Source organism: Nicotiana tomentosiformis, chromosome 6 (assembly GCF_000390325.3).
Source record: "Nicotiana tomentosiformis chromosome 6, ASM39032v3, whole genome shotgun sequence".
NCBI classification, from domain to species: Eukaryota; Viridiplantae; Streptophyta; class Magnoliopsida; order Solanales; family Solanaceae; genus Nicotiana; species Nicotiana tomentosiformis.
The window spans coordinates 142,169,669-142,241,500 of NC_090817.1; the positions used below are offsets into that span (position 1 = coordinate 142,169,669).

A 71,832-nucleotide genomic window follows, 5' to 3' on the forward strand; every position below is an offset into this window, starting at 1 on the left:
GTGCTCAGCTCTACCCTAGTACCCAACTCCTGTTGTACTGCTTTCCAAAACCGTGATGTGAACTGTGTACCTCTGTCTGAAATGATGGATACTGGATACCATGAAGGCGGACAATCTCTCTGATATAAATCTAAGCCAAACTCTCAGAAGAATAAGTGGTCGACACTGGAATAAAATGTGTTGACTTGGTCAGCCGATCCACGATCACCCAAATAGCATCAAACTTTCTCAAAGTCCATGGAAGTCCAACTACAAAGTCCATGGTGATCCGCTCCCACTTCCACTCTGGGATCTCTAACCTCTAAAGTAATCCACCCGGTCTCTGGTGCTCACATTTGACCTGCTGACAGTTGAGACACTTGGCCACAAACCCAACTATATCCTTCTTCATCTTCCTCCACTAGTAGTGTTGTCTCAAATCCTGGTACATCTTCGTGGCACCGGGATGAATGGAGTACCGCGAGCTGTGGGTCTCCTCGAGAATCAACTCCCGAAGCCCATCTATATTGGGCACACAGATCCGACCCCGCATCCTCACCACACAGTCATCACCAATAGTCACATCTCTGGCATCACCTCGCCGAACCCTGTCCTGAAGAACTAGAAGATGAGGATCATCATATTGGTGCTCCCTGATACGGTCATAAAGAGAAGACTGAGCAACCACACAAGCTAATACCCGGCTAGGCTCTGAAATATCCAATCTCACAAACTGACTGGCTAAGGCCTGAACATCTAAGGCTAAGGGCCTCTCAGTTGCCGGAAGATATGCCAAACTCCCCAAACTTTCTGTCCGGCGACTCAAAGCGTCGGCCACTACATTGGTCTTCCCCGGGTGGTACAATATAGTGATATTATAGTACTTAAGTAGCTCCAACCACCTCCGCTGACGCAAATTAAGGTCCTTCTGCATGAGTAAGTGATGCAAACTCCGGTGATCAGTGTAGATCTCACAAGGAACACCGTACAAATAATGACGCCAGATCTTCAGAGCGTGAACAATAACTGCTAACTCGAGATCATGGACCGGATAATTCTTCTCATGCACCTTTAACTGTCTAGACGCGTAGGCAATCACCCTACCATCCTGCATCAATACCGCTCTAAGGCCAATCCTCGAGGCATCACAATAGATAGTGTAGGACCCCGAACTTGTAGGCAATACTAATACTGGGTTGTAGTCAAAGCTGTCTTGAGCTTCTGAAAGCTCTCCTCACACTCCTCGGTCTACCTGAACGGAGCACCCTTCTGGGTTAGCCTGGTCATAGGTGCTGCAATGGATGAAAATCCCCCCACAAAGCGACGGTAATACCCTGCCAAACTAAGAAAACTGTGGATCTCCGTAGCTGATGACGGTCTAGGCCAACTCTGCACTGCCTCCACCTTCTTCGGATCTACCTTGATCCCATCACAAGACACTACGTGGCCCAAGAATGCCACTGAATCAAGCTAGAATTCACACTTAGAAAATTTTGCATACAATTTCTTCTCCCTCAAAGTCTGAAGCACAGTCCTCAGGTGCTGCTTATGATCTTCCCGAGACCGGGAATATACCAGGATGTCGTCAATAAACACAATGACGAAAGAATCAAGATAAGGCCGGAACACACCGTGCATCAAATGCATAAAGGCTGCTGGGGCATTGGTCAGCCCAAATGACATGACAAGAAACTCATAGTGACCATATCTGGTCCTGAAAGTAGTCTTCGGGATATCCGACTCCCGAATCTTCAACTGATGATAACCTGAACGTAAGTCAATCTTGGAAAACACTCTGGCACCCTGTAACTGAACAAACAAGTCATCAATACGAGGCAATGGATACATGTTCTTCACTATAACCTTGTTCAACTGCCGGTAATCAATACACATACGCATAGAACCATCCTTCTTCTTCACAAATAAGACCGGAGCACCCCAAGTTGATACACTGGGCCTGATGAAACCCTTATCAAGAAACACTTGCAACTTCTCCTTCAACTCCTTCAACTCAGGATGAGCCATACGGTAAGGAGGAATAGATATGGGCTGAGTGCCCGGCAACAAATCAATGCCGAAATCAATATCTCTACCGGGCGGCATGCCCGGAAGATCAGCTGGAAACACATCTGGAAAGTCCATCACTACTGGAACTGACTCAACTGTAGGGGTATCAATACTGACATCTCTCACATAGGCCAAATACGCATCACACCCCTTCTCAACCATTCGCTGAGCCTTAAGAAATGAAATGACCCTGCGGGGAGTATACTCTAAGGTACCTCTCCACTCTAATCTCGGCAAGCCTGGCATAGCTAGCGTCACGGTCTTAGCGTGACAATCAAGACTAGCATAATGGGGCGACAACCAGTCGATGCCCAAGATAACATCAAAATCTACCATACTGAGTAACAACAAATCGGCTCTGGTCTCAAAACCACTAAAAGCAATCAAACACGACCGATATACGCGGTCCACAATGAGAGAATCTCCCACGGGAGTAGATACATAAATAGGGAAACTCAAAGAATCCCGAGATATCCCCAAATGTGGAGCAAAATAAGAAGACACATATGAATACGTAGAGCCTGGGTCAAATAATATTGATGCATCCCTATGACAGACAGGGACGATACCTGTGATGACTGAATCTAAAGCAACGGCCTCTAAACGGGCTAGCAGGGCATAGTACCTGGCCTGGCCTTCCCCTTTAGGGCTACCTCGACCTTCCCGACCTCCACCTCGAGCTGGCTGAGGAGGTGGGGTGGCAGCTGGGGCTGGAAGAATGGCCGGAGGACCCGGTGGAGCACGTAGAGGCTGATAAATCTGTGAAGGTGTCCCCCTCCTGGCTCTGGGGCAATCTCTAACCATGTGACGAGTGTCACCACACTCAAAACAACCTCTCGGAGGACGCAACGACTGAGACTGACTCGAACCTGGCCTGCTGGACTGGCCGGTAATAACACCTTGAGTAGGAGGCATACTAGATACTGGCGGTGCATAATAGGGCTCTTGAGGTTTAGGAGGAGCTGGAACACCGCTGGCTGGTGGAAGAGCTGAATGAACAGGGCGACTCACAAAACCCCTACTATAGCGTGCTGCTGGTGCACGAGCTCCTGAATAATGACCAGTCTCTCGAGACCTCTTGGCCTCTCTCTCCTCTCTGTCCTGGGCAAACATGCCCTCCACTCTCCTGGCAATGCTTACTGCCTGCTGATAAGTGATGTCCATCTCCAACTTCCTGGCCATACTGGTCTGAATACTGGGATGGAGTCCCTCAATGAAGGGTCGAACCATCTCTCTGACTGTAGCAACCAGAGCCGGTCCATGGCGAGCTAACTCACTGAAACGGACTGCATACTCCGACACAGTCATAGCACCCTGACGCAACTGCTCAAACTCTACACGCCAAGCATCTCTGAGGCTCTGAGGAACATACTCACGCAAGAACATCTCTGAAAACTGAGTCCAAGTGAGTGAGGCTGCCTCGTCCGGACTACTCAGCTCATAGGCACGCCACCACTGATATGCTGCTCCCCTCAGCTGGAAAGCGGTGAAAGAAACCCCACTCGTCTCCACAATGCCCATAGTGCAGAGAATACGATGACACTCCTTAAGAAAACCCAGAGCATCATCTGAAGCTAGTCTGCTGGAAGTAGGTTGGTGATACTTCTTATACCTCTCAAGTCTGAGCTGCTCTGCCTCAGAAGCAACTACCTTGGTCTCATGCTGAACCGAAGCCACTGGGGGCATAGGAATATACTCTGGGGCCTGATCAACCTGAACCCTCTACTCAGGAGTGCAGGCTGCGGGAGTCTATGCCCCTCTCCTGGCCTGAGATGTAGCGGGAGCTATCGAAAATAGTCCAGCCTGAGCCATAGTGCTGAACATGCTCATGAACTGAGCTAGAGTCTCCTAGAGGGCTGGAGTAGCAATAGGGATCTCAGGTGTTGGCCCTCCAGCTGGAGCTGCTGGGGGCTCCTCTGACGCAGCTCTCGCAGGTGCTCGGGATGCACCGCATGGTCGTCTTCTACCCCGACCCCAGCCTCTGGCGGCTCTGACAGGGGGCTCAGTTGCCTGATCGTCGGTCCTCCCGGTACGAGTCCTCACCATCTGTGAGAAAGAATAGAATAGAGATTTAAAATTTTGATGTCAATAACTCGCACGACAAGGAAATCAAAGGAACATGATTATTCTTAACAGTTACATAACCTCCTGAAGATAAGTACGGACATCTCCGCACCGATTCGCGAGACTCTAATAAACTGGCTTGTGACTCGCGACTCCTATGAACCTAATGCTCTGATACCAACTTGTCACGACCCAAATTAGCCCTCCGTAAGGTGTCGTGATGGCACCTAGTCTTTATGACTAGGTAAGCCTAATATTACGAAAAATATAAAGAAAACACAACATTTTAAAAATAAACAGCATATTGCGAGTAGCCAAGAGTAGTACCACTCGGCATATACAAAATAATTTTCCAAGACCCGGAATATCACTAAGTCACAAGTTGCTATAATCTATGTAGTTATATACAAAAGTCTGAAGAAAATAAAGAAAAGTCTCTAGGCGAGGGAGTAGAAGGAGACTCCGAAGATCTGCAGACGCAAGCAGTAGTACCTTGAATTCTCCTAAAATCAGCAGCACGCACTAACCCCGAGGCTGATAGCTCGTACCTGGATCTGCACACGAAAATATGTGCAGGGAAGGGCATGAGTACACCACAATGGTACCCAGTAAGTGTCAAGCCTAACCTCGGTCGAGTAGTAACGAGGTCAGGTCAAGGCCCTACCGGAGTAAATATAATAAATTAAATAGTAAAAGATATAAGTAAAATTTACGGTAACACAGTTAAAGAAATTCTCGAAAATTTAACAGTTAAGGGAGCCCTTGGCTTAGAACAAGGTAAGCACAGTGGGGAATCTCCCGGGATACCGTCCCGTAGTTCCAAATGAATATGCAGTACAGGGGGATCTCCTGAAATACGTCCGTAATCCCAAAGTAAATATGCAGTGTTGGGGGAACTCCTGGAATACGTCCGTAGTCCCAAAGTAAATATATAGTGCTGAGGGATCTCCCGAAATACGTCCGTAGTCCCAAAATAAATATGCACGGATCTCCCGAAATATGTCCGTAGTCCCAATTTAAATATGCAGTATATGAGGATCTCCCGGAATACGTTCGTAGTCCCAATTTAAATATGCAACGCAAGATGAAATGGCAGGTATGGCATCGAGTTATACAGTTTATACTGGACACAGGTAAGGAAAATATGGACTTAACTAAGCATGGCGCACATAATGTCAATTAGACAGTTAAAGCACGTAAGCATGCTTTTCTAATCTAAGTTTAACAATTAAACGTATTAGTACAATTTAATAAGGAAAAACAGTTTATGATTTAGAAAGGAAAAAATGGGATTTTTGTAATAATATCCTGTGTACGTAGTCGTCACCTCACGTACACGGCGCTCACACATCAATTAATATCAAACATCCTAAGGGAAAGTCCCCACCACAAGATTAGGCAAGTCATTTATCTCGAACCGCTCAAATCAACTCGATATCACGTTCTTGCCAAGAGTATCCGACTCCAAATGGCTCGAATCTATTCAAATTAATTGCATAATGTAAATATAACTACAAGTAACTAATTTAGCTAATTAATTCGAAGCTAAAGCGTGAAATTAGGAAAAACGCCCAAAACGTTTCCCCGGTCCCATGTCTCAGAATCAGATAAAAATTATAAATTATGAACACCCATTCACTCACGAGTTCACTCGAACAAAAATCATCTAAATCCGACGTCAAATTCCCATTCAAATCTCAGATTTTCAATTGGGGAACCTTTTCCCCCATTTCCAAACTTCTACCCTCAATTTTCCTTAATTAGACGAGGAAAACAACAATAGATTAATGTATTATGATCAAAATAGAGTTAGAATTAGTTACCCAATAGTTCTCCTTCAAAATCCCGCGATAAATCGTCTCCCACCGAGCTCTAAATCGAATTTTGTGTTATGAAATTTCAAACCCTCGAAATCCTCTTTTCTGCCCAGCGATTTCCGCACCTGCGCGTATGGGGCCGCATCTACGGTCACACACCTGCGGAAAAATCAACGCAGGTGTGAAGGTCACTTATCCAGGCTGGGTACGCACCTGTGTGCTTGAGTCCGCACCTGCGGATGCGCTTCTGCGCTCAATCGTCCGCTTCTGCGGAACCTTGAGTCCTTCTCACCTCCGCATCTGCGACTGCCCTTCCGCAGATGCAGCTCACTTGTTACATCTGCGACCACTGACTCCCTGGCCTAAAAGTGCACTTGCGATCCCAGCCTCCCTTCTGCGAGGCCGCACCTGCGGACTCCCCACCGCAGGTGCGAAAACACCAGAACCAGCAACTCAAAAATTCCTCTAAGTCCAAACTTTCACCCGTTGAGCATCCGAAACACATCCGAGGCCCCCGGGACCTCGATCAAACATACCAACCAATCTTAAAACACCATACAAACTTAGTCGAGCTCTCAAATCACATCAAACAATGCTAAAATCACGAATCACCCTCTAATTCAAAGTTAAAGAACTTGAAACTTCAAAATTCTACAACCGATGCCGAAACCTAACAAATCACGTCCGATTGACCTCAAATTTTGCGCACAAGTCATAATCAACACTACGGACCTACTCCAACTTTCGGAATCAGAAAACGACCCCGATATCAAAAATTCCACTACCGGCCCAAAACTCCAAAAATTCGACTTTCGCCATTTCAAGCCTAAATGAGCTACGAACCTCCAAAACACAATCCAGACACGCCCCTAAACCCAAAATAGCCTAACTGAGCTAATGGAACCGACGGAATTCCATTCCGGAGTCGTCTTTATATAGTTCTAACTACAGTCTAAATCCTAAGGCTTAAGCTCTCATTTAGGGATTAAGTGTCCCAAAACACTCCGAAACTCAAAACCAATCATCCTGGCAAGTCACAATAGCAGAAATAGATATGGAAAAAGCAGTTAAATGGGGGTTCGGGACTCTAACTCTCAAAACGACCGGTCGGGTTGTTACATCTTCGAAGTAGAGACAAATGTATGGGTGGTTGGTTTAGGAAGCGAAGGCCCAGTAGAGGTGGGAATGGTGAGTGCAGGAGGAACATGGAATGATGATGTAGGTACAATTGAGGATATTGATAGAGAAGGAGCAGGTGTGGGTACATGTTCACTTGATGGTTTGACATTTTTCTTTAATTTGGGCTTCATGTTTTTGGATTTGGCTTCAGTCTTTGATGATGATTTTGCTTTAGAAGAAGTTTGGCTGGATTTAAGCATGGTGATAAGAGAAGAAAATCAATGAAGGGAAAAGGGAGAATTATTTCTTAATTTTTTCTTAGGGTTTGAGATGAATAGTAAAGTTTGAGAAACTAATCATAAGGGGTTTTTAAAGACATAACTCCTGATGACTGGAAGAGAGAGAGAGAGAGTAACCAAATTTGAGATCTAGCGGGACTCTAATAACGGTTACTTTGACTGTTAGGATTTCAGGAGTGATTAAACTTTTATTACTCTAGGTTTTCCCCTTACTCTTTGACTTTATGACAACTAGAAGTGATGCTAACAGGATTAGAAAGTCTGAGCATAGCAGTAATTTAAGTTATTAAGTCCCAGTGAATTAAGACGAGATGGCACGTACTTGAGTCAAAGAACCAACTCCTTAGTAACTCATACTCATTTATGCAATAAAGTTTCAGTACTATAAGTTAATATCATACAACATAATTATCAGCTAGATTTTTCTAGGCAAGTGTGTGTGCTTAATACAAGCACGAGACTTAATCAAACACATTGTACTTGACTATCTACATCTAGTTATACTTTTTTTAGCCAATCATTGGGGTTCAATCTAGTTGAAAGTATTAGTTAGACCTAGTTCCAGTCTATTCTTTTCAAAGTGATCCCTAATTAAAGCTTTAGTAAAAATATCCACAATTTGGTCTTTAGTTTTACATAAGTTAATTGAGATATTTCCTTTTTCAACATTGTATTTGAGAAAGTAATGTCTAATGTCAATGTGCTTGGTTCTCTTACGTTGACATGGATTTTTAGTAATGTTTATGGTACTTGTGTTGTCACAGAAAATAGGAACACAATCAACGAAAATACAATAGCTCCTTAGCTGATGTCTTATCCACAACAACTGAGCACAACAAGATGTTGTTGCCGCATATTTAGTCTCAGTTGTGGATAAAGCCACCGAGTTATGCTTTCCCCAAGACACTAGACAAGAACCTAGAAAATGTGTTGTTCCTGAAGTGCTTTTTCTATCAATATGAAAACCTTCATAGTCAGCATCAACATAACTAACTAGATCAAAGTTATACCCTATATGATACCATAGACATAGATAATGAGTCCCTTTAAGATATCTAAGTATCCTCTTGACAACCTTCATATGAGACTCTTTTGGATTTGCCTGAAATCTTGCGCAGAGTCCCACACTTTATACAATATCATGCATGCTTGCTTTGAGATACAACAGTGATCCAATCATTCTTCTATATAGCTTATGTTCAACACTTTTCCCTTCTTCATCAAGGTCCAGCTTTATTGCAATGGCAATGAGAGTGTTTATGAACTTAAAAAAATCCATGTTGAATTTCTTCGGCAGCTCCTTGATATATTTTTGATGATGTATCATGGTTCCAGTAGGTGTTTGCTTGATTTGCAACCCCAGCAAGAAGTTCAATTCACCCGTCATGTTCATTTCAAACTCATTCCCCATCATATCAACAAATTTCTTGCACATTGCTTCATTAGTAGATCTAAAAATAATGTCATCCACATATACTTGTACAATCAGAATATTTTTGCCTTTGCTCCTCAGAAACTGTGTATTGTCCACTTTTCCTCTTACAAAGTTATTGATTAAGAGGAATTTTGAGAGCCTTTCATACCAAGCTCTTGGAGCCTGTTTCAGTCCATATAGGGCTTTGTCTAACTTGAACACATAGTCAGAAAATTCTTCACTCTCAAACCCAGGAGGTTGTTTAACAAATACTTCCTCATTCAGATAACCGTTAAAGAATGCACTCTTTACATCCATCTGATACAAGGTGAACTCCATGTGTGCAGCAAAAACTATTTGCATTCTTATAGCTTCCATTTCTAGCTACATGTGCAAATGTCTCATCATAGTCAATGCATTTTTCTTAATTGTATCCCTGAACCACCAGTCTGAACTTGTTCCTTGTGATATTTCCTTGTACATCCAACTTATTTTTGAACACCCATCTGATGCTTATGACAGTTATATTCTTGGGTCTTTGTACCAAGTGCCAAACATTGCTTCTTTTAAACTCATTTAGCTCATCTTGCATGGCTATAATCCAATTTGGATCCTCTAGAGCTTCCTTTATGTTCTTAGGTTTAACCTGTAAGAGGAACGATGTGAGTCCACATAGATTTCTTAAAGATGACCCGGTTTGCACTCCTGCATTAGGATCAGAGATTTTGTTCTTAAGAGGGTATGAACTTTGATGTTTCCATGTCCTAATATGAAATCTAAAGATGGTTCACCCAAATAGTGACCCAAAAGAACAAGGTCAGTAGGTATAGCTTCATCAGCATGGTTAGCAGTCAATAGTTCTCTCTTCTTCTTGTTCCTCGTGATCACTCTCAACTTCCTTAGGATCTGTGGATCCATCTTCAGTTGAAGTTCAGGTTCCTTAGGAGCTCCTTCATCATTTTCTGGTTGGGCTCAGACTCCCTCGTGAGAAAGAGCTCATAGTTTCTCGTAAGTAATTCTATCCTTTATCTATTCACTTGGTTTGTTCCTTCACGAGTAGTTTGGAGTGCATCCCAGATCTCCTTTACATTAGAGCAAGCTGATATTTTGTTGTACTAATTAGGACCAAGTCCACGAATAAGGATTTTCTTAGCCTTTGCATTCTTCTCCATTCTTCTGAAATCTGGTGTCCCAAATTTAGAGGGGTCCTTAGGAACTGTTTCATTTTGCGCATTTTGTTTAGTGAGTGTTAATGGACCCTGATTCACTATGGTCCATAATTCATAGTCTTCAACTGCCATGAAATCTTCCATTATTGCTTTCCACTAACTGTATTATTTTTTACTGAACAAGGATGGTCTGGTAGTTGATTGTCCTTCATTAATTCGAGGTGGAGCACTCATTTTGCTTCTAAGATCTCTCTAGGTGTTAGTTGTGTGTGTGAGAGAGCCTACTCTGATGCCAATTGTTAAATTGAGTGCCTTTATGAATTACTCAAGAACTTAGTTTTTTACCTTACTCCTTAAACGTGAAGTAAAATAAGCAGTAAAGTAAACACAATAATTTTTACGTGAAAAATCACCCGGCTCAAAAGGTGCAAAAACCACGACTTACTACGTAGGATTTTCAACTTCAACTTCACTAGAACAATAAGCCAAATGTATCAATTATAAAACTATAACTCAATACTCTCTATTACTCCTACTACAACCATATGATCTACAAGTTACTCTAACTTGTAAAATAAACATTCACTCCAACTCACTAATTGTTTGTGACACTTTGATTACAACTCAATTTCCTAAAACACAATCACTAGAATGACTCAAGAAGAACACAACATTGGTACTTGTCTAGAGTGTGTAAAATGTAGTTATTCAGTTGGTGTACAAAATAATAATCCCAGTAGTCCAGAAGGATAGTATTTAAATTCCCTGGACTCCAAGATCTTCCAGGAGTCCTATGCATAGATAGCTTCTCGTTTGATAGGATTCCCACTGCTCCAAGGATTCTACAAGTCTTGGGACTCTTGTCTCTCACTTATGCATGTGTATCTTCTTGTGTAACAACCCTTATCATGTTTAGCAGTCTTCTTCCACCAAACTCGCACCTGGGTAATTTTGAGATAAAGTTACTGTCTTGCAAAGACGCACAATCATCATCCTTGAGGAGCTTGTCCTTAACCCTGATTAGCTGATTCTTAGAGCGGTTAAGCAGCTACGCTGAGGAACTGGTTCTTAGAATATTTTATCTGAACAAACTTTGTTAATCATCAGAATCTCAATACTCAACATATATGCTAACTTATGCAACGTTTGGTTGGTTATATGAAAAATTAATTCGTACATAATTTTATGCATGTTTGATTGACAATATTAAATAGTATACACATTAAATTATACGAAAATATATGCTTTGTTTTATTTGGGATAGCAAAACAATTTACAACAGAAGCAACATTATACTTTTAGATCTCCAAATAATTTGTTGTTGTTAAATTTTTTAAATTTGACTCTTGAGTCAAAGATTCATTGCTTTGTTAATGCACGAGAGGTAAACGATTCTAACCCCACTAGACATGTATCTTTTTTTGTAGACAAGACACGAAAATTTTAAACATAAATTGAAGCGAGCTTTCGAACACATGACTTCTGCATAAACTTAAGGCGCTTGACCACAAAGTTTTTTTTGGTAAACGATTTATCTCATTTGTTTTTTTGTAATTTATTATAAATACATATTTAGTAAAAAAATTGACAAAAGTAGTGTCACGATTTAGTTAAATCTGCCCCTTTATGTATTACTTTTTTATATGGAATAAAAGGAGGAATAAGTAATACTTATATTAGCAATATGTGAATAAGAGCATATAAGAATACATAATTACAGAAACGATAATCGTTAGGAAAAAGTGAAGGTGTCTACGAATATTTGCTTCTCCTTATATAGTTGTAATACTCGACCTATCACTACTCTGATTCAAAAGGTAATAAATGATTCCCACCCTTATATTAGGCGATCTCTAAATAACAATCCCCATATTTTTTTTATCAACACGAAACAAGTATAAATTGCTTATTTTTTGTATAATAATCTTTATATTATTTATTCTTCACATAATAATCCTCGTTATTATTCACCGTATAAGAATTTATGCATTACAAATTATGCATAACCAAATTATCAACCAAACAACCTCTTTGGCATGTTGTTTTGAAAATAAGGTTGAGAAGTTTTTTGGCCAATTTTTTTTCAAGTTTCATAAAAATCTCGACGGATCATAGTTAAATGACAAACAACAACAACAACCTAGTAGAATCCCACTAGTAGGGTTTGGGGAGGGTAGAGTGTACGCAGACCTTACCCTTACCCCGGAGGGATAGAGAGGCTGTTTCCGGGAGACCCTCGGCTTAGAGACAATATAAAATAGTAAACAAGTCAAAAAAAAAAATCGGTATCCATCAAAAATAATGACAAAAATGGACATTATCTTTGAGTGTAGGTTTAAAATAGCATATTCCTGAATAATTTTGTCCTTTAATATTTTTTAAAAGTGAACGCTTTTGAATTTTGATATCCATCAAATACTTAACAAATGTTGGCTTTCAGATTTAATAGGAGTTGTAAAAAAAATCAATTAACATATCTAGGAAAGTCCTGTCAAATATCGGAAGCTGCAGCACCAAGAAACTTCACCAAACTCCAAAAATAGGCAAGAAATAACAAAAATTGAACCTAAAAGAATTGCACCTACAACATGAATAGATAAATATTTTAGTAATTGTAAAAGTTGTACCTCTAAATGTGATTTCCCCTTAATTTTTTCTCAAAGTTCCCTTAAATCTAAAAACAACATTTGTTACATGTATAATGAGACTTTAAGTGCTTATTTTGCTACAAGTGTAAGGACCAAAACCGCTCAAAAGTATACTTAAGGGACTAGCTTAAACCTGCCAAAAATTAAAGGACCATTTTATCATTTTCTCGTTCACATCGACTAGGGTTTTAGCTGGAGGTATATGAATTAGCTTCGCAGCAGCAATTGCTCTCCTCTCATTAGCAGCTTCTCACCCCCCGTCCCCGCTCCCCCTCGCTCGCGGCCGCCGCCGGAGTTTTTTCAAGGAGCAATAATGGTAAGGCTCACAAATCCGAGCTTTTCCGATAAACTCCATTTTTCCTTTACACCTTTTTTCGATGCTTTGTTATCTAATTTGGTAGCCGATATTTGGAAGAGAAAGAACAGTGTGTGCTACATTTTTGTTTTAGGATAATAACTTGTATTTTTTTCATTATAACTCTATATCGTTACGGTTTATACTATCTCTGATATGCCTACGCTATAACTTTTTCCAGTTTCTAGGAGGAGCATCAGTACATTAACTTATACTATTACTCCTCAGTCTCAAACAAGTTTTGAGTTATATATTCTGCTACATTACTTCTAAGAAATGTTTATTACATTTTATTTGGGCTGCTTTTTTCCAACTTTCAGTAGGTAAAACTAGAAATTTACTAAGCCTCACATTTATTTCTACACACTTATATACAAATCTGCAAGGATCTTGTTTTGATTAGTAAGGATTGGTCTCTATGTACAATTGTATTGACTTGTAGGTTTAGATTAATATGTAAATATCTTTTGTTTCCCCACTTCTTTTGGTTTCTTTGACAACACAGTAATGAATCTTATTGGTTTCATTAAGAACTTCAAATCAGAATCTTTAATGATGTTTTGATGTCTCTGTTAGGTTGGGACGAATCGATGCTAAATGATATTATTTCAACTATATTGCCTAGAAAATGTCGACAGGTTGATAAAAAATTAAAAATGTACCTCAATCCAAAACTTGTTGAGATTGGAATTGAATCTTCAACATTTGTTCTGTTTTTCTGGACTCAAACAATTACTACTTTATTAGCTGTCTTTCAAAACCAATTAAGGTTCTCTAACTGTTTAAATTTTCTACATTTTTACTGATATATAAATCTTTAAACATACTAAAATGACTCTTAAGAAACACCAGACGTAATGTGTGTGTACCAACACAACAAAAGCATCTTTTTGAAATGTGCATCTTCAAATGGATTCTTGGTGAAGTTGGAACTATATTTTTAAATTATGAACTGATGCATTTCTTGTGCATGACACTGTTATTCTATTATGTTGCAGGCCTTCATCAAAGTCCAGAAGACAAGGGCATATTTCAAGCGTTTCCAGGTTAAATTCAAGAGAAGGAGAGGTGCAGCTTATATTGTTTTCATCCCTTTCGTTCTGTTCTCAAATTTGCAATTCCTGACTCACCATTTTTGAATTTTTTTTTACCATGCAGAGGGAAAAACAGACTACAGAGCTAGGAACAGATTGATCAATCAGGACAAAAATAAGTACAACACTCCAAAATATCGTTTGGTTGTCCGATTTGTATCCTACTACTTTTGCTTTACTTTAAAAATTACTTAAATGTGATGGCTTCTTCCTGGAATTTTGTTTATTGTTTTGACATGTATTATCCATTTAATGTTACATGGTTGGATCATGAAATTGTCACAGTGAGTGCGCATCACATGATTGGAGTGTGGCACAGTAGCTGTGCTGGTCCTTTGGTTTGCTTCCTTAACATTTTTTCTAGACTAACAAGGACATAATTGCACAAATTGTGTCGGCTAGTATTGCTGGTGACATGATTCTTGCCTCTGCTTATGCTAATGAGCTGCCTCGTTATGGCCTTGAAGTTGGACTGACAAATTATGCTGCTGGTACTTCCACACAAGCTATTCTATTTTGTTTGGTTAGCTCACATGAAATTGTGTAGTTCTTAATTTCTTCTTGAACTGTTAACTCATTTATATTCATTTTAGCCTACTGTACTGGACTTCTTTTGGCACGACGAGTTCTCAAAAAGCTCGAAATGGACGAGGAGTATCAAGGGAACCTTGAGGTAATTGCAGATGTATTGTAGTGTTATGGGCGTTTTGTCCTTCTGTAGGGGGCTTTTATTTGTTAACTGGTATCAATTTTTTACAGGTCAATGGGGAGGATTACTCTGTTGAACCTGCTGAAAGCAGGAGGCCGTTCCGTGCTCTCTTGGATGTTGGCCTTATAAGGACTACTACTGGAAATCGTGTCTTTGGTGCTCTCAAGGTATAATTCTGCTTTTGGTATGGTGCTGTATCACTTAGTCTCTGTCTAAACTGCATTGCAAAATTTCTACTGCCTCCATTATATATCATGTGGATGTTTGACTGGAGATTTAAGAAATAAAGAAGGGTTTTTTACACTTAAGCCAATGAGTTAAAACATACAAAAAGTATCCTTATCTGGCATGCAACATACCTTGTCACTCCTATAAGATCATGCCATTAAGGGTAATATGGAAACCTTAACATTAAAGCGTTTCCAAATATAGAAATGTATCAATCTTTTTGGAATGAACCAAAGAGGATAGATTGCCATATCAATGAGATAGACGTAGTAATTCTATCTCAAGTTAAAATATACTTGGTGTAACAGATGCTTTGATTATTTTTTGTGAACCCTTTAATGAATAGTAGCCACTTGCTTAAATCTCGAAGAATATGGTGTTATGAAACCCTGATTGCAATTGTCCGAGGAAAGCAAATAGTGGGTTACTTTCTGACTATTATAATGTGGATTTTTGAAGTTAAGTGGAGTCCCTCCCAGCTGTCAAATTGGTCTGTTTCTTTTCTCTTTTGAGATTTGAGATGTATTATTCATGCCATGTGACCGTTTGTTTTTTAAGATGGATTATTCATGCCATATGATTTTTCACATTTTGTGTAAATAAATGCAATTCTTTGCTTGGTGGATTCAGGGTGCGTTGGATGGTGGACTTGATATCCCTCACAGTGAGAAGAGGTTTGCTGGATTCAGCAAGGATTCTAAACAACTTGATGCTGATGTTCACCGAAACTACATTTATGGTGGTCATGTTGCTACGTACATGAAGGTGAAATAGAATGGCTATATGGACTCTGTTTTTACTTTATATAATCATTGAATCCATGCAAATGTTCAATGGAGTGTTATGATGTTGATCTTACTACATCTAGGTGAACACAATGACTATTATGCTAAACCTCTTCCCTCTATTTATAGACTCTGATCGAAGATGAACCTGAGAAGTATCAGTCACACTTTAGTGAGTACATCAAGAAGGGTCTTGAGGCTGATCACCTCGAGGAGATGTACAAGAAAGTTCATGCTGCCATACGTGCTGATCCTACCTTCAAGAAGTCGGACAAACACCCTCCCAAGCAGCACAAGAGGTCGAACATCTTCTTTAGTTTAATTAATTCATTATCAGCTTTTATGTGCTTCCTGTTTCTATTAAAAAATTAATATATTCATGCATTTGTATGGTCAATGTTGACAAGCACTTTACTCTCATGGTTGAAGGATCTCCAATTCCTATTTCTCGTTGAAATATGGAATTCATTTATGTTTGCCTGGATAGTCTTTATTTCTAGAGTGCCATGTAAAAAATGTGGCATATGTGCTGATTATTCCAATTATATGCTATCTTTCTGCATATTCATTTTTGGATACTTTTTGCAGGTACAATCTAAAGAAGCTAACTTATGAGGAAAGGAAGGCTAAGTTGATCGAGAGGCTGAACGCCTTGAATTCAGCTGCTGGAAATGACGACGATGATGATGAGGATGACGAGTGAAGTGCAGTACAAGAATCCTGAAATATTGTTGCTTATGTTTTTATCATACTGTGTTTTTGCTTTTTTATTGATATCTCAGTTTTGCATGCTCAGTAGAATGAGAATTCACCAGTTGAACAATTTACAAGATTGTAGTGCATGTATTCCAAATTCAACAAAGCACTTTTCCCCCTTATCATCCTTGCAACACTTGGGCTACTATGGTTGTCTTAGTTTTTATCCAAGCTGTATTGATTCCCTATCACTAGGACATGCACTGCAGTCAATTTCTATGCACTCTCCACCAGTCCACTGAATCTCCAGACCAACTTTAGCTACTTATTTATACTTAACGAATATATGCAAAGCATGTGATTTTCACTTCTATGCACAATTATTACTTGATTATGGTCAAGTGATGCATTTTCACTTTTGAAAAAAAAATGTGAAATGGCATAATTTAGTTTAACATTGGTGTAGGTAAGTTGTACCCTTTTCTCCCCACAACATTTTCCCCATCCTTGTATATCCCCTTCCATATAACATGGGACCTCAAATTACTATCCAGCTGCGGAGCTACAGCCCCAAAACCTATAGCATAAGCAATTAAAGTTTTTAGTATGTGCTTGCCAACTAACTGGCAATATGGTAATCTATGAGCACCGTTATCATCATTAGCGTCCTATATTCTTGTGACCGTGCCGTAAATACACCAAGCTAGTAATTGAGTTTTAGGTGCATACCTATGTAATTCTTTATTTACTAGTAGGATATAAAAAAGAGCAGTTCGATGTACGAAACATTTGAACGCAGGGTCGGGGAGGGCTGCACCCAAGGGGTGTGAACCCCAATGCAAGTATCAATGACTAATTTCACGGCTTGAATTAGTAATCTATTTACTAACAGGATATTAGCTGAAAAAATCAAACTAGGTGGTCAAGCAAACTATGTATCAACATATTCAATTTTTTGGATATCCCCGCATTTTCTTGGTGAAATAGTTAACTACTTTTTAACTGTGTTAATTAGAATGAAGAAATTTGGAGTTTGAGAATCAAACCTTTTAGTGTTTGATCCCAATTCGGATATCGATATTTAATATTTTCAAAATAAAATTCACATTATTCGAAATTAAATAAAAAAATTAGAAATCAATTTTTTTACAATAAATAAATATACTTAAAATGGAGTATATGATAAATTTTTAGTAAAAGAGGAGTGTTGTTTTTTCAAATGGTTATTAATAAGAGTATCATATAAATTGGACCGGTGGGAGAAATAAACGATCTGTCACCCGCCAAAGCATGATTTCAAAAGTTCATTGCCCTGCACTTAAAACACTTGCAGTAGCAAATCAAATGCACCCAAACTACAGGAAAACCTTCTCTCATATATTCCAAGAATGTGCAAAACAATGCACCCAGGAACCAGGCAAGCAAGCCCATGCTCGGATGATAATATCTGGATTTCAACCCACTATTTTTGTCACTAATTGTTTGATTCAGTTGTATATAAAATGCTCCAATTTGGGTTATGCTGATAGAGTATTCGATAAAATGCCTCTGAGAGATACAGTTTCTTGGAACGCCATGATATTTGGGTATTCTATGGTTAGTGATATGGAGAAGGCAAAATTGATGTTTGATTTGATGCCTGAAAGAGATGTAATTTCTTGGAATTCTATGATCTCGGGGTATTTGCAACATGGTAATTATCAGAAATCAATTCGAGCTTTTATGGAAATGGGAAGAGATGGTATTGCTTTTGATAGAACAACTTTTGCTGTTGTTTTGAAAGCTTGTTCGGGTCTGGAAGATTCTATGTTAGGGGTGCAGGTGCATGGGATGGTGATCAAGTTGGGTCTCGCTACTGATGTGGTGACGGGGAGTGCAATGGTGGATATGTATTCAAAATGCAAGAGGTTACATGAGTCTATATGTTTCTTCAATGAGATGCCTGAAAAGAACTGGGTTTCTTGGAGCGCTTTGATTGCAGGTTGCGTTCAAAATAATGAGTTTGCTAATGGATTACAGCTGTTCAAGAAGATGCAAAAAGAAGGGGTAGGGGTGAGTCAATCTACTTATGCTAGTCTCTTCAGGTCTTGTGCCGGGTTATCTGACTTAAAATTGGGGTCTCAATTGCATGGTCATGCATTGAAAACTGATTTTGGATCTGATGTCATTGTAGCAACTGCCACATTGGACATGTATGCCAAATCTAATAGTCTGTCTGATGCTAGGAAGGTGTTCAACTTGTTGCCAAGTCATAACTTGCAATCTTATAATGCCTTAATTGTTGGGTTTGCTCGAGGTGATCAAGGATATGAAGCTGTATTAGTATTCAAGCGTTTGCTGAAGTCTTATCTTGGGTTTGATGAAATAAGCCTATCTGGTGCATTTAGTGCCTGTGCAGTTTTCAAAGGGCATTTAGAGGGAATGCAGATACATGGGGTAGCTTGTAAGACTCCCTTTTGGTCGAATGTTTGTGTTGCAAATGCCATTATGGACATGTATGGCAAATGTGAAGCACCACGTGAAGCTCGGCGTTTATTTGACGAAATGGAAATAAAAGATGCAGTGTCTTGGAATGCAATAATTGCAGCTTACGAGCAGAATGGACATGAGGATGAAACTTTGATACTATTTTTTCGGATGCTTCAGGCAAGGATGGAACCAGATGAATTCACTTATGGTAGTGTTTTAAAGGCCTGTGCAGCTCGTCAAGATTTGAACATTGGCATGGTGATTCACAATAGAATCATAAAATCAGGGATGGGGTTGGAGTGCTTCATTGGGAGTGCTGTAATAGATATGTACTGCAAATGTGAAAAGGTAGAAGAGGCAGAGAAACTTCATGAGAGAATGGAGGAACAGACAATTGTTTCTTGGAATGCAATCATATCGGGCTTCTCATTGCGTGAACAAAGTGAAGAAGCTCAAAAATTCTACTCTAAAATGCTGGAAGAGGGAATAAAACCTGATAACTTTACCTATGCAACAGTTCTTGATACTTGTGCCAATCTAGCTACTGTTGGGATAGGAAAGCAAATTCATGCTCAAATTATAAAGCAAGAATTGCAATCGGATGTGTTTATAACAAGCACTCTTGTTGACATGTACTCGAAGTGTGGAAACATGCAGGATTCCAGATTGATGTTTGAAAAAGCACCAAAAAAGGATTTTGTGACATGGAATGCTTTGGTTTGTGGCTATGCACAACATGGTCTTGGGGACGAGGCTTTGCAGATCTTTGAAAAGATGCAGCTTGAGGATGTTAGACCAAATCATGCAACTTTTCTTGCAGTCCTAAGAGCTTGTGCTCATATTGGGCTTGTTGAGAAAGGTCTGCAACACTTCAATTCAATGTCGAATAACTATGGATTGGATCCTCAATTGGAACATTACTCATGTATGGTTGACATACTAGGGAGGGCGGGCCAAATTAGTGAAGCTCTGAAGCTTATTCAGGACATGCCTATTGAGGCTGATGATGTGATCTGGAGAACTCTACTTAGTATGTGTAAGATGCATGGAAATGTGGAGGTAGCAGAAAAAGCAGCAAAATTTCTCTTGCAATTGGACCCTGAGGACTCATCTTCTCATATACTTTTGTCAAATATTTATGCTGATGCAGGAATGTGGAAAGAAGTTGCCGAAATGAGGAAAGTGATGAGGTATGGTGGGCTAAAGAAAGAGCCAGGTTGTAGCTGGATTGAGATCAAGTCTGTGCTACACATGTTTCTTGTTGGGGACAAAGCTCATCCAAGATGCAAAGAAATATATGAAAACCTTGACGCATTGATATATGAAATGAAGCGAGCTTCTCATATACTAGATGGCGAATTTTTGCTCAGCTGTGAGGCCACAGAAGACGAGCATGAATACCTGTTTCCAGAATGTGCAGTTTCTTGTTTTAGACCAATTTAGTTGGGAACCTAAATCTGGCTGTGATGGCGATTAGCTAGGGAAAGAAGCTTCCCTCAGGTTAACCCAAGCAAATGATTCGGCCAGATTGGGGATAGTCAAGACTGATATTAAGCTGGACGTGCTGGACCTCATAAGAGGAAGAATTATCTATTTATTAGCCAATCCTTGGACTTCACTAGAATATCTTCTGGCCTCGACCAAATTATGCGCACACCCCGTGGAGAACACGAAGGAAAATGAAAGATTGAGAAAATTGTGTTCCAGATTTGTTCACCTACAAGATGTGTGAATAACTCCATGCCAGTTCGGCAGTTCCAAAGGAATGCTTCAAAAGACAATTTGTAGAAACCGTAAGATGGTTGGGATGGCAGTCTTGGTCTTTCAACTACATTATTTATCTGAGGAATTTCAGTCTCCTGATTCTTTGAGAATCTTTATATGCCATTAGTGGATAAACTTGACATTCAATATGACATTCACGATGAAAAGAAAGCGAGTCTAAGTGGGACAATTGTCTTCAGATTGAAAAATAAGAGCAAGAATAACCAAAGCCTGAGAAAGAGGGGGGATCTTCACTCTGAGTGAGATGGAGACGATATTGCAGATTGACTGATACACTTCACTAATTCAGGGTTGGTGACTGGTTTCTCTACTAATGGGTATTCCATTACATGGACCATAATAAGTTCACAAGATCTTGTTGAGTTGTTTCCAATCAGAAATCTAAGTGTATCGTTTTTTTTTTCAATTTTAAACCTTGTAAAATTTAGACCTAATGTATTCCGGCTCTTGGTTTGAACCTGTATAGCAGGATTTTAGTGCACCGAGTTGCCCTTTGTTGTTCCTTTCTTCTTCCTATTGACCTTTGTTCTGTTTCTCATATAATAACCAGGATGTGTACACCTTGAGAATATTTTTTTCCATCTTTAACAATCTGTAGATAACAGGACGTGTTGAATAGCTTCCCCTTCTACTTGGATTTCCAATAGGAACAGGATTATGGAGCTGTCGTTACATGTATTCATGTTACCCTAATCATCATTTCTCAAGAACGTTCATGTAAGAAGCTGAATAACTAGACTTCCTAATGAGGTCACATAGGTTAGCAGCACATAATATAAACATTTGGATATTATTTTTGTTTCTTGCTCTCCTGATTAGTACTCCATCCGTTCAACTTTAAGTGATTTTTTGGCTCTTTTCACACATATTAAGAAATTCACCTTTTAGCATTAATTAACAATGGAATTGACCATATTAACCTTAAGTTGCTCATTGAAAATATAACGAACTATTCCTAGGCTCTTTACTCCAATGACAACTTTGGAAAGAAGAAGTTAATTCCTTCTTGATATTTGAAAAAATCAAATATTATGGACCATAAAAAAAGACCAAAAAATTACTTAAAATGGAGCGGAGGGAGTATAATTTTTGTGGATAGACCTGCCTGAACACTGATTAAGATGCTGCTTCTTTAAATGGATGAAGCGACTCTTTTAATTAGCTGAATGAAGATATGTCTTTTCATGCTTGGCATGGAGTTGTTATCTTACACTGGAGAGGTCTAGCTATTTTATAAAATTTCTACCCTTTAGGGAGTCTTTCCTTAACTTTCAACAATTCTATCGATAAATTCAAAGTATGAAAAAGACCCTCACGTTGACCTGTTCTAATTACTTCTGATAATATATATTGATAAAGGTCTTCTTTTCGCAATAATGAACAATAATATTACAACAACCTTCATGTGACATGTTGGTTTGCATTTTGCTGGTAGAATGCTTTCATATTCTCATACTGCAGTAACGTGCTTGCGATTGGAAATGCGAATGAGAACTGGACAATGAATATATTGCTATAAAGGGATGATATGCAATCTCCAAACGTTTCGCATTATCATATTCTATTCAAAATACGAACAAAGATTTCTGTTTAAAATATATTAACAAAAGAAACACCAAGCCAACTCTACCCCCAAGCACTAACTTTCATAGAAAGGAACCATGCAATAAAGCCAAACTGCGGATTCGTTTGCAGCCAATAGTACGTATATTTATGCACAACAAATTAAGCATTCCTCGTTGAGATGCTATTTCGATAAGACGAGTAAAGTACATCAAAATCATCTCATAATCTTTACAAGAATGTATATCTCTTATAAATAGCAAGCTGAAACTTGCAGGCGCTAAACTTCTTAGTAAAGCAATAAAGGTCTGATTTACACCCCTTGTCAAATTTTACCTTATCAAATCAGACTATCGCTTAGATCATGAAACTGCTGTCAGACTATCGCTCAGATCAAGAAACTGCCTTTGTACGGTTGAATACCCTGAAAAACATGTGAAGATGAATTAAACATTTGAGAGGATAAAGTTGGAAATAGCAAACTTGTGCTTTCATACTCCTGATGTGATCTGAATAATCATACAGTTCCTAGGTACATTTATACAAATAAAATAAGGAGATCTACAACGACAGCGATGCTAGACAATTTATAGGCATGGCTACTCAATCATAGACTAATTCTCGGGGTACTTAGGGGTCGATAAAAGGAGGTTCTATGACTACAAAAATGGGCATTCCATTGCTGGTTTTAGACGTATAATTAAGGCTATATCTATATGTTGGTTGGCTAGTTATCTTATAATAGTTGATCGGATCGCAAAGTGATCAAGCTTTAATCCTATTCAGATGAATTAATCCTATTAAATATAGGTGGCCGTCCAATTTTTGGGGAAGTGAACTTACTCCATGATCCATATGCTGGCAAGCTAACATACTGAGGACATGACCCAGAAGAGAGTCTGTCACTTCTAATGATAGATCCACTTGCACAGTCACGAGGCTGTAAAAGAAACAAGAATTAAAGTACCGTTTCACTTTAATGCAAGAAATGGGAGTTTTGGGGATGATATTCTGACAATAGACAATTAGACAATGTTTTGATAATAAATTAAACAAATAGAGAATTAGAGATAAGATTAACCAAGCAGAGATTCAGAACTAAGAAGTCGTTTAATATGCTAACAGGAAAGATGAAAGAAGTTGGAATGGAAATCGTGAGACAGTAGGCATTGTTTTGTGCACAGTAAATTAGACATAAGATTAACAATGCAGAGATTCAGAATTAAAAAAAAGTGTTTTATCAGCTAACAGGAAAGATGAATGAAATCGGAATGATCGTGAAATCGTACACATCTAAATTGTATACTCATGATATCTACTGGTTGCATTTGGATAAGGAAAGAAGTTAACAAACAAGAAGTGTACTATTGAAGGACATAATAATTTATGTCGTAAACTAAACAATGACAAACATATTAAGTGAGGCATCAACATCACCTTATAAAATCAAGTAAAGCGGCATTAAGAAAATCTTGCAATAATTTATTCAGAGGATTAGAGAGAACCAACCTGGAAATCCTTATAGAAGCATATCCGAAGTTCCTCCACATCATCGCCCGAGCATATCAACTCTGGAGTTGCATGGAAGGCATTTTGAATGGCAGTAATGATGCCTCCCAGTGGATATTTCTCGGAATTTGACGGTACATACCCAGCTTCAAACAGAACTCCCTGGTTAATTTCAATTTTTACAATGATGGTCAAATACCAGTCAAATACACTATGCAATTATATGAGTAAGAGGATGAACATATAAGTTTTCAACAAAATGAAATGAAGTCGTACTGACCTTTTAACAAGAAAAAGAACATGGAATGCTAAAAGAATGTTAAGTAATTCAATGTTTCAACATACCCAGAAAGTTATGATTCAGTTAATTAAGAAAGAATTCAGCACACATGCGAGAAGTTCACCATTTTCAACACTCTGTACCAACTTACAAAGTCCAACTGCTAACCCTCTAGGTATATTGCTATGAATAATTTCCAGCAGGCTGCGGTATACGTTACCACAAACTTGTATATCTGATATTGTAGATGATCATCTATTTAAAAATTCATATCAGCCAAGAGAAATTTTCTTAGGAAAGAAACTGATAACATCCGTGATTTAAGTTTTCATATAATATACGAACCAAGTTATTCAAGATGAGCTATAAAACTGCTGTTGCGTCTGATACATCTAATAATTTCATGGCCCCAATACTGAATATATGCAAATAAGTAACTGAATCAAAGTTTAGAATCAATAGAAAATATACAAGAAGGCAAACTTTATTGCAGTAAATAAATAGAATAACAATCAACTTACAGTGACATTATATTTGAAGTAAACATTCAAGGTCGTTAGGAAGTACTCATACTCATCATGGACAACTGGATAAGAACATGTCCCGTGTTTTTCTGCAAACAATGACATAAAATTATGAAAGATCACACAACATATAGAGAACATCATTTACCAGTCTGACTTTTGTCCCTATTAAGTTTTACAAGTGTAACAAACACAAAATTTTGAGCTTTGGGTTGCAGTTGGTAGACTGGTAAGGCCCTTAATCTCTCCATATCATCCATATTACAGTTAGGTGCTTGCTCAAGAATTAAAGGACAGTATGTCCTTCTGAAGTATTTTAAGGGTTCTTTTTGGTTGCCAGACAAGAGAGAGGATAAAGGGCGGATAATGTTATCCCACATTTAGTGGCAAATAACACCCCCAGACTGGCCTTAACTTTGGATTAATTATCTGCAAACTTTCATATGATATTGTCCCTTTTTTTTTGGGGGGGGGGGGGGGGTCTAATTTTAAAGAAGAAAAGGAATATGTAAAATGAGAATGTACAAGAACGTAAACTTTTAAGGAAATTAATATCCAGGAAAAGAAGGAACCTATATTGTTCAGAGATGTCAGCAATAAGGTCCTTTCTATTTTGTAAATCCTTCTGGTAAGTAAAGAATCTTGCTTCTCTTTTTAATCAAACTTATATAATAGCTCAAAGCCATCAATTGTCTTGCGAGGTATTATAAACTGAATATAAAATAAGGCAAAGAGTGATTACCCCACTGAAAATGAATATCCCCAGGGTCAGCATACAATAAATGAGAGGAGGACATGTTAGTTCCTTGAATTGTATTGAATTCTTTACAAATCATATAGTACAAAGTAACAATGAAAACCACCTCATGAGCCCAAAATGTTCCTTTTCCATGATGGCAATTTGAGACGGCCTCGCAACTAAAAGAAGGCCAGTACTTCCTCAAGGGTTTGAGCAATGTTGAAATCTACAGAATGAATGGATATATAAAGCTCATAACACAAATTATTTCAGAGTCAGTATTGATGAATATTTATATATGAATAGGCAGTAGAAAAGGGATACACCATTAAAGCTGAAGAAGTATAAGCTTCTTTATTCAGTCTCAATGCTGAATTCTCAATATTCTAGTTAGATCAATGGAGTAAACATTAACAGTTCCACCAATTATTTCTCTCTTCAAACAGATCTTTATCTAAGCAGTTAACAGTTCCACCAATTATTTCTCTCTTCAAACAGTCCTCGCAGAATAAAAGGGTGGTGCGTGGAAAAAAGGCTAGCAATCTACCTCTTTCTTATCAAATTGGGGACCAGAACAGCAAGCAGGCCAAGTTTCATCATTGTAATCAGCCCAAAGTCCATCTGCAGTACAATAAACCTTATTCATATATATCCAGCTCTCACAATACACAACAAGGAAAAACATAAATATGCATCCTTTCCAATCAGAGCACGACTTACGAATTGTGAATTCGGATGGCAAGTTCGAGCTGAAAAAATACAAAAATAAAAAAAAGAAAAGAAAAGGTAAGCCTCATCCTTTAAATATTATCAAATGAGTTTAAGTTCAACGCACTGATGGTGAACAAAATAGTTACACAATCAGGTCACTTATTAACTAATTAAAGGTAAATCTCAGATAAATAATTAAAGGTAATCTGGTAAAAATGGTAAGTAACTAACATGCTATCACTAATTGAAAGTGTAAAAGAATATCTACACTGTCATTTTATATATAACTTAAATCCTTATCAAATATTCTTACAAAACGCACAATTAGCTTATTAATTTACTAAAATTCGTTAGATATAATACAATTACAACCTGAGAAAAAAATCGAAGGCAAAGTGAAAGAAATCAATCGGTCAATTAACTATGCGTTACTATCTGTAAACGGAATACAGTCCTATGATTTACCGGCAACAGGCATTGGAGGAACAGCAGCGAGTTGTATTGCGGCAAGCGGTGGCTGGCCAAAGGAGAGAGAGTTTGAAGTAATCGAACTGTCTCTGATGTACTCCGCTTCGCTTTCGTAGTAATCCTTCTTCTGCAACCCAACTACAGTTGATTCGTATAAGACAAAATGCTACGATAAATATAGCTAGCAATTGCATACAGAGAATCGCTTTAATTGGAGGCGTAGCCATTGCTCTAGCTCACTACTATGAAGGGAAGAACGGCGGAGTTTGGATTGTTGACGTTAGGTAGTTAACGGACGAAGTATTAGCTGTAGATTTGGGGAAAACGTAAAATTCAATTTGAATGCGACTTATACATGTAATGGGACTCAATTTGAATGCGACATATAAGTCGCAATCTGGAATGCGTTATAAATCGCGAGAGCGGCGAATTGTCTTCTTAATTTAGCAGATGACGGAGACCTCTTTAAAAAAACAGTATAGGGTAACATTAATAGGAAACACAGTCACGACATGGTGTTGAATGTTAATTAATAATACTTCTAGTCATTTACCCCAAAAATAAAAAAAATACTTTTGGTCCCTCGGTTAACTAGTGACTTTTGTGCTTGTAATATTTGACCAAGTATATTTAATCTTTAATTAATTTATTTGTGCACTTTTTATTCCTTTGCTTGTGAATATTTACAAATTTATTGATTTATTAACCGTTCTACCAGTTTAGTACTCATGTAGTAGGTTAAGATTTTATCGATAATCCGTATTTGAGGATTGTATAGTTCCAGAAAATACTCAATTATATTAAATTTCCTATATAAAAGGACAAAAATACATATTTTAATTAGTTGAAGGTTAAATGTACTAATTCATGTACAACAAAGATCGAAGTCACAATTTGGCAATAATTAAGGGACAAAAAGTGTTATTATCACATAAATTATTACCATGTCACAAATAATAACACCTAATAATAGGTTCCCTTTTTCTCTCAGTAAAATTTCTAAGTTAGGGTTTATTCCAACTCAAATTTGACGAAGCCTACCATAAATTAGCAAACCCTTAGCCCTGAATTAATCTCTACATTTGATTGTTACTTCAGGAGATTTTACAACTGAAGAGCATACAAGATTCGTGCTTCACAAAACATAATTTATCTATTGGATATTCATTTGATCGAGTAAGCTCGTCCTCATGAGTCATAATTAACCATTTGAGTTATGTGTGTAACGATAATACTCTTTGAATTTTGAGATTAAGATGTTCTATTGATACACAAGTGTGTGAAATTACAAAATGTTGGGCTACAAATTATAATGCATAATTTTTTTCTTTTTGTGTGATGTTAGTTACTTTAAGTGGTAATTGATTGCAGTTTAAAATTTCATATGTAAGTTTATTGACGTTTATAATATTTTATTATTACTTTGGATCAAGAAAGTTGATGTTATTGTTTAGGATTAAAATTGTCAATGTTGATTAACTTTATTTTCAATGATCCCCTATGCTATAATGTGATGGTAGCCTATATTATAAGAGGTTTTAGGCCTACAAGGTCTTTTACAATGTTGAATTTAAGAAAATGTCTTTTTAGATCTCTTACGTGTAAAAGAAAGATCTCCTGTGTGTAAAAGTAAATCTTCCATGTGTAAAAAAAAAAAGAGGTAAGGTCATAAAACTAAAAACAAGTTTGTAAAAAGCCAAAAAACCAATTGACCCGTTGCAATTTCACGCGTGAAATTGCAAGAGATACCCATATGATACATTAGGAGCGATTACAAGTTGGATCAAGTTATTTAAATGGTATGTAATTTAATACCATTAGATGGGTTGTGCCCGTGCTGTAATGTTCGATACCGTGGTTCGTGTTATTTTGCATAACTGTGAGATTACCAAAAAGGTTTTAGCTGGCAAAATATTTTCATTCTTGTGCATGATCAAGCACTTAACACAACAATATCACTGAAAAGGAGTAGTAGTATCAATCTGATGAAATATTCAGAATATAAAAATATTTCAAATTCATTAAGGAACAAACTTGGTCAGAAAATTCAACTACCTTTATGTCTCAACTATGGTCAAAGTAACTTGATTCTAATTGAAATGAGAAACTAATTTTTAATTACACAGTGGAGATGCCTCTGAAGTCTGAACTTAACTAAATTTTTCGTTGCAAACAAGCAAAGAAAGGTACTCTTTACATACTTCCATCGTTTTCTCTGTCTAACTGGTATGGATCTCTAATTGAGTTGTGGTTTAGTTAAATCCTTTTTATAGGTAAAAACACTTATAGATCAAGCATTAACACATAAAAGCAAATAGAAGAGCAACTGATTGCACAGAAGCATCTAGAAAGACTTTGAATATAAATGCAAATACAAGAATGAACTGACTTGAAGTTTTTGTTGTAACATAATAAAAAAATCAAGCTTAATGGTAATGAAAAGATGACTTTTACCAGTTAGCCATTTTTGCATTAATTAATACTTCATATATACTAATGGTACATTTACAGATGATTAGATAGCTCCTTATTTTTGATATAGTTCTGATTGATGAGACACGAGCCGGCGTTAATGTGAGACTAGAGGAATGGAGGCAGGCCCTGGAGTCTAAAGGTTTCAAGTTGAGTAGGACCAAGACAGAATATTTGGAGTGTAAGTTTAGCGACGTTTCGGGGGAAGCGGATGTGGAAGTGAGGCTTGACTCACAAGTCGTCCCTAAGAGAGAGAGTTTCAAGTACCTAGGGTCTATTATCCAGGGAGATGGGGAGATCGACGAGGATGTCACGTACCGTATCAGGGTGGAGTGGATGAAATGGAGGTTAGCGTCTGGAATCCTATGCGACAAGAATGTACCACCGAAACTTAAAGGTAAGTTCTACAGAGCGGTGGTTAGACCGGCCATGTTGTATTGGGCTGAGTGTTGGCAAGTCAAGATTTCACATATCCAGAAGATGAAAGTAGCAGAAATGAGGATGTTGAGATGGATGTGCGGGCACACTCGGATGGATAAGATTAGGAATGAGGTCATTCGGGAGAGGGTGGGCGTGACTCCCGTGGATGACAAGATGCGTGAAGCGAGGCTTAGGTGGTTCGGGCACGTGCGGAGGAGGAGCTCAGATGCTCCGGTCAGGAGGTGTGAGCGTTTGGTTCTGGCAGTTACGAGAAGAGTTAGAGGGCGGCCTAAGAAGTAATGGGATGAGGTGATCAGGCAGGACATGGCACATCTTCAAATTTCCGAGGACATGGCCTTTGATAGAAATGTGTGAAGGTCGAGCATTAGGGTTGTAGGTTAGAGGGTAGTCGAGTGTTTCTACTCGCTGCACCGGCTAGTCTGATAGTGTTTTGTCTAAGACTGCTAGCGATTTTTGTTGTGTTTCATATTTTTTTTTTAATAATTATTATTTTTTTGTTGTTGTTGTTGTCTTTCACATTTTGGCCTTTCCATTTATTTGCTGTATTTTACGATGCTGGTACTATTTTTTTGGTTTCTGTTGTGGTTACGGATCTATTGTCTCTGAGCCGAGGGTCTCCCAGAAATAGCCTCTCTATCCCTCCGGGGTAGGGGTAAGGTCTGCGTACATTCTACCCTCCCCAGATCCCACTAGTGAGATTCTATTGGGTGATTGTTGTTGTAGATAGCTCCTTATTTTCTTCACTACTTCAACCAAAATTTTAAAGTAATCTATCTATTAATTGCTTTGTTGTTTATCTTTAATTATATAAGCTGCATGTTTCTTGTAAATTTAAAACAATCTATCCAATATTCAATTTAAAGAACAACTTTTATTGATTTAAAGTATCACAAAATTGATTGTCTGATATTCTTAGTTCTATTTAATTATATGATGGAGAAGTGCTTGTCTTTTCTTACTTCTGATGAAAGGGTTCCAAGCTTTTAGCAGGACATAATTGGAGAGACCACATCAGTTCATTGATCTGAGAAAAGTAAAACCTGGTGCTTACTGAACTTTCTACTTTTAGCAATTTAGTGCCTTTTATTTTGTGTGAAAACATAAGAGCTGGCAGGACATCAGAATATTCAAACATTCGAACTATCTCTAAGGAGCTGATTGAAATATTGCAAGATTTCTCAGCGGAGTTAAATTACATTTGATTAGAACAAAAAAGGATAACAGACAAGACGATGAGAAATCTTCTACCTTTTTGGTATACTTTTTGTATACGGGCATGTTTCCGCCCTTTTTAATTTGAAATTATTATTGGGTTTAAGCTTGTTAGATTTTAAAATAGAGGGAATGAGAAATAGAGAAAAAAATAATTTTTTTGAATTTTCCGCTTTGACCAAGGAAAATTTTCTCATATTGGAGGAGGAAAATAGTTTTGATGGGTATATATACAATTGCACATCTTCTAGCTTTTAAAGAGTTGAGAAGAAGGCAAACCACGCGCAGTCGTCGTCGCTCGCTCGGTTGGCTTCAGATTTAGATTTGGTCAAATGATTTGATTGATTAATTTTTTGGACCAAGTTTATTTGTTAATATTAATATTAACGCAATATTATTTAATCCAAATTAGCCGTTATTTTTCCTTCGTTTTAATTTTCCCGTTATAATTTGAATTTGGCGGTTTGCATAAATAACCACTTTGAGTTGCAGCCTTAAAATGAAGAGTTGCAACTCTTCGGTATACTCAACTTTTTGGCTATAAATACATGAATCTTCCCACAGATTTTCCTTAAGGAAATTCTAATTTCTCCTTCTTCCTTCGGCATTGTTTTTAACAGAAAAAAAAACAGTAAGTGTGATTTGCTATTGAACTTTTAGTTCATTGGTCACTGGGGTTTGAAGTACCGCAACACCAATGAGGGTAATCTGTTTTATCCTGGGAGAAAATAATCCTAAACCTCGAGTACTAGGAGAGGATTAAGTTCCTTAAGGAAACATTGTGAATTCAGTGGGCTCGAATTAATTTTCTAATTCTTCTACATTTCTGGTTTTACATTGCTACTAGTTTTTGAATATATTTTCGAATACAGATTACTAACAAGCTTAAGGAACTTGATTTTTTTAAAATTTTTGTATTCATATTATATTTTATTTGTGGGAGACTAAATACTAGTGATGTCTACTCTCATTTTGGAGACTAAAATCTTTGGATTTTCTACTCCTTTGTTGAGATTAAAGTCTTTGTGACTTTCTACTCAATTACGAGATTAAAATCTTTATAATTTTCTACTCGTTGTGTATTTGGTTTGAAGATATAAAATCTTTACCGTAGTATTTAATCTGTTTCTGTTAAAGTTTATTCGATTAGAAAATTTTAAATAATTCACCGTTAATTAATTTTGTTTCTGTTTTGTGACTAACAGAAATGACAGAAACAGGAACCCCGTGGTTGGCTCTATGAGCAATGTTGCTACTTCCAGTCGTTCTGTGCCACAACTGGCTCCGACAAAAAAGCCTGAAATTTTTTTCGGGATTGATTTCAAATGTTGGCAACAAAAGATATTCTTCTATTTGACTACTTTGAGTCTACAAAAGTTCATCAAGGAGGACATTTCGGTTTTGCCGGAATCAACTCCTGAAAATGAATGTTTTATTGTGACTGAGGCATGGAAGCACTCAGATCTCTTATGCAAGAATTACATTCTTAGCGGGATGGAGGATGATCTTTACAATGTTTATAGTAATGTGAAAACTTTGAAAGAACTATGAGATGCATTGGAAAGGAAGTATAAAATCGAGGATGCCGGTTAGAAGAAGTTTGTTGCAGCCAAATTTTTGGACTATAAGATGGTAGACAACAAGCCTGTCATTACCCAAGTTAAAGAGCGACAAGTTATAATTCATGATCTCCTTGCTGAAGGTATAATCTGAATTAATGCTTATGTTGAAATTATTAATTTTGTTACTAATTATGAATTTTTCATTGAAGGTTTGGTCATCAATGAAGCATTTCAAGTTGTAGCAATGATTGAGAAGTTGCCTCCTTTATGGAGGGACTTTAAGAATTATTTGCAACACAAGTGCAAGGATATGAAACTCCAAGATCTCATCATTCGATTAAGGATCGAAGAGGACAATAAGAGTGCAGAAAAGAAGACACGTGGAAACTCAACAATTATGGAAGCAAATATTGTTGAGACTGCTCCAACTAATCCGAAAAAGAGGAAGAAGTTTTCTGGACCAAAGAACTATTTCAGCAAGAAGAAATTTAAGGGAAACTGCCACAACTGTGGAAAGGTTAGACACAAAGCTGCAGAATGTCGTGCTCCAAAGAGAGAGAAGAAAAAGGGTCAAGCAAATGTGGTTGAAATAAATGATGATATTAATCACTTGTGCGCTATGTTGTCTGAATGCAACTTAGTGGGAAATCCTAAGGAGTGGTGGATTGATTCTGGAGCCACCCGTCATGTTTGTACTGTTAGAGAAGCATTTGCTTTTTGTGCTCCCGTTGGACCCGACAAGACCATTTTTATGGGAAAATTCTGCAACGGCCAAAATTAAAGGTTATGGAAAGATATTCCTGAAGATGACCTGTAACGACCCGACCGGTCGTTTTGAGCATTTACACTTCGCTCACTTGTTTGAGGGTATGCGTAGCTCCGTATGATGTAATATGACTTATGTGAATTGTCGGTTTTGGTTTTCAGGTTATTCAGAATTGATTTGAAAGAATGATTCTCAGCTAGAAGCTTTAAATTTGAAAAAGTCGACCAAGTTTGATTTTTTTGTGAATTTGAACCCGGAACAGAGTTTTGATTGTTCCATTAGGTACATTGGGTGATTTCGTACTTAGGAGCGCATCCAGATTGTGATTCGGAGGTCCGTAGTTGAATTTGGCTCAAAATGGCGAAAGTTAAAATTTAGGAAAGTTTAACCGGGAGTGAACTTTTTGATATCGGATTCGGATTGTGATTCCGGGAATTGGAATAGCTTTGTTATATTATTTGGGACATCTACGCAAAATTTGAAGTCATTCCGGATTGATTTGCTATGTTTCAGCACGAGTTATTGAATTTGAAAGTTCAAAGTTCATAGATTTAGATTTGAGGTATGATTCGTCATTTTGATATTGTTATGTGTGTTTTGAGAACTCGAGTAGGTCCGTATTGTGTTATAGAACTTGTTGGTATATTCGGACGGGGTCCCGAGAGGCTCGGGTGAGTTTCGGACGAGGTTCGGATAATTTCATTGCATTTTGGATTTTTGCTAAGATTGCTGGTTCTGGTGTGACCGCATCTGTGGTTGGTTTGAGCAGGTGCGGAGGCCGTAGAAGCGACGAAGGGGTCGCAGGAGCGGAAATATTGCTGGGAGCAGGGTTCCGCAGAAGCGTAGATTACTTTGCATCTGCGAAGGCGCAAATGTGGTGAGTTGAGCGCAGAAGCGACAAGTGGGCTGGCACCTGCGAGTGCGCAGATGCAGGTATTTTACCGCAGGTGCGAAGGCAGACCTCCAGTGCTTCTCTGCAGAAGCGTGTTTTTGGTCTCAAATGCGACGCCGCAGAAGCGGCTAATGTGCCGCAAGTGCGAAAGTGCTGGGCAGAATGATAAATACAAGGGTTCGCGATTGTGGCTTCATTTTAACATTTCCAAGCTCGGATTAAGGCAATTCTTGGAGCAATTTTCATCTTGTGGACTGGGGCAAGTGTTCTCTACTCATTTTTGATCTTATATCCTAAATCTACCTTCATTTTTGGTAATTGGATTGTGAATTTTATAGAGAAAATTGAGGGTTTTGGCCTAAAGTTTCACAATATGAATTTTTGCGTTTTGAACAACGAATTGGAGTCGGATTTGAGTGAAACTAGTATGGTTGGACTCGTAATTGAATGTGTTGTTGGATTTTATAAATTTTGTCGGGTTCCGAGATGCGGGCTCGAGATGGGCTTTTGGCCGATTTTGGGATTTTGATTGAAGATTTGATCTTTTCGATCGGGATTGGTTCCTTTAGCATTGTTTGATATATTTGAGTTGTTTTTGGTTAGTTTTTTGAGATGCGGGATTGGTTCCGTATTTTCACCATGTGATAAAGTAATTGAGCTGTCAATCATGCTAGATATCATGTTTAGGCTTTATGCCGATATTGTTTGGACCCATAGTGGTCGTTTCTTACTGTTATCTCACTGATTTCATTGATATTTCGTACTCAGTCATATTCATGCATTCATACCATATCTCAGTCTCATATATTATTTATTGATACATCATATCATTATTGTCGGGCTAGTTTCATGACATTGTGAGCCCGTTAGTGAGACTGGAGAGATTGATGACGATAGCTTAAGTGAGAGTGACATTTTGGGACCGGGCTGCACGCCGCAGCATATTATATTGATTATATTTTATATGGATTGGGTTGCACGCTGTAACGAGCTTTCGGGCTATATATATATATATATATATATATATATATATATATATATATATTATATTGGATCGGTTTGCACGCCGCAACAATATTGGATCGGGCTGCACGCCGCAACAATATAGCGCTTGGGCTGAAGGAGCCCCTCTGGAGTCTGCACACCCATTGTGAGCGTAATCGACTATATATATGTGGATCGGGTTGCACGCCACAACGGGCCTTATGGTTATATATGGATGGAGCTGCATGCCGCAACAGGTATTGTACAACGCTGAGTGATTGAGTGTGCTGAGCCTTGAGCATAGTGAGAGAGAATGCGAGACAGTGAGATTGAGTACTTTGAGAGTGTGAGTACATGAGTTTATCTCTGAAATACATTGTATTGACATGTACACATGACATACATGCATAGAGATGTATTTTTCTCATGTTGTACGATATCACATCATTCATGATTTCTCACACATGTTGACAGATGGGCATAGTGATGCATTTGTTTTACACTAGTTATCTGGAAAGAAAATGAAACATCTTATTTATTATGGAAAGGATTTTGGAAAAATTATTGTTTTCAAACTTATTCATATTTTTGGTGACTCTGGTAAGCGGTTTGGGTTTTCATTGAAGTACTTGAAAGGCAGAACTATTTTCAGAAATCTTGTTTTTGTTTTTGTTTTTGTTGAGCATTTGATTGTTGAGTTACTTATGGTATTACTTGTTATAATGTTGTTATGAACTATTGTTGGTTATTGAAGTTGGGACCCGACCCTATTACAAGCTCGTCACTACTTTCAACCTAAGGTTAGGTTTGTTATTTATTGAGTATAGGGGGTCGGTTGTACTCATACTACACTTCTGCACCTTGCGTGCAGATGTTGGCTGCCGATGTTGCTGTGTTCGATGGGAGCTGGATTGAAGATGTACCTGCGTACCGACTGTAGCTGCCTCTTGTTCGTGGTAGCTTTAGATCTGTAAAAACTCTGTTTATGTACTATTCAAACAGACTATGTATTTATTTCATTTCCGCTTTGTAAACTCTATTCTTAGAAGCTCATGATTTGTACTCCCAGTTCTTGGGAAATATATAAGATTCAGATAATTCCTTTTATTTAATTGTCTTATTAATATTATTGAAATTGGATGGTTATTAGTTGGCTTACCAAGCGGGTTGAGTTAGGTGCCATCACGACTAGTGGATTTGGGTTCGTGACAGCTGGTATCAGAGCTCTAGGTTCATAGGTTCTACAAGTCATGAGCAAGTGTCTAGTAGAGTCTTTCAGATCGGTATGATGACGTCCATACCTATCTTCGAGAGGCTACAGGATATTTAGGATATACTTCCCATATTTCTTTCCTTATCATGCGGCATTAATTCAGCTTGAAGCGTAACTCTTTGAATTCCTTCCACGCATTCGTATGTGCACATGAGCGCTCGGTATCGGCTGTGCGCCTACGGTTTGTGATTCTATGGTTGAGGTACGAGATGTGATTTTGGAGTGCTGATGATGGGCCAGTCTGGAGGACTTGAGGCCGGGTTTTGACGGTAGCTTGAGCACTAAAATTTTGGTTGTGTGAACACATGTTTGTGGTACTTGTATATCCGGTGGTGTTCCCGTTAGAGGAATTTGTGATTGGATGACTATGGGGTGAGTATGATGAGACTGCGAAATATGTTCAGATTATTCGAATGTGACGAGAAAAGTTTACTTGAGATGTAGCAAGGACTATGAGGTGTTTGATTTCTGTCTTGATTTGGCGTATGGTCTCGAGTTATGGGTGTGTTGAGGGATCTCTCATGTTGTTTAGTTGTGGAGTGAAGTAGATTCTCATGTCTTGTTGATAAGTTCAGAATCAAGAAGATTAAGTGATTGCGTAGTAGTCGTGACTGTGGAAGGGTATAAAGAGATATCGGTTTGAGGCAGAGCAGGCGAGTTATCTCCTGCGAGGTGTCCTGAGGTTGTGTGGTCCTTATGATGTTTTGTAGAGAGTTCTCTTTTACCAGTGAATGATATATGTTGCAATTTGAGTTTGGATCGCTTGTGGAAGTTGGCTTGACTATTACAAGGGTGAATGCGAGATTTGCAGACGATTTGAGGTATTATATGGTTTGTGTTACATTAGTTGAATTTTAGTGCGGGATTATGGCAGTAATAGAGTATGGGTATCGTGATGTTATCGACTGTTTTGTTCTATGGCTTTGAGCCAAGTGAGGGAGTCTGCTATCGGCGAGTTGTTTGCACGGTTATGTGTCGTATTGGTTTCGGTTCGAGGTATACTGGTGAATCAGTTATGACATGCAGAGGTCGAGATCGAGGATGACTCAGGTAAAAGAATTTCTGGATATAGGTTGTATTACACTCTATGGGTATATGGGAATCATAAAATAATTGAGTGGTTATTCGCGAAGGATGTGGTGTACATGGAGTAGGAATTTGCTCGATTGCTTAGGAGTGTGGGTTACTCCTTTGGGTGTCGTCGTGCCAATGTGGCACTAGTCGTTTGGCCCGTTTGGGGTGGTGCAATTGAGATTTGAGTAGAGTGGATGACTCTAAAAAATGGTTCTAATGGATTCAAAATTATATGTAGCGATTTGGAATTTTCAAGATTGGTACATGGCTAGAAATTGAGAGTTACATTGGATGGTGTCGAAACTTGTGGCATTTTTATACCATTGTGGATTATGAATTTCTACGTCGAGAAGGTGAAGGAAACAGTCTTAGGTTCACATAAGGTCTCTTTAAAGTGGGTATCTCGGTTGTGGTGCTTAAGAGGGAAGTCAGCGACTTTTGGGCCTTAGGGCATTGTGGTTTTATACTAGGGTCCCTTGTGTGGTGAATTTTGGTTAAGGATCGTGGTGTTCCAGCAAGGAGAAGTATCAATTTGAAGGCAATTTGGAAGGGACTTGGAGAAATAGGATAGCGTGGTAGTAGGTTCGATCAGCACAGTAATGAATATAAGCAGTTCTTTGGGTACTTATGATGTGGCTAGTCTTCACAGGTGTTTCGTGGCAATGCTCATGGGTTTTGGCAACCTACGTGGCTGGGTGAGTTAGAGAGATTCAGTTCTGATAGCTTGGTTGTGTGCAAATGGGTTTCAAAGAGTTCCCACTGGGTTTTACCACGGTTCGAGGAGTATATTTCCTACCGGCGTGAGGAATATGTTGCGTATTGGGATTTTCTCCGGGATGAGATCAATGGAAGGTTTCTGACTGATCGGGTATGTATTCTGCTTGTGACTCAGACTTGATTATGAGATTCTTGTACTCTTCACAAGATGACATGGTAGATGCGTTGTGTTGTGTGGGATTGAGATTTGCATGTGCAAGGTCACAATTCAGTTTTCAAGGGAAGGACATAAATTCGTAGGCAGCATGGACGGTTTCAGATGACTAGGTAAATGATATTACTAATCGGTATGGCCTGATGAGAGTATACATTTCAGAAGGGGCAATGTATTTTGATTTATAGGTACTTCATTGGTATTGCGGCACTCTCCTGGTTGATTGACTGCTGATATTCAAATTTTGCTATATGGCACGGAAGAATTTTAGAAGTATTTCTCATGGGATGATCGTGTATGAGAAATGTGTTAGACATTCTGGCGGTGGAGATGGAATCAGATATGGTGATTCATGTGTTTTATGGATTTGGAGGCTGGGAGTTCTCAGGAGCAGATTGTTTCATGGTTGTGGACTGTTAGGTTATGGCCGAAGCTAGCCAGATGATAGTATATGCTATGATTCAGTCATTGTGGATTTTCGGAGGGTTATTTATCTATTTGTGGGTGACCAGAGTTGATTTGGGGGTCCATTGGTAGGCCCAATTAGGATGTGTATTCTACACCGAGCCGGATTGGTTGGCTCCATACTGCTATTGTTGAGGGATGAGCCATTCAGTTGTTGTTGAGCTTATTCGTGTTCTAAGATGATATGTGAGTTACTCTTCTATGCTACGAAGAGTTGTGATTTGTTGGTTATATGCACATATGGTGCGGTTCTATTAGGGCCTTATAGCGGAATTTGAGCGAGAAAAGCATTGGGTATTGCTTGGTTGATGGAGTATTGGTTATGTTCTTTCGGGTTTTGTGTGGCATTGTGTCATTTGCTTCTCCGTGGTTATGGTAATGCATTTGGAGTACTTGATGTCAGATTGCGCATGGTTATTGATTTTTAGCAGGGTGGCTTGAGGTATTTCATATGGACCAGTATTTGGATAAGGTCACGCATTGCAGCGGAGTTATGTTAAGATCTGATCCTTTGTGTTAGATTCGTGTGTTTTGGTTCTACGGTGTGTGATAGGTTCTTAGCATTGCGTTGTGGTGGTGCTTGTGGAGCTTGCGGGACAGTTCTCCCGTCTGAATCAGTTTTCCATGATTTGAGTATATTTGGAAGGTTGCATATTGGTGCACGGATTTCACGGGTTATGGCGTCAGATTGTATTGATGTGGCATGTCACTGGAGTAGTCGTGTTGGATGAGATGAGATCATTGGACCTAGGATGGATACTATTGGAATTGATTACAATATGTTTGGAAGGATAATATCGAAAGTCGGCTTAGAATTTGCTATAGTTCTTGTCGAATGAGAGGGAATTCTATGACTGGTTGATCTGATGAATGGTTATGAGCTCTGGATGTTTCTTTCATCATCGACAGTGTACGAAGGTTTTAGAACGAGGTTTTGTTTGATATGAGGTTTATTACCGGCATTGGGTTGATTTGAATAGCTACTGTGATTAGAAATCATTGCTTCGAGCATTTGAGCTCTGTGGTATTTGAATTTGAGTATTTGACTTATGGTTACGGCTTTTGGTACAGGTTGTTCAGACTTATACAGTATGTAGATGCGAAATTTTGATCTTATAAGAAATTCTAGATGTTGGAAATTCGATTCGAAGGCTTGAGGGCTAGGTTGAATTGAGAAATTTCAATTATGTTGTGTTATCAGACCCGTATAGGATAGGGTGACATGGGATCACCCCCGGGTATGTGCATGGTAAGGTTATACGGTGGTTTGATGGCTTTGAGAATAACTCTGGACACGTTCGAGGACGAACGTATGTTTAAGTGGGGGAGGATGTAACGACCCGACCATCATTTTGAGAATTTACACTTCGCTCAGTTGTTTGAGGGCATGAGTAGCTCCGTATGATGTAATATGACTTATGTGAATCGTCGGTTTTGGTTTTCAGGTTATTCGGAATTGATTTTAAAGAATGATTCTCAGCTAGAAGCTTTAAATTTGAAAGAGTCAACCAAGTTTGGTTTTTTTGTGAATTTGAACCCGGAATGGAGTTTTGATTGTTCCATTAGCTCCGTCGGGTGATTTCGGACTTAGGAGCGTGTCCGGATTATGATTCGGAGGTCCGTAGTTAAATTTGGCTCAAAATGGCGAAAGTTAAAATTTTGGAAAGTTTGACCGGGAGTGGACTTTTTGATATCAGATTCGGATTGTGATTCATGGAATTGGAATAGCTTCGTTATATTATTTGGGACTTGTGCGCAAAATTTGAAGTCATTACGGATTGATTTGCTATGTTTCGGCACGAGTTATTGAATTTGAAAGTTCAAAGTTCATAGATTTCGATTTGAGGTGTGATACGTCGTTTTGATGTTGTTATGTGTGTTTTAAGGCCTCAAGTAGGTCCGTATTATGTTATGGAGCTTGTTGGCATATTCGGACGGGGTCCCGAGAGGCTCAGGTGAATTTCGGACGAGGTTCGGATAATTTTATTGCATTTTTGGATTTCTGCTAAGATTGTTGGTTCTGGTGTGACCGCATCTGCGGCTGGTTTGCGCAGGTGCGAGGCCCGCAACAGCGACGAAGGGGTCGCAGGAGCGGAAATATTTCTGGGAGAAGGGTTTCGCGAAAGCAGAGATTGCTTCGCATCTGCGAAGGCGCAAATGTGGTGAGTTGAGCGCAGAAGCGGATTGGAAGCACAGAAGCGACAAGTGGGCGCGCACCAACGAGTGCGCAGATGCAGGTATTTTACAGCAGGTGCGAAGGAAAACCTCCAGTGCTTCTCCGTAGAAGCGTGTTTTTGGTCGCAAATGCGACGCCGCAGAAGCGGCTAATGTGCCGCAGGTGCGAAAGTGGTGGGCAGAATGATAAATACAAGGGTTCGCGATTTTGGCTTCATTTTAATATTTCCAAGCTCGGATTGAGGCGATTCTTGGAGCAATTTTCATCTTGTGGACTGGGGTAAGTGTTCTCTACTCATTTTTGATCTTATATCCCGAATCTACCTTCGTTTTTGGTAATTGGATTGTGAATTTTATAGAGGAAATTGAGGGTTTTGGCCTAAAGTTTCACAATATGAATTTTTGAGTTTTGAACAATGAATTGGAGTCGGATTTAAGTGAAACTAGTATGGTTGGACTCGTAATTGAATGTGTTGTTGGATTTTATAAATTTTGTCGGGTTCCGAGATGCGGGCCCGGGATGGGCTTTTGGCCGATTTTGGGATTTTGATTGAAGAATTGATCTTTTCGTTCAAGATTGGTTCCTTTAGCATTGTTTGATATATTTGAGTTATTTTTGGTTAGTTTGTTTTAGCCGTTCGGAGGTCGGAATGCGCGGGATGGCATTTTGGAGCATCGCTTGGCTTGCTCGGTGTTGGAATTGGCTTGTTCGAGGTAAGTAACTCTTCTAATCTTAGTGCTGAGGGTATGAAACCCCTAAATACGTGTTATGTGATTTGTGTTGAGGTGACACACATGCTAGGTGACGGGCGTGTGAATTGGGACTCTGTTGTTTCCATGGCACTGAATAATGGCCCTATTTTGTTGATATCCGTGTTTTCACCATGTGATAAAGTAATTGAGCTGTCAATTATGCTAGATATCATGTTTAGGCTTTATGCCGATATTGTTTGGACCCATAGTGGTCGTTTCTTACTGTTATCTCACTGATTTTATTGATATTTCATACTCAGTCATATTCATGCATTCATACCATATCTCAGTCTCATATATTATTTATTGATATATCATATCATTGTTGTCGGCCTAGTTTCATGATATTGTGAGCCCGTTAGTGAGACTGGAGAGATTGATGACGAGGGCTTAAGTGAGAGTAACATTTTGGGATCGGGCTGCACGCCGCAGTATATTATATTGATTATATTTTATATGGATCAGGTTGCACGTATATATATATATATATATATATATATATATATATATATATATATATATATTATTGGATCGGTTTGCACGCCGCAACAATATAGCGCTTGGGCTGAAGGAGCCCCTCTGGAGTCTGCACATCCCCAGTGAGCTCAGTCGACTATATATATGTGGATCGGGTTGCACGCCGCAACGGGCCTTATGGTTATATATGGATGGAGCTGCATGCCGCAACAGGTATTGTACAACGCTGAGTGATTGAGTGTGCTGAGCCTTGAGCATAGTGAGAGAGAATGCGAGACAGTGAGATTGAGTACTCTGAGAGTGTGAGTACATGAGTTTATCTCTGAAATACATTGTATTGACATGCACACATGACATACATGCATAGAGATGTATTTTCCTCATGCTGTACGGTATCACATCATTCATGATTTCTCACACATATTGACAGATAGGCATAGTGATGCATTTGTTTTACACTGGTTATTTGGAAAGACAATAAAACATCTTATTTATTATGGAAAGGATTTTGGAAAAATTATTGTTTTCAAACTTATTCATATTTTTGGTAACTCTGGTAAATGGTTTGGGTTTTCATTGAAGTACTTGAAAGGCAGAACTATTTTCAGAAATCTTGTTTTTTTTATTTTGTTTTTGTTGAGCATTTGATTGTTGAGTTACTTCTGATATTACTTATTTTATGTTGTTATGAACTATTATTGGTTATTGAAGTTGGGACCCGACCTTGGCACAAGCTCGTTACTACTTTCAACCTAAGGTTAGGTTTGTTACTTATTGAGTACATGGGGTCGGTTGTACTCATACTACACTTCTACACCTTGCGTGCAGATGTTGGCTGCTGATGTTGCTGTGTTCGATGAGAGCTGGATTAAAGATATACCTGCGTCCCGACTGTATCTGCCTCTTGTTCATGGTAGCTTTAGATCTGTAAAAACACTGTTTATGTACTATTCAAACAGACTATGTATTTATTTCATTTCCGCTCTGTAAACTCTATTCTTAGAAGCTCATGATTTATATTACCAGTTCTTGGGAAATGTATAAGATTCAGATAATTCTTTTTGTTTAATTGTCTTATTAATATTATTGAAATTGGATGGTTATTAGGTGGCTTACCTAGCGGGTTGGGTTAGGTGGCATCACGACTAGTAGATTTGGGGTCGTGATATGACCTCTGTCAAGCTGGTTACTCTGAACAACGTTTGTCATGTTCCTGAAATAAGAAAGAACTTAGTTTCTATTTACTTTTTGTCAAGAACGGGTTTAAGTGTGTTTTTATTTCAAACAAAGTTGTAATAAGTAAGAACGAGATGTACTTAGGAAAATGTTACCTTACTGAGGGCCTTTTCAAACTGAATGTAATGGTTATTGACAATAATAAAATTTTACATTCGTCTTACTTACTTGAGTCAAATGATTTATTGTATATACGTTTGGGACATGTCAAACCTTGCAAAAAATGATTAATTTGGAAGTATTGCCTAAGTTTGAATGCAACAAATCAAAATGTCAAATATGTGTGAAATCTAAGTATGTTAAATATCCTTATAAGTCAGTTTAAAGGAATTCAAATCCTTTAGACTTAATTCTCACAGATGTATTTCATAATTCTTTTAAAGACAGTACTCTATATTACTATGTTTACTTACTTAATAGTAAAGATGAAGCAATAGATGCATTCAAGCAATACAAAAATGAAGTTGAAATACAACTTAACAAGAAAATTAAATTGATAAGAAGTGATAGGGGTGGTGAATACGAATCTCCTTTTGAAGAAATATATTTAGAATATGGAATTATTCATCAAACAACGGCCCACGCCCCAATCCAATGGGATTGCGGAAAAAAAGAATCGATTATTAAAGGAGATGATGAACACCTTGTTGATAAGTTCTAATTTGCCACAGAACTTGTAGGGGGAAGCCATTCTTACGGCTAACCGGATACTAAATTGAGTACCCCATAGCAAAACACAACCCATTCTATATGACAAATGGAAAGAAAGGAAGCCCAACTTGAATTATTTTAAAGTGTGGGGGTGTTTGGCAAAAGTGCAAGTTCTTAAACCCAAAAAGGTAAATATAGGACCAAAAATTGTTGATTGTATTTTCATAAGATATGCAACCAATAGTAAAGCATATCAATTTCTGGTTCGTAAATCAGAAAATTTGACATTCATAATAATACGGTTATAGAATCAGATAAGGTTGAATTTTTCGAAAATATATATCCATATAAAAAAGAATGTGCGTAGATTAGTGAAAGATCTAAATGACTTCTGGATGAAATAAAATAAAGTACGTATAATCAGGAGGATCCAAGACGTAGTAAACGTCAAAGAACGTATACTTCATTTGGACCAGATTTTGTGACTTTCTTATGGGAAAATGAGACTCGAACATTTAAAGAAACTATATCTTCTTCCGAATTATTATTTTGGAAAGAGGTAGTCAATAATGAAATAGAATCCATACTGAACAACCATACATGGGAATTGATTGATCTTCCTCCAGGCAATAAACCGTTGGGTTCTAAATAGATTTTTAGGAGGAAAATGAAAGATGATGGTTCTATTGACAAATATAAGGAAAGAATTGTGGTCAAAGGGTATAGACAACGAGAAGGACTTGACTATTTTGATACACAAGTTCCAGTTATAAGAATTGCGTCAATACAAATGTTAGTAGTATTAGCCGCGGTATATGGTCTTGAAATTCATCAAATGGACGTTAAAACGGCCTTCTTAAATGGAGATTTGGAGGAAAAAATTTACATGGAATAACTGGAAGAGTTTGTGGTTCCAGGTAAATAAATGAAAGTATGTAGACTTGTTAAGTTGCTTTACGGGCTAAAACAAGCACCCAAACAATGGCATGCGAAATTTGACCAAACAATGTTATCAAATGGTTCAAAGATAAATGAATGTGATAAATGTGTGTACATTAAAAATGTTACGAATCACATAGTCATTGTTTGCTTATATGTGGATGATATGCTGATAATGAGTAATGGCATTGCCAACATAAATGCGACTAAGCATATGCTAACTAGCAAGTTTAATATGAAAGACTTGGGAGTTACCGGTTTAATTCCAGGTATTAAGATCCATAAGACTCTTCAAGGTCTGGCATTGTCGCAATCACATTACTTGAAAAATTTAAGCACTTAGATTTCAAAGTTGCAAAGACTCCAATTGACGTGAATCTTGCACTTGCAAAGAACAAAGGCCAAATCATATCACAATTAGATTATGCTCATGTGTTGGGATGTTTAATGTATATCATGAATTGTACTCGACCAGATATGGCTAGTGCTATAAGTAAATTGAGTTTATACACGAGTAATCCAGGTCAATCTCATTGGATGGCAATGAAGCGAGTTTTGGGATATTTAAAACATACCCAAGACTTTTCTTTACACTATAGTAATTACCTTGCGATGATTGAGGGATACTGTGATGGAAATTGGATCAACGGTTCAACTAATTCTAAATCCACAAGTGGATATGTATTCACTATTGGTGGAGGAACGATATCTTGGAAGTCATCCAAACAAACTTGTATTGTCCACTCTACAATGGAGGCTGAGTTCATAGCCTTAGATAAAGTCGGTGAAGAAGCTGAATGGCTCCAAAACTTCTTGGAAGACATTCCATTTTAGCCCAAACAGTTGTCACCAATATGTATACATTGTGATAGTCAAGTGACAATTGGAAGGGCCAGGAGCGCCATGTATAATGGTAAATGTCGTCATACACGATGAAGACATAAAATCGTTAGGCAACTACTCTCTACGGGGATTACCACAATTGACTACGTAAAGTCAAGTGATAATGTGTTGGATCCGCTTACAAAAGGCCTAACTAGAGAGGTAGTTGAAAGATCATCGAAGGGAATGGGACTGTCGCCGAGGACAAGTCATTGTGGCGGTAACTCTACCTAAAATACTGGAGATCCCAAGATCTGGGTTCAAGGAGATCAAACAAAGTCATTAATGACGGTTCAACATTGTCAACTAAAATTTTGGTTTTATAAAGCATTAAGGATTTTTAATGGTTTCTAAATTTGATACGGGACATATCAAAGAGTGTATCTACGGGATGACACGTTTAGGAATCACCTATGTAAGTGTGAAGTATTAGCCGCTTCAAGGAGAATTTTTGCAAGGCCAGTTCTCTATTCACTTATGAAACCAGGTGGTGTTCATGGCTGAAACAAACACAACAATGAGAACGAAAGATGGTTAAGGCTTGATTGTGTGACTTATGATTTTCTAGGTATACACTAAAGTTCGACGGTTCAAAGATATCAAATCTATCGATTGACCGAGTATATCCGACATAAGTTCACTATGAAAAGTTCAAAGGGAAACATACTTATCCAGATACGATTAATCCTTGCTTGTAAATCACATAGTTTTTCATGCATATTTCCTTGATATAACCATTTCTCATTCATATGGGGGATTGTTGGGTTTAAGCTTGTTTGAGCTTAAAATAGAGTAAATGGAAAATGAAGGGAAACATAAATTTTTTGAATTTTCCTCTTTGACAAAGGGACATTGTCTCATATTGGAGGAGGAAAAGAATTTTGATGGGTATATATACAATTGCACCTCTTCTAGCTCTAAAAGAGTTGAGAAGAAGGCAATCCTCGTGCCGTCGTCATCGCTCGTGTGGCTTCGGCTTCAGATTGGATTTGGATTTGGTCAAATGATTTGATTGATTAATTTTTTGGACCAAGTTCATTTGTTAATATTAAGATTAATGTAATATTATTTAATTCAAATTAGCCGTTACCTTTCCTCCGTTTTAATTTTTTCATTATAATTTGAATTTGGCGGTTAGCATAAATAGCCACTTTGAGTTGTAGCCTTAAAATGAAGAATTGCAACTTTTCGGTATACTCAACTTTTTGGCTATATATACATGAATCTTCCCACAAATGTTTCTTACAAAAATTCTGATTTCTTCTTCTCCCTATGCATTGTTTTTAACAGAAATAAAAAAAGTAAGTATGATTTGCTACTGAACTTTGAGTTCGTTGGTCACTGGGGTTTGAAGTACTGCTACACTGGTGAGGGTAATCCGTTCTATCCTGGGAGGAAATAATCCTAATTCTCAAGTACTAGGAGGGAATTAAGTTCCTTAAGGAAACACTGTGAATTCAATGTGCTCAAATTAATTTTCTGTTTCTTCTAAATTTCTGGTTTTACGTGCCACTGGTTTTTAAATATATTTTTGAATACAGATTACTTACAATTATTACTCTTTACCCGAAAAATGGTACATTTGAATTTGTTCGTGGTTTCTAGACAAGTGAATTAATTTGATCCAAAAGGTAATGAAATAACTGATGAAATGTAAAATACTTAGCCTTAGAATGTTGATGAAATAGCAGAGCTAATGAGTTCGGGAACATAGTTTCCGGGCACAACGTTGATAAGATCAAAAGTGAGAGAGTAAAATTATATTAAAATGCTGTATAGAATGTAGTGTAAGTTAGCCAGAAAATTCCTTCCCTTTACAATGATAACTGGACTCTCTATTTATAGCTTTGCCTAGGGAAGGAAGTCCTAGGATCATGTCCTTCTTTAATGTCCATTATGAGGGCCATTGATGAAGATGTAACGTTAGACATAAATTCAAAATTCATTGTAACGGGCCGTCATCCTTAATGCTGCAGAATATTCCGTATTAAATGTTACAGGGCGCAAAATATTTGATACTCATTTTATGATCGTTATTTATTTCGGTGACAAGCGGAATAGCTACGTTCGGTGGCCATCTCTATCTTGTGTTCCACGTGTCCTTCCTTTAAGCGGCCACGTGTCATGTCGTATTTTTCTCTATATAGATAGTCCCCCCTGCTTTCTGGTGACAAAACTTTGTGTTACCGGAAAGCTGGTAGAAACACTCTTTTGGCGGGAATTACTATAATTCCTTTTGAAGGCCACTGAAAATTGATTAGACGCCTGTCTCTCCATATTTAATGCCTCGAACATGTGTCTTCCTATGATTTAGCATGCCTTTTGCCGATTATCGAGGTAATCATGGCCATGTTAGCCGCCAAAATTTTAGTTATACACATCATCCTTCTCTTATGTACTTCATAATCTCTCAAACTTCTACTATATTTCTTTACTTCCCAACTTTTCTCTGATCTTACTCAAACCAGAAACTTTCCTTCCTTCTGTTCCAATGGCTTCCTCTTCAAAACGTGCTAGTTCTTCAAAGGGAAATAACAAAACCGAGGATTCCGTTCCTCCAACGGTGGGTTCCATTATCCCAAGAAGGCTTAGTACTTTGAAGGATTTTGAAGAGAAACTTCCTACTTCTAACCCTCACACATGGGCTGTTAGTAGGTACCCTTCTTCTATTCGCCCTTCCAGTCCTGCTGTGAAGGAGGACTGACGATGTCATGAGTTGGAAATCATTGCTCCTGACCTATCAGAGCGAGTGACCCTTCCCAGGGAAGGGTTTACATATTTTTTCATGTATCCCTTTACTTTGGGTGCGTTTTCTTTGAGCGGAGAGCTTGATTCCGTGATTGCGGAGTTTAGCCTTTGTTACCAAGTGTGTTTGCACAGGTAAGTCCTTCAGTGTGGAGGATAGTTTCCTGCCTTCGACGCCTGTGCCTAGAAACTGGAGAGGAGCTAACCCTAGCTCATATGATGAATCTCTATTCCCCCAAAACCTTTTGCGGGGGAATGATAAACCTTTGCAAGCGTGGCCACCATGCTTTGCTGTCTAGCATGGACGACGACAATGATCGTGGGTGGATGGAATGGTTCGTTGTAGTTTCCACTAGTGACATTATTCCAACAACGGCATCATCCTTTCTGGTTTCTTGGAACCGCTCTCGTAAGTTCTCTTTAATACATCTTTTCTTACTAAATATTTTTTCACGCTTGTATTGATCCTTCAACCTTCATTTGATACAGCAACTCGATGGATCCCACCGATGATAGAAGGCTTGGACCGGTGGATTCAGAAGATCTTGGATATCACAATGACCGAAACCCGTTTGTGGAAAGAACTATCCATTAAATACGTGTGGAAGGCCAAAAATCATGGTAACTTTATTTTACCTCATTTCCACTTTTTGTATATGAAGAACTTGGTTGAACCCTTCTGATTTGCTCACGAAATCAGGTCTACCTGCGGTTTTAGTTGATGTCCCCGAGGAGGATGTTTTGGCTGACCCTACTGATGCGGCGAGGCTACTTCAGGAGGCACTTACTCGAACAGGCATACACGGGCCTGCTTCGGGTGCAAACATTTCTTCACGGAGTACCCAGCTAGAGAACAAGCAACCAAAAAGAAGACGTTCCTCTGCGGCCGGGGAAAAGAATAAGAGGGCAAAGGTTGATGCCCCTGAGTCATCTCCGGTGGCGATAGTGACTGGTCCTCAGTCCGGGACGGTCATAGACATTGTGATGATCGACGATGATGAAGAAGCTAGTGATGAGGGAGTTTCTTTACATAGAAGGATACGATCCTCATCATCTCAATAGGATGCTCGACCTGTTGAGACAACTGCAACAACTGAAGATGACGTCTCAGCACTTTGGGGAGAATTTGATTTGGTAGATAATCCAATTCCTGCTCTCGGGCCCCAATTGCTATAACCAGTACTGCGAGGCTGAGTACCAGGTCCATGCCGTCTTTGGTTGGCGGGCATAAAATAACCAACATTGCATTTTATACAGTTGCTTCTCACTCATCCACTCTATCAGATTCATCTCCACCTTCACCATCACCAATAACTGCTACACCATTCCCATCTCCATCCACTCTTCCAACAGTGATTGCTACATCATCTCTATCGGTCGTGCCTGACCATGAAGAAGGTGACCCTCCTCCACAATCCCTAGTTCTTGGGAATTTGGGGAAAAATTATGCTGCCCCTTCTGAAGATCCATAAAGGAGGAGGAGTGTTACCCTTTCGGTCTCCACCGGGTGCAATTTGCTTTCAAGGCCGGTGGAGCTTGCTAAATATCTGAAGCCTTTGGCTTCAGAAAAAGTCTGGGAGAAGATTTAGACACTCTTGGGGGAGTTTTTGTTGAACAATTCTATGCATAACGCTGCAGCGGTACGTTTATTTCTTCCTCTGTTATTTCCCCTACTTTTGAATGAATTCATTTTGAGTTTTACCTCTTCTTGTTTTGCAGGCCGATTTTCTTGCTTCTGAGGGCCTTCAAAGGCTGATCCGTGAGAAGGAAGAACTTACTTCTGAATGGGATCAGCTTTTGGCGGAACGGAACCAGACTGTTCTCTGCCTCTCGGAACTAGAAACCAGAGCCACCAAGGTCGATGTTTTGGAAGCTCGTTTGCAGCAAAGCGAGCAAGAAGTGATAACCCTCGGCCAAGAAGTTGGGCCGCTGAGGGTTAGATTTGATGAAGCCAAGGCTAAAGGGGCAGAAGTCCAGAACACCGTTCTTGCTGCAACCGAGCGCGAGGCTACCTCCGCTGAAAGAAGGATTAATTTGGAAGTAGCCTTAAACTCCAAAAGTGAAGAGCTTGCTGTTGTGGCGGCGAAACATGCCCAGTTGAAAGAGAAGTACAGGAAAACTATCAAGAATAATAGGCTCTATAGTTCAACTGTTCGTGAGCTCGATGTCAGTCCCAAATTCATTAGGTCCGCCCGGGAAAATCTTTCTGCCGAAGTTGCTCAACTCAAAGATGAACTCAAGCGCCGAGCGGCTTCCCTCATTTTTGAAAAAACTTATTACATGTATAGTATGAGGAGAAAAAACCTTGGAAGAGGCCAAGACCAGTATCATTGACATTAATGCCGAAATTGTTAAGGCCAGAGAGCATGAGTTGGCTGCAAAATATGGACTCCTAGCGTAGTCTGACGCTCCAGGTTCTTCTGATTCTGGTTCCGAGTTTTCGGAAACTGAAGAGGGATCAGAGGGTGATGATGCTGAAGACCAAGCTGGGGAAAATGTTGAGCCATCGGTGGAACCAACTCACGGGAATGCAGATACTTCTCTTCCTCCTGATTCCAGAGACGCTGCAGCTTAGCTATTTATTTTTCTATTTTGTACCTTTATCACTCTGACGTGCCTTTGTAAATATTTTTCTATTTTGTACCTTTATCACTCTGACGTGCCTTTGCAAATATGAACATATTTTTTGCTCAAGTATCATTTGAGTTTTATTTTCGTTTTTAATATTCATGCAAGTCTTTAACTTTTGTATTTGCTCAAGTATTTTGCGCATGTTGTTATGTTCCCGCTTTATTATAGGTAATCTCAGATGCTTTTTCTTTAAAGCATTTCGATTCTGAGAATTATTTCTTTTACATGAGGGTTTAAATAAGTATTTGCGCAAGTTTGCCTTTTGCGTCTTTTTCGTATGCAACTTCGGGTGTATTTTTCCCCGATAGCATTATGGATTCCGGGGATTGATTCTTCCGGAACCAACCTTTTAACGTGAGGGTTTTTACAAGAGAGGACCCTCTTATGTTTACGGTGCTCTTGAATAGGATGTCTCCTGTTCATTACTGCACAATCATTTGAAGTACTTGTTTAACTTTCAAATGGTATAATTAGTCATCGTTCAGACAAGAAACAAGATAAAAGGATTTCATTTCATTTAATTCCTTCTATTTTCAAATGTACATAAGCATTTTTCTATGCATAAAAGAAATTGCCATGACTTATGGCTATCTTGTACAACTTGTTTCTATAGGGCTAGTTGTGCAGTCCCCGGTCCCGATGATGTATTCAGTTCCAGATTTTCGTTCACTGATTGACGTGGCATTCAGTATTGCCTGGCATTCAGTGTTGTTGTATCCTGATATCATTCCCCCCAATATTCAAATGCAACGAATGCGAATTTGGAACACTGGAAGTCTTGTGTCTTTGAAGATCCCAGCAAGGAATTGCTAGGTAATCCTTCACTCGGTAACATATCTTGTTTCCCATTAGGAACCCATGCTATCAAGCGAAAGAATACCTAACAGTCCTCTAGTGGTTTGTGCTCGGGAATTATCGGGTAACCCCTGTTCGATAGTAAACTTAACTTCCCGGTGGGAATTTGCTATCGAAGCAAAGATTATCTAATCGTCCCTCAGTGGAAACTTGCTTGTTTGCCTTGTTATCAAAGGTCTTATCACTGCTGTCTTCGTAGTATGCTTTCCATCGCTGCCTCATTAAAAACTTTGTCATAAAACCCAATTGGGACAAAAACTGAACGAAGGAAAAATGAGTGCAGCACATACTTTTCGTGTGACTGTTGTTCATCAGCAGTAATATCTTTTGAGGTGAGCCACGTTCCAGTTGTTGGGCAACTTGTTTCCATTTTGGTTCTCCAACCCGTATGATCCTTTACCAGTGACAGCTGAAACCTGATAAGGAATTTCCCATGTTGGGCCTAACTTATCCGCGTTGAGTTCTCGGGTATTTTGAGTTACCTTCCTCAAGACCAAGTCTCATACTTTGAAATATCGGAGGTTGGCTCTTCGATTATAATATCGCACCATTCTCTACTATTGGGTCGCCATTCTGACATGTGCCAAGTCCCTGAGTTCCTCGAGCAACTCCAAGTTGATTAGCATTGCTTCCTTGTTCGATTTTTCATTCGCTTAGAAATACCTTAAGGCCGGTTCCCCCACTTCCACCAGTATCAAAGCTTCTGTACCATATACAAGGGAAAAAAGGGTCTCTCCCATGCTTGACTTGGCCGTTGTTCGGTAGGCCCATAGAACCCCAGGTAATTCTTCGGACTAGTTGCCTTTTGCTGCTTCCAACCTTTTCTTGAGGTTTTGAATAATCACTTTGTTTGTTGACTCCGCTTGACCATTTGCGCTCGGATGATAAAGTGAAGAGGTAATCCTCTTTATCTTCAAGTCTTCAAGGAACTTTGTAACTTTTGCGACGATAATTTGCGGCCCATTGTCACATGCAATCTCTTTTGGTATTCCAAACCGTTCTTGCTGCAACCGAGCGCGAGGCTGCCTCTGCCGAAAGAATGATTAATTTGGAAGTACCCTTAAACTCCAAAAGTGAAGAGCTTGCTGCTATGGCGGCGAAACATGCCAGGTTGAATGAGAATTACAGGAAAACTATCTAGCATAATAGGCTCTATAGTTCAACTGTTCGTGAGCTCGATGTCAGTCTCAAATCTGTTAGGTCCGCCCGGGAAAGTCTTTCCGCCGAAGTTGCTCAACTCAAAGATAAACTCAAGCGCCGAGGGACTTCCCTCATTATTGAAAAAACTTATTCCATGTATAGTATGAGGAGAAAAACCTTGGAAGAGGCCAAGACCGGTATCATTGACATTGATGCCGAAATATTTAAGGTCAGAGAGCTTGAGTTGGCTGCAAAAAATGGACTCCTGGCACAGTCTGACTCTCCAGGTTCTTCTAATTCTGGTTCCGAGTTTTTGAAAACTGAAGAGGGATCGGAGGGTGATGATGCCGAATACCAAGCTGGGGAAAATGTTAAGCCATCGGTGGAACCAACTCCCGGGAATGCGGATACTTCTCTTCCTCCTGATTCCGGAGATGCTCCAGCTTAGCTCTTTCTTTTTCTATTTTGTATCTTTATCACTCTGACGTGCCTTTGTAAATAAGAACATATTTTTTGCTCAAGTATCGTTTGAGTCTTATTTTCGTTTTGAATATTCATGCAAGTCTTTAACTTTCGTAGTTGCTTAAGTATTATTCGCATGTTGTTCTGTTCCTGCTTTATTATGTATAATCTCATATGCTTTTTCTTTGAAGCATTTCGGTTCGGAGAATTATTTCTTTTACATGAGGGTTTAAATAAGTATTTGCGCAAGTTTTCCTTTTGCGTCTTTTTCGTATGCAACTTCGGGTGTATTTTTCCCCGATAGCATTATGGATTCCAGGCATTGATTCTTACAGAACCAACCCTTTAATGTGGGGGGTTTTATAAGAGAGGGCCCTCTTATGTTTACAGTGCTCTTGAAGAGGATGTCTCCTGTTCATTACTGCACAATCATTTGAAGTACTTATTTAACTTTTAAATGGTAAAATTAATCATCGTTCAGACAAGAAACAAGATAAAAGGATTTCATTTCATTTAATTCCTTCTATTTTCAAACGTACATAAGCATTTTGCTATGTAGAAAAGAAATTGTCATGACTTGTGGATATCTTGTACAACTTATTTCTACAGGGCTGGCTGCGCAGTCCCCGATCCCGATGATGTATTCAGTTCTGGATTTTTGTTCACCAGTTGATGTGACGTTCAGTGTTTCCTGGCATTCAGTGTTGTCGTATCCTCATACCATTCCCCCCAGTATTCTAGTGCGAAGAAAGCGAATTTGGAACACTGGAAGTCTTTCCCGCCAATGAATTGCTAGGTAATCCTTCACTTGGTAACATATCTTATTTTCCATTAGGAACCCATGCTATCGAGCGAAAGAATACCTAACAGTTCTCTAGTGGTTTGTGCTAGGGAACGATCGGGTAACCCCTGTTCGATTGCAAACTTAACTTCCCGGTGGGAATTTTCTAACGAAGTAAAGATTATCTAATCATCCACGAGTGGAAACTTTCTTGTTTGTCTTGTTATCAAAGGTCTTATCACTACTATCTTCGTAGTATGCTTTCCATCGCTGCCTTGTTAAAAACCATGCCAGAAAAACCCAATTGGGACAAAAACTAAATGAAGGGAAAAGTAGTGAAGCACATACTTTTTGTTTGACTGTTGTTCGTCAGCAGTAATATCTTTTGAGGCGAGCCACGTTCCAGTTGTTGGGCAACTTGTCTCCATTTTGGTTCTCCAACTCGTATGATCCTTTCCCAGTGATAGCTGAAACCCAATAAGGTCCTTCCCATGTTGGGCCTAACTTATCCGCGTTGAGTTCTCGGGTGTTTTGAGTTACCTTCCTCAAGCCCAAGTCTCCTACTTTAAAATATTATAAGTTGGCTCTTCGATTATAATATCGCTCCATTCTCTGCTTTTGAGCTACCATTCTGACATGTGCCAAGTCCCTGCGTTCCTTGAGCAGCTCCAAGTTGATTAGCATTGCTTCGTTGTTTGATTCTTTGTTCGCCTTGAAATACTTTAAGGCTGGTTCCTCCACTTCCATCGGTATCAAAGCTTCTGCACCGTATATAAGGGAAAAAGGGGTCTCTCCCGTGCTTGACTTGGCCGTTGTTCGGTAGGCCCATAGAACCCCAGGTAATTCTTCGGGCCAGTTGCCTTTTGCTGCTTCCAACCTTTCCTTGAGGTTTTGAATAATCACTTTGTTTGTTGACTCCGCTTGACCATTTGCGCTTGGATGATAAGGTGAAGAGGTAATCCTCTTTATCTTCAAGTCTTCAAGGAACTTTGTAATTTTTGCGCTGATAATTTGCGGCCCATTGTCGCATGCAATCTCTTTTGGTATTCCAAACCTGCAAATTATGTTTTTCCACAGGAAGTCGACCACTTCGCGTTCTTCGATCTTCTGATAAGGAACTGCTTCCACCCATTTAGAAAAATAGTCAGTTAAAATTAAAAGAAATCTTACCTTTCCGGGAGCCGGTGGCAGCGGTCGGATGATGTCCAACCTCCATTTCTTGAACGGCCACGGGGACAAAACTGAATATAGGGGTTCTGCCAGTTGATGTACTAGTGGTGCGTAGCATTGGCACTTATCATATTTTCATACGAAGTCTTTAACATTCAGCTCCATACGGGGCCAGTAATACCCTGCCTTAACTTATTTCAGCACCAAAGAATCTGCACCTGAATGATTGCCGCATATCCCTTCATGGACTTCTCTCATGACATAGTTAGCTTCTGATGCTCCTAAGCACTGGGCCAACGGGCCTTGAAAGGATTTTCTGTACAGTTGGCCTTTCTTGAAGCTATAACGTACAGCTTTGGCACACAACGGTCTTGATGATTTGGGGTCTTCGGGCAACTTTCCATGATTGAGGTAATTGATTATTTCTTTTCTCCAATCCCAGACCAAACTAGTCGAATTCACCTCATAGTAACCATCTGCGTCCAAGGCTAAGTTCATCAGTTGTACTACTATCCCTGATTTCGATCCTTGGATTTCTATTGATGAGCCCAAATTTGCCAATGCATCTACTTCCGCGTTATCTTCCCTTGGGATATGAGTTATTGACCACTCCCGAAATCATGCCAATAGATCCTAAACCTTTACTACGTATTTTTGCATACGTTCCTCTTTGGTGTCAAAAATTTCGTAGTCTTGATTTACCACCAATTGTGAATCACATTTGATTTCGATGACTTTGGAGTCAAGTCCCCAGGCCAGTTCGAGCCCTGCAATCAAAGCTTCGTACTCTGCTTCATTGTTAGTTAAATGAATCGTTCTGATGGCTTGTCTTAAGGTTTTCCCCGAAGGCGTGATTAAGACTATTCCGAGCCCGGGATCTTTTACGTTTGAAGCTCCGTCCGTAAATAAGGTCCAAACTCCCGATATTGATTTTGACACCATTATTGCCTCCTTAGCTGCCAGAGGCAATAGTCCCGATCTGAAGTCGGCCACGAAGTCAGCCAAGACTTGCGACTTAATTGAAGTCCTCGGTTTATATCCTATATCGAATTCACTCATTTCGACAGCCCATTTGGCTAACCTACCCGAGAGCTCGGGTTTATGAAGGATATTTCTCAAAGGGAAAGTAGTTACCATTGCTATCGGGTGTTATTAGAAGTAGGGCCTCAGCTTCCGAGCGGCGACTACGAGAGTTAAGGCCAGTTTTTCCACATATGGGTAACTAGTTTTTGCTCCCGTAAAATTTTTGCTAATGTAATAAATGGGAGATTGCGTACCTTCATCCTCTCGGTCTAAAACTGCACTTACCGCAACTTCTGAAACCATGAGGTAGACTAGCAATGTTTCACCTTCTTTTGGTTTTGAGAGCAACGGAGGGCTTGGCAAATATTTCAACTCCTTCAGGGCTTGCTGATACTCCGGTGTCCATTCGAAATTGTTTTTATTTTTGAGTAGTGCGAAGAAGCGATGACATTTTTCTGATGTACGGGAAATGAACCTGCTCAAAGCTGCCAATCTCCTTGTGAGCCTCTAGACTTCTTCTACGTTAGACAATTGATCCAGGATGTCCTCTATGGCCTTGATTTTGTCGGGATTTACCTCAATTCCCCTTTGTGAAACCAAGAATCCTAGAAACTTACCCGAACTGAACCCGAACGCACACTTCTCGAGGTTAAGTTTCATATTGTGCTCCCTTAGGATGTCGAATGTTTCTTGCAAATGTTTCAAGTGGTCACCTACATTCAAATACTTAACGAGCATGTCGTCTATATATACTTCCATAGTCTTTCCTATTTGTTTTCGAACATCTTATTCACGAGCCGTTGATAAGTGGCTCCGACATTTTTTAGCCCCAAGGGCATCACATTATAACAATATATACCAAAATTTATTATAAACGAAGTCTTTTCCTGATCTTCTGGGTTCATCTTGATTTGATTGTACCCAGAATAAGCATCGAGGAAACTCATTAACTCATGTCCGGCCGTAGCACCAATCATCTGATCGATATTTGGCAATGGGAATGAGTCTTTTGGGCATGCCTTATTAAGATCCTTATAATCTACGCACATGCAAAATTTATTATTTTTCTTAGGTACTACTACTATATTGGCTAGCCAGTCCGGATACCTTACCTCTCGAATTGATCCAATATTAAGTAAACGGGTTACCTTTTCTTTGATGAATTTATTCCTTGTTTCAGTGATAGGGAGCTTCTTTTGCCTTATCCGAGGTATGTTCGGATCCAAGCTTAACTTATATACGGCTATCTCTGTTGGGATTCCTGTCATATCCTCGTGTGACCATGCAAAAAACAATCGGTGTTAGTTTTGAGGAATTCAATAAAAGCAGACCTGAGTTCCGGGTGCAGTCTTGTTCCCAAATTGAATTTCTTTTCTAGAATTCTTCGAACAACGCAACCTGCTCCAGTTCTTCTGCTGTGGATTTCATCGCGTCCGTATCTTCCGGTACTTGAAAATACCTTGGTACCTGATATCGTTCTGACTCTTCTATCCTCGGGTTATCTTCCTCTGGTTTGGGGACAGGTACCGGTTCCAGTAATTGATATGGCGCACATTCCTCTCCTTTGCTACTGGAAACTGAAATTGCATTCATCTCCCTTGCTGCCAATTATCACCCCTTATCTGTTTGATTCCCTCGGGTGTCGAAAATTTTAACAATTGGTGATATGTTGAAGGCATGACTCCCATCTCGTGCAGACATGGTCTTCCCAAGATGATGTTATACCCTATGTCTCCATCTACCACTTCAAAGAGTGTTGCCTTCATTACTCCCTCAGCGTTCGTGAGCAGCACAATTTCTCCCCGGGTTGTCACGCTTACGAGGTTGAATTCGGCGAGGAGTTTCGTTGCCGCGATAATGCTTCTGGTGAGTTTAGCTTGCTCTAGTATTCTCCATTGTATGATATTAGTTGAGCTTCCTGGATCCACTAAAACGCGTTTAATTTTAAAATCTAACATATTTAAAGAAATTACCAGTACGTCATTGTGTGGCAGTAGTAATCCGTTCGCATCTTCGTCTGCGAATGTGATTTCATCTTCCCGGAGCCTCTTACTATGAGTTATCGACACTTTTGTCTTCTTTGCTACCGAAAAAGTGACCCCGTTAATTTCGTTCCCTCCGAAGATCATGTTGATCGTTTGGCGTGGAGGTTCTTCTCCTGCTTTCAAGGTTTCCGCATCGGCCCTGCTCCGGCCATAGTTGGTTTTTGCTCCATCGCTCAAGAATTCTCTGAGGTGACCATATTTTAACTGCGTTGCCACTTCTTCCCGGAGGTATCGGCAGTCCCCGGTCTAGTGGCCGTTAGTGCCATGGTATTCACAATATAAATTGGGATCCCTCTGGATGGGATCGGATTTCATAGGTCATGGGAATCGTGCCTCTTTGATATTCCTCATGGCTGACACCAACTCTACGACACTGACATTGAAGTTTTATTCTGATAACCTTGGGTAAGAAGAATCTCGCGACCCTGAGACTTCTCTATCCTGCAGCGATCTGTTGTTCCGGCCATGATCGGTCCTTCCACCAACGGTGAACCTCTATGCTGTCCAGAAATTCCTACCGCGATCTTCTGTCCGCTCGTAGGGCAAAAACTGGCCTCTCAAAATCCGTCTATCCATGTTAATATCATATTTTGTTTTTTCTCTGTTCTTCCCCCTTCCTTTGGTTAATGATGGAAAGCCAACATGATCATCTCCGATCCTTATTTTTGACTCGTACCGATTGTGGACATCCGCTAAAGTCGTCGTTTGGAACTCTAGCAGACTTTCCTTCAACTTCCGGGAAGAGTCCGAACTTCTCGGATTTAAACCTTTGGTGAATGCTTCAGCTGCTCATTCATCCGGGACCGCCGGTAGTAACATCTTTTCCTTCTGGAATAGGGTAACGTGCTCTCGTAATAACTCGGACTCTCCCTATGCGATCCTGAATATGTCAACCTTTCAGGCTTGCACCTTTCTGGCACCGACATGAGCCTTGATGAAAGAATCTACGAGCATCTTAAAGGAATCTATGGAATGCTCGGTAAATTGTGAATACTACGTTAAAGCTCCCCTCGTGAGAGTTTCACCAAATTTCTTCAGCAACACAAACTCAATTTCGTGAGGAGCCAAATCATTTCATTTCACCGCTATTGTGTAAGTGGTAATGTGCTCATGTGGATCTGAAGTTCCGTCATACTTCGGCACCTCAGGCATTTTGAACTGCTTCGGGATTAATTCCTGGGCCGCACTCGGCTTGTACAGTAATTGAACATACTTCTTCGAATTCGGGCCTTTCAATACTGGTGGCGCGCCCAGGATTTGATCCATGTGGGAATTTACTTCTTTCATGAACCGTAAAAGTTCCTCCTTGAACGGGTTGTTATCGTTGTTGAGGCCGGATCTGCTCCCCTCGGCCCCATCGAAGCCAACTTCAACCCTAGAAGTGTTGTTGTCGATTCTTCGCGTCGTTTGTTTTGCGGGAACATCAGGAGGGACCGGATCTCGCCTATTTTCATTATTTGAGGCACATGATAGCGCATGCTTCAGTTCCGTCATAACCTGATCCTACCGCGTGAGATGGCCTAGAATGACTGCCCGTTGCTCTTGCAGGATCCTTACTGCATCCGCTACATGCTCCTTATCAGTATCATCAGGAGTTGCCTCCCGAACCTGTCGAGGGTACCGCCTCATGTACCGGTGTGGCGTTGTTCCCCTCATTGCGAGTGTCACTGATTGAATCCTCGAAATGAGGTTGTTCCCCTTGAATTTCAGGGTTGCGTGTGCCGTTAACTGTGTTATCTGCCATTTTTTTGTGATTTTTTGCTAAGACAAAGTAATCAAAATATGTTAGTAAAAACGACAAGGATCAATTTAATCGTACGGCTGTCTAGGCCCCACGGTGGGTGCCAAACTGTTTACCCAAAAAACGGTACAGTTGAATTTGTTCGTGATTTCTAGACAAGTGAATTAATTTGATCCAAAATGTAATGAAATAACTGATGAAATATAAAATACTTAGCCTTAGAATGTAGATAAAATAATAGAGCCAATGAGTCCGGGAACAAGGTTTCCGGGCACAATGATGATAAGATCAAAAGTGAGAGAGTAAAATTGTATTAAAATGCTGTATAGAATGTAGTGTAAGAAAATTTCTCCCCCTTACGATGATAAATAGGCTCTCTATTTATAGCTATGCCTAGGGAAGGAAGTCCTAGGAGATCACTTTCTTGCTATGCCAAGTCAGCCTTACTACACTCACGATCACTAAGAGAATAGTAGAAAGAACACAAGAGAATTGTTAAAGGAAGCTTTGTATTAGAGAGAACTTGAATTGTTTGCTTGGTAAAATACAAATGAATGCCCCCTTTATATACTAGTCTCCTAGGGCTAGTGTGTAAATATTAATTATTACACAAGTCCTTAATATTTACAAGATAAGGGCTTTTTCTAGAATTCTCTACAAGCCTAGAAGATTCCAAGGACTTTCCTAGCAAATCCATAGGGATCTAGGGTCTTCCAAAGGAAATATCCATACTTCTCTAGAATCTTCTCACAAATGCTAGCCTTCCTCCTATGTAACCTTCCACATGTCATTAATATATGTCAATGGCACCTATGTGGCATGATGACATGGCGGGTCATCACACTCTCCCCCACCTAATGTTGTGACGACCGCGGCGCAATGTTGCTGCATAAACTCTCAGATCTTATCTTTGAATTGCCATAAGTCTTCATATCGTTCCCATGTGGCCTCCTTCGGTGATTGCCCCTTCTAATGGACGAGGAACATAGCGATGGATTTTTGCCCTTGTTTTCGCATGTCCTGGTAATCCATGATAGCGTCAATCTCCCTATCATGCAATGAGGTGATAGTCATAGGCGCTCGACTTGATTGGCCTCTACTTGGTTCGTCCTTATCTTCATGATATGGCTTAAGCATGCTGGCATGGAATACCAGGTAGATCTTAAGATACGATGGCATGTCAAGCTTGTATGAGATCTTGCCTACCTTGGCGACTATATTAAATGGCCCCTCATACTTGCAAATCAAATTCTGATGCATGCCTCGTAGTGCCTTAAACCGTCTTGGGTTAAACTTCACCATGACCATGTCCCCAACGCTATAGTCCGTGGGACGCCGCTTACGATCCGCAAACTTCTTCGTATTCTTAGCTGCCTTATCCAAGTAGGACTTAGCAGTGTCAAGTTGTTCCTCCCATCCTTTGGCCATATGATAAGCCCCATACTCTTTCCCTCAAACGCGGCTGGTAATGAATGTGAAGTTTGTGGTTGTTGGCCTGTGGCTAGCTCAAATGGTGTCCGCCCCGTGGACTCACTCCGCTGCAAGTTATAAGAGAATTGGGCGATGCCTAGGAGCCTTGCCCAATCTTTCTGATGCGCGCTTACATAATGCCTCAAGTAGCATTCTAGTATGGCATTGACCCGTTCCGTTTGTCCATCTGTCTGTGGGTGGAAACTAGTGGAAAAGTGCAGTTCCTGCCAAGTATGTCGAATAATTCTCTCCAAAAGTTCCCAGTAAAACGGGGGTTTCGATTACTAATAATATGCCTTGGTAAGCCCCAATACTTCACCACATTCTTAAAGAATAGCTTGGCGGCTTCCTTGGCAGTGCAACCTGGTGAGGCGGGCATGAAGGTGGCATATTTGGAAAATCTATCCATGACCACCATAATAGTACCATAACCGTCAGACTTTGGTAGGCAAGTGATAAAGTCCATAGTCACGCTCTCCCATGGACGCTCTGCAACTAGTAGTGGCTCCAAAAGTCCTCCGGGCTATTGTTGCTCAACCTTGTCATGCTGGCATACAAGACAAGTCTGTACATAACACTCTATGTCATCTCGCATTCGTGGCCAATAGTAGACTGACTCGACCAAGGCCTTAGTGAGACGTTGGCCTGGATGACCAGCCCACATTGTGTCATGACTCTCCCTTATGATCCGCCATCTAATGTCTCCAAAATTAGGCACGTAGACCCGCCGACCTATGGTAAGCAGTAGGCCGTCTTCGATCTAAAAACGTCTCGTATTTCCCTGGTTGGCTAACTTGATAAGTTGTTTGGCTGCTGGATCATGCTGCATGCCTTCTTTTATAGCCTCACAAAGGTCCCATCTTGTTGAAGTGATTGTAGCAAGCTCGGCTTTCCGGCTCAAGGCATCGGCTACAACGTTACATTTGCCCGGCTTATACTCCAGAGCAAAATCAAATTCGGCCAAGAAATCCTGCCACCTAGCTTGTTTTGGTGTGAGCTTCTTCTACGTCTGAAAGTAGCTAGTAGCTACATTGTCGGTCTAGACCACGAACCTCGACCCGAACAAATAATGTTACCATGTACGAAGGCAATGCACAATGGCGGTCATCTCCTTCTCTTGCACTGTGTAACGCCGCTCCGTCTCATTTAACTTGCGGCTCTCAAATTCTATGATATGCTTATCCTGCATCAAGACTCCCTCAATGGCAAAATCTGAGGTATCAGTATGCACCTCAAATGTCTTGGCAAAGTCAGGTAATGCCAAGACTGGCTCCTCTATTACAGCTGCCTTGAGGTCTTCAAATGCCCTTTGACAATGCTCTGTCCAAACCCATGGCTTGTTCTTCTTTAGCAACTCAGTCAATGGCGCGGCCTTTGCTGAGTAGCCACTGATGAACCGATGATAGTAGTTAACAAGGACAAGGAAGGATCTCAACTCAATTACCTTTATAGGTTCCTCTCACTCCTTGATAGCACATACCTTAGCCTCGTCCATGCGTAGCTCGCTATTGCTAATAACATGGCCTAAGCAGTGCACCTTTGATTATGCAAACTCGTATTTCTCCCTCTTGATGTGTAGCTCGTTCTCCCTCAAGACTTGGAAAACCTTCCTTAAGTGCTCCATATGCTCCTCCAAGGTGTTGTTGTAAATGAATATGTCGTCTAGGTAGACTACCACGAATTGATCAAGGTAGGGATGAAAAATCTTGTTCATAAGGGTGCAAAATGTGGCCGGTGCATTGGTTAAGCCGAAGGGCATCACCAACCACTCAAAGGCTCCATATCTCGTCACACATGTTGTCTTCGGCTCATCCCCTTCTGCAATGCAAACCTGGTAGTAGCCCTTGTGAAGATCCACCTTAGTAAAGTACTTGGCTTGCCCAAGTCTATCGAACAAGTCAGCAATGAGCGGGATCGGGTACTTATTCTTCACTATGACCTTATTAAGTGCTCGGTAGTCTATGCACAAGCGCAGTGATCCATCATTCTTCTGGAATAATACCGGTACACCAAAAGGTGCCTTTAATGGGCGAATGTGACCAACATCTAGCAGCTCTTTCAATTGTTTCCTGAGCTCCTCTAGCTCAGGCGGTTCCATACGATATGGGGCAAATGCGGGTGGCTTAGCCCCTAGCTCTAACTCAATCTTGTGATCCACCTCTCGCCTAGACGGAAAGTGCTTAGGCAACTCCTCGGGCATGACGTCTTTGTTTTCCTCGAGCAACTTCTCTATGCAAGGTGCCAGTGTCTCTTGAAAACTCTTGTCTTCCTCCAGAATTGCGATGGTTGCTACGAACGCCGGCTCACCCTTCTTGATCCCCTTGACAACCTGCATAGCTGAGAGTTATGCTTGGATCTGTCTGTTTGGCATAGTCATTGTAGGTACCATGCAAGCTCCTTCTCGCTCCATAACCAAGAGATGTTGGAGGTAGGAGTCGATCAAAGTATGACAATGTCTAAAGAACTCTTGTCCCAATATGATGTCAAAGATATCCATAGTGGTTACGGTAAAGTTTGTCATACCTTTCCAAGTTCCTAATTTGACACCAACTCCATTATCTACCCCACGAGCATTCTGTACTTCAGCATTCACGGTCTTGACGCGAGAGTTGGTTGGAGCAAGCTTCAATTCTAGTCTCTTTGCGGTAGCCTCAGTCACGAAATTTTGAGTTGATCTAGTATCTACCATTGCACGAGCATACTTGTTGTTGATGGTGAGATCTACGTACTGATTTCCATTCTCGGTTGATTGGATAGATTACTTCGTGACAACACCGCATAATCCGATCATACCCAATTGTGCGGTTCCCGAACTCTCTCATTGCGGCTGCTCCTTTCGTTCACGGACCATGACGCTGAGGCTCTTTAGGTCGAGACAATTTCTGAAGCTGTGCGGCCTTCCGTATATGTAACATCCCTTCTTCTCGGCCAGTGCCTTCTTCTCGGCATAACCCTGATAGCTACTCGACCTTTTGGAATCTTGAGTCTTGTAGTATTGTTGTTGTATCTCCTTGCCTTTGCCACGGTCTCCCCCGCCTTTGACATTGTTAACCTTTAATTCTTTGCCTTTGCCTTTGTCATGCTTGTCATGCCTGAAATCCATCAATGATTCAGCCTCCACTATGGCTTGGTCTATATCTGCGACTTGTCGGCGTTGCAACTCCCGCTTAGCCCAATTTTGTAACCCATCCATGAAGTGGAACAACAAGTCATCATTGGCCAGGTTGGAGATTTGATGCATAAGGGTAGTGAACTCCTTGACATAGACACGTATGCTCCCCGTTTGCTTCAACTCCCTAAGCTTGCGCCTTGCCTCGTAAAAGACATTGTTTGGAAAGAACTGTCGCTTAAACTCGGTTTTGAAATGATCCCACGTGCTAATAGTACATAGACCTTTATCCATGCCGGCCATCTTCCTTCTCCACCATAGCATGGTAGTCTCTGAGAGGTACAATGTTACACCCTATATTTTTGTACGTAAAAATGCGTCGTAAGCAAACTAATGTAGGACCAAAAATGAGATAATATTTAAAAGTATATAAAGTAAGTTAATCATATTACCTATGAGGTTACAAATATTGAAGATCATGAACAACAAGTACAAAGAGGGTTGGACAGTTCAGAAGCTAAAGCAATTGAATAAAACAATGTTTCGTCGAAAGTCGACAAGTTGGGAATGTTATAACATGTACCTTTGGGGTGAGACTAGGGTGATTAACATGATAAGGAGATTATGTTATGATTTATATTAGTCGTATGACATCCGTGTGTTATGTTTTAATGTCAAGCGAGTTGTGGAACAAAAGTCGATGAAAGTCATCACAAGTTACACTCATAAGTTTTACTGAAACTTTGGGTCAAATGTAACTGCAATTTTCTCCCAATATACTTAGAGTTATGGGGTGTTCCACCCATAAAAGTAAATATCTATGAGTCTATTTTCCAATGCATTAAACCGTTTGTCAATACGACATCGGAGTAGTGAGATATGGGCATTTTTGCGATACTGCGCAAGCTGTTAGGTGACAAGTAGGTGTGTCACCTACTTGCTTAAATGAAAGCCCAAAAATGGGCCATTTCGGGTCGTCCAAAGAGGCCTTTTAAAGGCCTATTTTCTTCATATATTAGACTTAAAATAGAGCATAATAACCAGACATAAGCTCTGCAAAGAATCCTCCCAAAAATTTCCCACAAACCCTAATTGATTTTCTCTCCCTTTCAAGTTCTAATTGGAGGTAAAACCTAGAGTTTGAAGAACCAAGATAGGAGCTGAGTTATCCAACAAATAAGGTGAGTTTACTGCTCTCTTTCATCCAGTTTTTCTTCTATAAATTCATGGTAAGTCGTTCTATACTTGTGAGAACTCACGGGACGGTGATCGGAAGCCGTGAGTTCGAGTTATTCACTTGTAGCGGACTGTTTTGTGTTGCTGTTGGGCTGCGTGTTTTACTACTGTTTTGTGGAGTTTTGGAGGAGGAAGGGGGTGTAGAAACACCATATAAATGTAGGGTGGTTGGCTGGTCGTTCGTCATAACATTTTTGGGTCGTTTGACACTACTACGGTGGTCGTTTTGTGTATGAAGAGATTGGGGTGTGTTGGGCTGTTTTGTAGTATTTGATGGTGTATATAGGGCTGGAAAATGATGTATATATGTTGTCATTGTTCTGTTCTTGTATTGTTGGTGTTATCTTGAATTTGGAGGAAGTAAGGATTATAGGGGAGATGCTGCCCGTTTTAATACAAAATAAGTTTGTCGTTCGTTGTGCGATAGTTGTAACTTTCGTAACTTAACGATAGTATTATTATCATTCTTGTAGATTAAGGTGCGAAGAGGTGAGTTCAACTTGGTGATTGGAAAGATTGTGATAAGGTATGTTAAGGCTAAGCCCTTCCTTCATTTTGGCATGATCTTGTAGCTACATGTGTTAATAATGAGACATAAAGAGAAGTTCGTATTCATGAATTTATTCACATTATTCTAGTCTCATAAGTTACAATATTATTCCTTATCGAGACTTCATATTCAGTTTAGTTTTTTCTTTATTCAGTCAAGAGAGCAGAGGGTATATATATATATACACAGTATTACACTATTTTCACCACTATCGAGCTATAATCGGTGGGCAGGCTCCTATTGGGCAACCTCTGATTAGATGGTAAGTTAAATATACCGAGCCTACTGTGGCCGAGCGCCTATGAGCGAGCCCAGGATGGCCGAGATACAGAGTCCAGTATGGCCGAGCTTCTATGAGCAAGCCTACTACGACCGAGCATTTACACGTACCGAGCCTTATAGGGCCGGACATTTATTTTACTTACTATATTGAAGGAGTTTAGTCACTATCAGCAGGTAAGTATATCTCCAGATCATCTTTAACTCCCAGTTACTTCCAGTTATTATATTATCAGTTCAGTTTCGATTTTCAGTTATGTTATTGCCTTACATACTCGGTACATTATTTCGTACTGACGTCCCTTTTCCGGGGACGCTGCATTTCATGCATGCAGGTTCAGATAGACAGACGAGTAGACCTCCTCAGTAGGTGTTTCTAGAGTTTAGCCTGATCGGTAAGCTCCACAACCTTCAGAGTTATCGGGTCTAGGTTTTTGTGTGCATCTTATGTATATATTTATATATATAATATGGGTAGGTCGGGGCCCTGTTCCGATCACAATATATCTATCAGTAGAGGCTTGTAGACATATCCTGTTGGTTAGTGCAGTATGTTGGGTTTGTAGGCCTGGTATGTATAATTTGGTGGTTTGTCAGCTGTAGTAGCTATGACGGCCTTTTCAGCCTAGCTTTATATTGATGTTTAGTTAGCGCTAGTTTCCATTCAGTTTTATATTTTGCTTCGCAAATTGTCTTGCAAGGTGGCCCCATGGCCAAAGTATGACATTATATGTTCAGAGTCCCTTAGTTGCAATTTGGTACGCCAGGTTAGGTAGGGCACCGGGTGCTTGTCTCGCTCCTAGGTTCGGGGCGTGACAAACTTGGTATCAGAGCAGTTTTGTCCTAGGGAGTCTACAAGCCGTGTCTAGTAGGGTCTTGTTTATAGATGTGTTGTGCACCACATTATATAAGCAGGGAACTACAGGGCATTTAGGAGTTGGTTACCCTTCTTTGAAATCTAAATCGTGCTATAGAACTGAGTTATAGGAAATTTGAATTAAACTTATGTGTTGGTGTTTGCATGCACAGATGATGGTGACTAGGAAGACTACGGCTAGCCAGATGAGAGATACAGCAGCAGGTGAGGGGACCAGCAGGGTACCCCCAGTAGATGGGGCCCAGTCTGAGGCTCAAGGCGAGACCCCTACTCAGCCATTACCGGCTCCTCCACCAACTACGGAGATTCCTAGGGAAACCGCACATCCAGTTCCCCCTCCACTTCCATCAGATCAGGACTTGAGGAGTGCGGTGCATTTGTTGACACAGTTGGTAGCTACCCAGCAACAGGCTAGGGCATCAGCTAGTGCAGGAACTTCTGAGGGGTCTGGGAGTTCAAGGGTCCGAGAGTTTATTGCTTTGAGTCCCCCAGAGTTCACGGGGACAGATCAGAGGGAGGACCCGCAGGATTTCATAGATCAGCTTCACAGGATCTTTCGTGTTATGCATGCCACGGAGAAAGAGGCAGTTGAGCTAGCAGCTTTTCGACTCCGAGATATAGCCATCCTTTGGTACGAGGGATGGGAGAGGTCCAGGGGACATGATGCACCTCCAGCTATTTGGGAGAATTTTTCAGATGCCTTCCTTGACCAGTACTTACCACGGGAGATCCGATAGGCTCGAGTCGATCAGTTTCTAGCCCTCAAGCAGGGTAATATGAGTGTTCGAGAGTATAGTCTCCATTTTGACTCATTGGCCAGATATGCACCATCCATAGTTGCTACTATGCGGGACAGGATTCACAGGTTTATAGCAGGGTTAGCCCCAGAGTTAACCGAGGCATGTGCCACCGCTGCATTGCAGGATAGTATGGATATCTCCCGGATTCAGGCATTCGCCCAGAATATAGAAAGGGGTAGGCGTCGGCAGCAGGGTACAGAGAGGGCTGAGCAAGGGCAACGTAAGAGGATGAGATTTCCCAGGTCTCAGGAGCAATCTCAGGGTAGTTATAGGACCCAGTACTTCGGACGGCCACCTAGGCCTCCGCCACCTCGGTTACAGGGTTACAGGTATGACCGCTATACTCAGTCAGGACCAGGTGAGAGCTCACGGGCATCGGGTTTGCAGCCACAGCGAGGATCTGCGCAGACATGGTCATTTCTCCACGGTGTGACATCTGTGGTAGAGGACACTTGGGCCAATACCGAGCAGGTTCTGATGCTTGTTATATATGTGGGCATCCGGGGCATATGATGCGAGATTGCCCAAATAGAGATTCGGGGGGAATGGCACAACCAGCGAGTTCAGCAACAGGATCATCTATGTCCGTGCATCCTTTAGGGCGCGAGTCTCAGTCTTCGGCTGGTAGAGGTCGGGGCAGAGGTAGAGGTTCCAGTTCAAGTGGTAATCATAACCGTATCTATGCTTTAGCGGGTCGACAGGACCAGGAGTCTTCACCAGACGTTGTGACAGGTATATTAACCATTTGCTCTCACGATGCTTATGCTTTGATAGACCCAGGATCTACTTTATCGTATATTACCCCATTTGTCACGAGGAAGTTTGGTATAGTGCCTGAAATACTAAGTGATCCTTTTGCGGTATCTACACCGGTCGGAGAATCGATTATTGCTAGACGGGTTTACCGAGGTTGTACGGTGATAATTTGTAGTCGTCAGACCTCAGCTGACCTAGTTGAGCTAGAGATGATGGATTTTGATGCTATCATGGGCATGGACTGGTTGGCAGCTTGCTATGCCACAGTTGATTGCCAAGCAAAGGCAGCCAGATTTCAATTTCCGGGTGAGCCAGTCCTTAAATGGGTAGGTAATACACCAACACCCAGAGGTAGGTTTATTTCCTATCTGAAGGCGAGGAAAATGATCGCAAAAGGGTGCATTTATAATATTGTGCGAGTTAGAGATGCAGATGTTGAGATACCTACACTTCAGTCTATTCCCGTAGTCAAAGAGTATGCAGATGTGTTTCCAGATGAGCTTCCAGGTATTCCTCCAGAGCGAGAGATTGATTTTAGCATCGATTTGCTTCCAGGAACTCAACCAATATCCGTCCCTCCGTATAGAATGGCACCTGGCGAATTGAAGGAGTTGAAGGAGCAGTTAAAAGATTTGTTGGAGAAAGGTTACATCAGGCCCAGTACCTCACCTTGGGGTGCACCAGTACTATTTGTGCGGAAGAAAGACGGCTCGCTGAGGATGTGTATCGATTATAGGCAGCTGAACAAGGTAACTATTAAGAATAAGTATCCACTTCCAAGGATCGATGACTTGTTTGATCAGTTGCAGGGGGCTAGATGCTTTTCAAAGATAGATTTGAGGTCGGGGTACCACCAAGTCAGAGTTCGGGAAAAAGATATTCTGAAGACAGCCTTCAGGACCCGATATGGCCACTTCGAGTTCCTTGTCATGTCCTTCGGGTTGACTAATGCACCCGCTGTATTTATGGACTTGATGAATAGCCTATTCCGACCATTTTTAGATCTGTTCGTGATAGTATTTATTGATGATATTCTGGTTTATTCCCGTTCAGAGGATGAGCATGCGGACCACCTGCGAGCGGTACTCCAAACCCTCCGTGATCGTAAGTTGTATGCTAAGTTTTCTAAATGTGAGTTCTGGTTGAAGTCTGTAGCATTCTTGGGGCATATTGTTATCAGATGAAGGGATAAAGGTGGACACTCAGAAGATTGAGGCCGTGAAATCTTGGCCTAGACCTACCACTCCGACAGAGGTTCGTAGCTTTCTAGGCTTAGCAGGATACTATCAGAGGTTCGTAGAGGGTTTTTCTTCCCTTTCGGCACCATTGACGAAGTTGACACAGAAAGAAACTAAGTTTCAATGGACAGAGGCTTGTGAGCGGAGTTTCCAAGAGCTTAAGAATAGGTTGACCTCAGCTCCAGTTCTAACACTTCCAGAGGGTCTAGAGGGTTATGCCGTGTATTGTGATGCATCAGGTGTCGGGTTAGGATGTGTCCTGATGCAACATGGGAAGGTAATTGCATATGCTTCAAGGCAGTTGAGGAAGCACGAGAGGAATTATCCGACCCACGACCTCGAGTTAGCTGCGGTTGTCCATGCACTTAAGATATGGCGGCATTATTTATATGGTGTTCATGTTGATGTATTTACTGATCATAAAAGCCTACAATATATCTTCAAGCAGAAAGAGTTGAATTTGCGACAGAGGCGATGGCTTGAGTTATTAAAAGATTACGATGTTAACATTCTCTACCATCCAGGGAAAGCTAATGTTGTAGCAGATGCAATAAGTCGCCGATCTATGGGTAGCTTAGCACATGTAGAGCCCGAGAAAAGACAATTAGCTAGAGAGATTCATCAATTGTCTTCGTTGGGGGTTCGGTTAGTAGATTCTGAGGATGGTGGAGTTGTACTCCAAAACACTACAAAATCATCCCTCATAGCGAAAGTCAAGGAAAGGCAGTACGAGGACCCAGAGTTGGTCGAGCTGAGAGCGCGAGCTCCGCAGCAGAAGAAGCCACTGTTAGAGCTAAAGGGAGATGTGGTTCTCAGATATAGGGGTCGTTTGTGTGTTCCAGATGTAGCAGGGCTACGAGACAGGATTATGTCAGAGGCACATTATTCATGGTATTCCATCCATCCTGGGTCGACGAAGATGTATCATGACATTAAGGATGTGTACTGGTGGAACGATATGAAAAAGAACATTGCTGAGTTTGTCGCCCAATGTACTAGTTGCCAGCAAGTGAAGGTAGAGCACCAGAAGCCTGGAGGGCTAATGCAGACTATAGAGATCCCGACATGGAAATGGGAGGCGATAAACATGGACTTTATCACGGGTTTACCTCGTTCTAATCGTAAGTTCGATTCCATATGGGTGATAGTCGATAGGCTCACGAAATCAGCTCACTTCCTACCGGTCAGATCTACATATACAGCAGAAGATTATGCAAAGTTATATATTAAGGAGATAGTGCGGCTACA

The 71,832-nt window shown here is 40.1% G+C and overlaps 6 protein-coding genes across 6 annotated transcripts; 4 read left to right on the top strand and 2 right to left on the bottom strand.

Moving 5' to 3' along the window:
* Nucleotides 1–12,756: 12,756 nt before the first annotated feature.
* On the top strand, nt 12,757–16,625 carry LOC104116636 (large ribosomal subunit protein uL18). The gene is made up of 9 exons (XM_009627533.4): nt 12,757–12,892; nt 13,930–13,999; nt 14,090–14,181; nt 14,390–14,516; nt 14,619–14,698; nt 14,785–14,901; nt 15,593–15,727; nt 15,877–16,046; nt 16,336–16,625. Exons 1-9 carry the CDS (start codon nt 12,890–12,892, stop codon nt 16,448–16,450), a joined length of 909 nt encoding a protein of 302 aa, XP_009625828.1. The 5' UTR covers nt 12,757–12,889; the 3' UTR covers nt 16,451–16,625.
* A 1,032-nt stretch (nt 16,626–17,657) lies between these two features.
* LOC104116637 (pentatricopeptide repeat-containing protein At3g02330, mitochondrial) lies at nt 17,658–21,230 on the top strand. Its single transcript, XM_009627534.4, has one exon. The coding sequence runs from the start codon at nt 17,734–17,736 to the stop codon at nt 20,353–20,355; it is 2,622 nt and encodes an 873-aa protein (XP_009625829.1). The 5' UTR covers nt 17,658–17,733; the 3' UTR covers nt 20,356–21,230.
* Nucleotides 21,231–22,385: 1,155 nt separating this feature from the next.
* Nucleotides 22,386–26,948, bottom strand: LOC104116638 (ribonuclease 2-like). The gene is made up of 8 exons (XM_070177950.1): nt 26,489–26,948; nt 26,033–26,061; nt 25,860–25,933; nt 25,316–25,538; nt 24,571–24,662; nt 23,770–23,931; nt 23,104–23,200; nt 22,386–22,684 (listed from the first exon to the last, which is right to left on the bottom strand). Exons 1-8 carry the CDS (start codon nt 26,716–26,718, stop codon nt 22,623–22,625), a joined length of 969 nt encoding a protein of 322 aa, XP_070034051.1. The 5' UTR covers nt 26,719–26,948; the 3' UTR covers nt 22,386–22,622.
* Nucleotides 26,949–28,934: 1,986 nt separating this feature from the next.
* LOC138894866 (uncharacterized) lies at nt 28,935–29,692 on the top strand. Its single transcript, XM_070179599.1, has 2 exons — nt 28,935–28,947; nt 29,034–29,692. Exons 1-2 carry the CDS (start codon nt 28,935–28,937, stop codon nt 29,681–29,683), a joined length of 663 nt encoding a protein of 220 aa, XP_070035700.1. The 3' UTR covers nt 29,684–29,692.
* Nucleotides 29,693–50,043: 20,351 nt separating this feature from the next.
* LOC138894867 (uncharacterized) lies at nt 50,044–50,996 on the top strand. The gene is made up of 3 exons (XM_070179600.1): nt 50,044–50,061; nt 50,141–50,708; nt 50,836–50,996. The coding sequence occupies exons 1-3, from the start codon at nt 50,044–50,046 to the stop codon at nt 50,994–50,996; spliced, it is 747 nt and encodes a 248-aa protein (XP_070035701.1).
* Nucleotides 50,997–61,238: 10,242 nt separating this feature from the next.
* On the bottom strand, nt 61,239–61,697 carry LOC138894868 (uncharacterized). Its single transcript, XM_070179601.1, has one exon. The coding sequence runs from the start codon at nt 61,695–61,697 to the stop codon at nt 61,239–61,241; it is 459 nt and encodes a 152-aa protein (XP_070035702.1).
* Between the last annotated feature and the right edge of the window lie 10,135 nt (nt 61,698–71,832).

Bases quoted from the DNA above. Each gene is read 5' to 3' on its own strand.
- LOC104116638 (XM_070177950.1), bottom strand. From the start codon at position 26,718: ATGGCTACGCCTCCAATTAAAGCGATTCTCTGTATGCAATTGCTAGCT. The intron at 25,934-26,032 runs GTAAGTCGTGCT...ATTGTACTGCAG, and splicing joins GCCATCCGAATTCACAATTC to ATGGACTTTGGGCTGATTAC. The intron at 23,932-24,570 runs GTAAGTTGATTG...GAAATTAACCAG, and splicing joins ACTTCAAATATAATGTCACT to GGAGTTCTGTTTGAAGCTGG.
- LOC104116636 (XM_009627533.4), top strand. The intron at 14,000-14,089 runs GTGCAGCTTATA...TTTACCATGCAG, and splicing joins TAAATTCAAGAGAAGGAGAG to AGGGAAAAACAGACTACAGA. The intron at 14,182-14,389 runs GTATCCTACTAC...CATTTTTTCTAG, and splicing joins ATCGTTTGGTTGTCCGATTT to ACTAACAAGGACATAATTGC.
- LOC104116637 (XM_009627534.4), top strand. From the start codon at position 17,734: ATGATTTCAAAAGTTCATTGCCCTGCACTTAAAACACTTGCAGTAGCA.
- LOC138894868 (XM_070179601.1), bottom strand. From the start codon at position 61,697: ATGGCCAAAGGATGGGAGGAACAACTTGACACTGCTAAGTCCTACTTG.
- LOC138894867 (XM_070179600.1), top strand. The intron at 50,709-50,835 runs GTATGAGGAGAA...CTGACGCTCCAG, and splicing joins AAAAACTTATTACATGTATA to GTTCTTCTGATTCTGGTTCC.